Source organism: Heloderma suspectum, chromosome 6 (genome assembly GCF_057233095.1).
Source record: "Heloderma suspectum isolate Gila_16-S chromosome 6, 16-S_ref, whole genome shotgun sequence".
In the NCBI taxonomy this organism is placed as follows: domain Eukaryota; kingdom Metazoa; phylum Chordata; class Lepidosauria; order Squamata; family Helodermatidae; genus Heloderma; species Heloderma suspectum.
This window is the reverse complement of record NC_139463.1, coordinates 69495292-69566906: the sequence shown is the minus strand read 5'-3', so window position 1 is coordinate 69566906 and position 71615 is coordinate 69495292. Positions and strand designations below refer to the sequence as shown.

The window sequence follows — 71615 nt, the reverse complement described above, 5'->3', positions numbered from 1 at the left end:
CCACATCAGTTATTATTATCGTTATTACTATCATTATGATCGATATTATTATTATTATTATCATTATTTAATTTCTATGCCATCCATAGCTGAAGCTCTCTGGGTGGTTTACAACGATTTATAAAAATGCAGCAAGATTTCAAACACACCTAATAAAAACAGTCTAACATTTTTTAACACAGAAAAATTAAAACAATGTAAACAGCTAAAAGCAATTAAGTAAACAATGTTATGTGAGTATTACTGTTGTATGCTGCCTTGGGAGAGCTCCTGCCCGAAAGGCGGCATAGAAATGTTTTAAATAAAAACCAAACATAAATTATTCCAGGAGGATAGGGAAACTCCGCCCTTAGAATCAGCTCAGAAGAAGCCGGACAGGTTCAATTAGAACTGAAATGAATGTCCGTAAATATTCAAAATAAGTTGGATTCCCTCCACACACACCCCCAGCGCACAATGCACCATGTGAATTCTGTGGGAGAAAGCATGAATAAACATTTTGTATTTGTATTTTTGCATGGGAAATGGTTGCCTCAACATTTGCCCTGGACTTCCCTCTTGTCATTCTTTATTTTGGGGCAAGCTTCCAATATGAAAGTTGATAAAGTTAATAAGCTGTCAAATATTAATTGCCATTACTGTTATCTATCGGATGTTGTGAGAAAAACCAGTACCATTATGTGCCAGCTACCAGATACTGTCAGACAGGAATGCTATTACATGCCATCCATCAACCACTGCCAAACAGGGATGTGCGAGCACACCCCAGCTCGAGTTCTCCAGGTGCCCGCTGAAGTGCCGCCCCCACTTGCCCCCCACCAGACCCGCGCTCGAGCCCTCACAAGCTCAGCGAGTCGCCCGCACTCACTGTGACCCCGTCTGGTGAGCACCCGCCATTTTGCTGCCTTTTTTTTCTGTGTAAAAAAGGGAGTTTAAAAATGCGCATATTTAAATATGCACAGTTTGGGGCCAGGAAAGTTTAATATGTGCAATATGGTGGGCGCTCACCAGACAAGGTTGTGGTGAGTCCAGGAGGGCATGAGCGGGCGTGAGCAAGGACAGGGGTTTGGCGGGCATGGTCCTGGGGTTGTGGGCAGGGGGGGCAATGGACTCCTGGACCCAATCGGGTGTGCCCGCGAAATCCCTACTGCCAAATAGCACAGGGGCAGGTGGAAGGTAGATTGGGATCTATTGATAGAGCACTGGATGACTGGCAGCACAGAGGCAAGGGTTTCTTACTTCTGCGTTCCTCTCCTGGAAAATTGTAATTGATTGCCTTTGGTCACAACTTTGTGTAGCTCTGCTGGACAGTTCTAGAGTTTTGGTTTGGATTCTCTGATCTATAGCCGCACAAGTGTAGATTTGTACTTGTATATGCAGGCGATCTTAGTGGATGGCTCATGGAGGACTGTCGGTGCCAGCCCCACGTTTTTGAGGGCCTTTGGGCAAGACACCCTCAATGGGCCCCCTCCCTCAGTGAGTCTCCCTTCTCACCACCCAATTTCTCGTCACTGCTACCACGTGCTTGCTGGATAGGCAGGGAGTCTGCGAGCAAGCAGGCAGGGGCATCTCCTGCTCCTCCTTTTCACCACCACTGTTGTCTGGTCCAGAGCAAGAGGCAGGCGGATAAGCTGGTTACAATGGTGAAGAGGAGGAGCAACTGCAGGGGGCTGTTTCCAGTGGGCTCCTGTTGGGGTGTGGGCCCTTGGTACCCAAACATGCCTACCCTTGATGCCAGTCCCGGGTACAGTAGGTGAGCAGTTCTACCTCTGAGCCACCATTTTGCATCCAGCTCCAGTTAGCTGTCCTTAGTGCTCTACTAAAGAGCAGAAGTAGATCCCACAAGTCTGAAGTGATGTCCACCCACTTTGGAAATACCAAGTCATTGGTAACAAATTATTGATTTTCAAAATGTATTCCAGGGAACCTTGGTTTTGGGGGGGGAGGGGCTTATTGTGGGTTCCTCAAAGACAAGATCAGAAATGGCAGATGAGGTTAGGAACATAGGAATCTGTCCTGCAGCAGCTCAGATCATTTTCCTGTCTGGCCCAGCATTGTCTCCTGACAGGGAGCAGCTTTCCATGGTCTCAGGCAGGAGATCTTTCCCTTTGCCTGGACTGTAATCCCTTTTTTAAAAAACTGGAGATACCAGGGATTGAACCTGGAACCTTCTGCATGCAATCACACACTCTTCCTTTGTGCTGTGGTTCCCAAAGAGGCATGTCTGCCCACCAGTTTGCCTTCCTCTGCAATGCGTGACTGCAAGGCCATGCTGGGCATGTTGTAGGTCACAGTCTCAATTCACAATAAATATTGTTGAGGCCTAACCTCGTGCGGAGTCAACTGAGTGGGACATTACCCAGAACCCTCTGCAACATTCAGAGGTTCTGTGGGAGACATGACAAATTCGGTGAGTGTTCCCAGTAAGTAAAAAAAATGAAAACAATTTGCCTATCTGCAGTTGTTGTTGTTGTTGTTGTTATATTTATTATTATTATTATTATTATTATTATTAAATTTATTAATCGCCCATCTGGCCGGTCACCCAGCCACTCTGGCCGATGTACAACATACAATAAAACAGTTTAAAATAATAAAATTCTACAATAAAAACATTTTCTAAAATACCCTAACCCACCCCAAATGCCTGCCTGAACAACCACGTTTTTAATGCACGATGGAAGCTCATTAAATTTATTTATACATATCCCGCCTTTTTCCCAATACTGGGACTTCAGTTAGTGCTGACAAATACATTCCATGACCGCCATCAAATACTTCCATATACCTACTGCCTGGCATCAAACAATAGAATCAAATATCACTGGGTATCAAATGTGGCTGTCACCTAGTCTACGAATATTTAGACATCTGGAATGGAGCTGGAGAATATTCAGTGGTAAAGAAGAATGTTGAAGTGATTTGTGTGTGTGTGTGGTACACTTGCTTATTTATTTATTCATTCATTTATAATTACTTATTTGTTTTAGAAAAATGTATATGCTGCCCTTCAGTATAAATATTCTCAGGGCAGTTTACAATATGAAAGATTTAAAACCACGCTATCATGAATGTGGCCGCATGACATTTTGCTGCCTGGGGCAAAGGACAAGATGTGACTTCCCTAGGGATGAACAGATTTTGTAAAATCTGTTCTGTCTGCATTTGGCAGATTGTCAGATGCCTTTCGTTCCATCATCCGCTCATTGACTGATTGGATTTTTTCTGATTTCCAGAATTTGCACAAATTCACATTTGTGAAAATGCTCAAATCCCTCCAAAATGCTCAAATCCCCCCAAACATGCATTTTCATGTTTTAGCTTATGGGGGAAATGCACATTTTTGGCTTTTCTAGAACGTTTTTTTCAATGACTAAATTTTCATAAAATTCCAGAAAGTAAAACAAAAAACAAAAAAAAACAGGTCCACAAATCCACGGAATCTGTGCAACTCAGGAAAAGCTGGTCCATGGTGGAATCCACAGTTCGGATTCATAAAAATCCAAACTCATTTGATTCAGTTGCGGATTTCTCTGATATCCTTAGCCTCCCCCCACCCCCGCCATTCCATCTACAGAAGCTAATTGGATGGAGTCTTATTTTCATACTGGAGATAGCACAGTGTCCTCCTAAAGGCAACAGGGTAGTTTAGGGGGCATATGACAGGCCATGCCGCCCATGGAGTTCTGTCCTCCAACACTTTAGTGCCACCCAGCATCTGCCGCTTCAGCCAGCTGCTTTGTCCTCTCTAACGGTAGGGCCGGTGCTGGTCATGAAGCAAACACAGAAAATAAAATGGTGCACAACAGCAAAGCAGCAGAGAATATTGCAACTTTAATACAATCTTATCAGTCAGAAATGGCTAAGTTAAAAGGCCTGAATGTGTAAGTGTGTGTGTGAGAGAGACTTTCTGTCCAGATGGCCACAGTATCTGGGTTCAGATGATCATGGAGGTAAAAGAAGCCATCATTGCTTCTCCCCGGATGCAATTTTGTGCAAATCATGATTTCTGTAAATATTCAGACCCATGGTTTTGCACAAATCGTGATTTGTGCACATTTTAAAAAGTGGAAAACTGCGAGCTGGCCTGCCTTGTTGTATGGCAAGTCAGGCCAGCTTGGGGATGCACAAGCTGGAGTCTGGAGGGCGAAGCTGGCGAAAACTCACCCCAAATGGATTCCTCCAACATCCTTAAATCATTTACGGAATTTTCCCATTTGGCTAGATGTACGAGGAAACCTGAGATCCCTGGTTCATATCTGGTCGTATATATTCAGAGAATATAGTCAGTTTGTCTGCTATAGATAATTACCCATGCTGCAGCATGCCCACCCTACAACCCACGACATATGAAGCCACCCCCACTGCACCATGCGCCAGGTTCCGACAACAAAGTAACGTGCACTGCAGTGTGGGTAATTATGCAAATTACAGTCTCATGCACAGGTGTGGGGGGAGAAGCCATGATGGCTTCTTTTACCACCATGATCATCCAAACACCCCAATGTCTAAACCGACATCACATAAAAGTGACTGATAGAAATTTGTTATAGAAATCCCCTCTCTGCATTTCCTTTAGAGCAGAGGACTCTAACTCCTAGCCAACATGGGCAATAGTCAGAGATGATGGAAGCTGTAGTCCAGCAACATTTGGAGGGCCATAGGTCCTTCACCCCTGCTTTAGAGGAGAAGGGGTGGTATATGTATGTTTCAGCACTGGAGAGGATGATTATGAAAATATGCAATAGCAAACCTTAACCCATCATCTTTAAGCCTGCCTGCTCAGAAGATCAAAGCAGCAGCACAACCATATATTCTCCTTGGAAATTAATAATAATAATAATAATAATGTTTCAAATAAATACAGTTTTATCTCACCCTTCCTCCAAGAAGCTCAAGATAGCATACATCTTTTCCCCCACCCTGCCAACCATTTTACTTTCACAATAACCCTGTGAGGTAGGTTAGCCTTAGAGAGGGTGACTGGTGCAAGGTCTCCCACTAAGCTTCATTGTTGAGTGTAGATCTGAAGCCAGGTCTCTGCAGGCCTAGTCCAATGCTCTAACCTCTATACCATGCTGGCCTTTATTCAGCTTTCAACAAATGCAGTTGCAAACAGGGAGGGAGGTTGCATTATGCTGACAGAAAAAGTTGGAGTAGATAGTCTGCTCTCTAGTCCTGAATCACACCTGCAAGGGTTTCTTGCCTTTCCCCTCCCATTCCTTTCTGAGAATACTGCACATCTGATGGGTAGGCAGAGAGCAGCTGGGTTAGCGGGCCACACCATTATTAATCTCTCTTTGATGCTGCTCAGTACTGTATTTTTGTTTTTCTCCTTCATGTGCAAAGCTGCTTTCCTCATGTAGTCTCTTTTGTAGGGATGTCCACTGTTTGGAAAATGGGCCCTTTGGGGCCTCGACGGATTTCTGCTGCCCATCTGATTCAGCTTGTGCTCATGAGCTGAGCCATGGGTTTCCCCCCAACTCCAAGGACTTTATACAGGGTTTTTTTGGTCACGGCTGCAATTTGCACAAATAGAGATTTGCACAAATTGCAGTGGCAATTTGTACACACTTGCATAATTTGCGCATTACAGACACAATTTGCATAATTTGCAAATTGAGAAATACAGGAAATCTGCAAACTGGCCTGACACACTGCAGACCAAGTCAGCTTAGTTCATGGAAAACAGAATGAAGTCTGGGTAGGGTGGGGAGCCATCAAAAGCTCATTGACCTCCACCCTCAGAACAGATTCCTCTGACATCCCTGCTGTTTTGCTTCCTTCCTCATGGAACTTTCAACTGGCTTTTCTCTGTCACTCTCCATTTCCACACCAGAAAGAAAGGAAATAGACCAACTCCCTATGTTTTATCTCATGCAGGTTCATTAAGATTAAAAAACCAAGACAAAACAACAACAACGAAGATTGGGTTGTGAAGGGGCATTGCTGCAGGAATGGAACAAAAATCTGGAGTAGTTTTCTTTGGGAGAGAGGGAAAGACTGTTTCCAAGCCTTTTAAACCCTGATTTTGAAATCAGATGCTTGTTATGCTGGGACTTGACAGGAAAGTGAAGGCCATGCTCAATGTTCAGAAAGGGATATGTGAGATTCTCAGGCTAATGCAGATCAATGCCATCTGTGCTATTATCCCTCCTCCTTAATTCTGTTGGAGGGGCAGGCTGCCACTGGATGGATGGATGGAAAGGCAAAGTCACTCTAGATGTATTCAGAGGTACTTTTAGTACATTCTTGCTGGCTAATAGACATAATTTTTGGCCACTAAACCTGGATGTAATTTGTGGGCCCCTGCTCTCACTCCAGTCATTCAGAGCACTGAGGAACACACTGGGGCTTCTGGATGCACAAAAGCACACCTGAACTGCCAGTGAGGATGTGCATACAAGAAAAACATGCTTGTCAAAGTTCTCCAGATTCGACTTCAAAGCTCATTCTGTCTCATGTCCATATCAGATTGCTATCTTTTTTTTCTTTTCACATGATAATTTGTGTGTCTTTTCGTGCATATTTTTCAAAATGCATGCATCAAATGTGCAAATCTTTGCAATGTACGCATTCTCCTCTCATTGAGTAAAGTGTTTTTGTGTACATTTTTCAAAATTTCTCTTGCTTGGTACACATCAGGAGAGGCTTCTGAGTGTCCATAAGGATGTCATTAATAGGGTAGGAAATTTCTAACCAAATGTTCCACCATTCAACTACTTCTGTTCTTTTTTCTTTTTCTATCCAAAGTGTGCATTTATCAAACAGGGGAATGCAGACAGCATGTATTTCTCACTTTCCCAGACATTCAGTTTTCATCTTGCTCTCTTTCTAGGTTTCATCAAAGTGGAACGATTGTTGGGAGTTCTCGTAAGTTGCTGTGCCAGTTTTCTTGTTTGGGCTGTTTTCTAGCACTGATCAGTGTGGAAGTTGTTAGGATAGGATATAGGATGTCAAACCTCAGTTCTGTGGGTTTGACATCCCAATCTGGCCTTCTGGGCTTTCTCATAGGACCACACTCCTTTCCCTTGGCCTTTCCCCTTTTTCTTGGCCCTGCCTCTTCCCCCCAGCCTCCAGTCATTTGGTGGCTTTTGCACAGGTCTTTCTGCAAGACCCCTGTGAAGGGCCCTTTTCACTGGTACATTTTTAGAGAAAAATCGGTAGCCTGCACCAGTGCTGTATTATGAAAAAGATAGGCCCCAGGCCTGTGCTTTGTTAGCCTGTTAGATAATCTGGCCCTGGTCCAAACAGCCTTGATCCCTGTCATCAGAAAATAAACAAATCGAGCACATGGCCATGGGAAAATACTCTTTCCCATTCTGTAAACTTCGCATGAGCCACCTGAATGGAGCCGGTGGACCATTAGTAGTGAACAGATCACAGTTTGTGAGCCTGCTGTCGATAAAGACTGGCAAAAGCTCTCCAGAGTTTCAGACAAGAATCTTTCTCAGCCATACCTGGATTTACCAGGGATTGAACCTGGGACCTTGTGCATGCAAAGCAGGTGCTGTACCACTGTACTATACCCCTCCCTAAAGGGCAGGGCCAATCCAAATAGCTGAATACATTAATGAAGCAGTCATGGCAACAGGCCTCCATAGTTTTGGCAGGGGCTGGGGAAAGCAAGGACAAAAATTAGGGCTGTGCAGGGACTGCACACTTGAGGGAATGATATTAAAGGCAAAACTGAAGTATTTTGGCCACATCATGAGAAGACAGGATACCCTGCAGAAGATGCTGATGCTAGGGAAAGTGGAAGGCAAAAGGAAGAGAGGCCGACCAAGGGCAAGGTGGATGGATGATATTCTGGAGGTGACGGACTCGGCCTTTGGGGAGCTGGGGGTGGCGACGGCCGACAGGAAGCTCTGGCGTGGGCTGGTCCATGAAGTCACGAAGAGTCAGAAGCGACTGACTGAATAAACAACAAAAGGGACCCCTTGATTCACCTCAGAGGCTGCTTCAGGGGTTTGGAGGCGGCCCCAATTTGCTTCAGGCTGCTTTGGTGGGGCCCTGACCCGCTTCGGCCTCCAAAGCCAAAGTGGGATTGGTATGGCTGAATCCCACTTCACACCCCCTCCTCACTGCACAAGCCCCCAGCTCCTTATCTGAGCTCTTGGGACACACGCCGACAGCCTTCTTCATGTTCCAGGGAATCATCATTTTAAAAATGGCGACTCCCTGGAACAGGAAGAAGGCTGCCGGTGTGCATCCTGAGGGCCCAGGTAAGGAGCTGAGGGCTGGGCAGCAGTGGTAGTGTGGCTGGGCTTCCAGATCACTCTGAAGCGCCCCGCAGGCACTTCGCAGTGACCCGACCTGCTTCATGCCGCTTCGTGCCCCCTTCGCCTTGCCTCAGAAGCAGCACAGAGTGCCCCGAAGTGCCCCACTTCAGCTCAGTCTGAAGCAGTGCACAGCCCTAACAATGCAGTGGACCTCATCTGACTTCTGTATAACTCTGTGTCTACACTCATGGTGAAGTGTGGGTATGAAAAACAGTCTCTTCTTTTAAATGTTTGTGTCTCTTTCTCTCCAAGGTGTGTCAATGGACCGGAGGTGCCCACTTGGTTCATGTACGTATCGGGCAAGTGGGGTACCTGGCTAGTGGTTTTTGTGGGCATCACTGCTAAGGCAGGAACTGATGTTTTTGTCATCTGGCAGAGTATGGTTTTCGTTTGGAGTCTGTACATACCAAAGTTGAGACTGGTCAATTACCTTACCGATTGATTGATTGATTGATTGGATTGATTGATTGATTGATTGATTGCATTTATATGCTACCGTTTGTTTGTTTGTTTGTTTATTTCAAATGTTTTTTTAGGTCATCTTAGGGATAGTATCCTCTCAAGGCGGTGTACAAGATTAAAAATGATGCAAAAATATGCAAATACAAATACAAAGGCAATAAATAAATATTCAGGGAAACACTACAAAAACAGATAACACCAATAAAAACTGCAGTCCACAGACTATGTCAAGGCTGGTGAAAACAAGTGGGTCTTCAGAGCCTTCCTGAAGACCTGCAAAGAAGGGGCTTGACAAACACCTACTGGAAGCTGATTCTACAGATGCGGGGTCACCACTGAAAAGGCCCTCTCCCTTGAACTCAACAGCCTAATCACCCTTGGTGGTGGGCAAGTGAGAAGGGCCTCTGTTGATGGTCTCAGAGTACAAGCAGTCTGGTACAGGAGGAGGTGGGCCTTCAAGTAACTTGAGCCCAAGCCATTTAAGGCTTTAAAGTACAAAACCAGCAGTATAAATTGGACTCAGAAATACACTGGCAACCAGTGCAATCTTTCTGCAGTGGTGGAATGATAAACTGAGATGCGTAGGAGCTCTCCATGATAGTCCTCGACGCCATGCCCTCACTGGATTCTCTCCCATTCTCTCCCTTGTTAACCAGATACACTTACTCCAGTTCAACCCCCTCTCAACTGGCCACCCCCACATAAGGTTTACCACACCAGGGGTGGGCAAACGGTAATCTCCACTGTTTGGGACTTCAGCTCCCAGAAGCCCCTGCCAGCATAGCCAATGGGCAGGAACGTTGGGAGTTGAAGTCCAAAAACATCTGGAGATCTACTTTCTGCCCACCCCTGCACTACATCACCTGCCTCAGTTCTGAAAGAGGCAGCATCCAGTGCACAGCCTCTGTTGCAAATCTGACAAGCGCTTTCATATTAGAATAGCTGGTCCTTTGGATACTTTGTTCCAAGCCATATTGTGGTTAGGGTTGTATGGATTTTGTAAAACCTGTTCCGTCTGCGTTTCGCAGGCGTCTTCCGTTCTGTTGTCTGCCCATCCACGGAATCACGATCAGAATTTTTTTCATTTCTGAACTTGCACAAAATCACAGGTACAAAATGCACAAATCCCCCCATGTGCACTTTCATACTTTAGCGTATGGGGGAAATGCGCATCTTTGGTCAGGTTTATTTTTTATTTTTGCATATTTTTCTACAACAAAATGTGTGCAAAAGTCCTGAAGGTTAGAAAAATGGTCTGCAAGTCCATGGAATCCAGCTGACAGGGGAAAAGCAGGTCTGCTGCTGAATCCATGGGTTAGATTCATGAAAATCTGAACTCATTTGGTTCCATTGTGGATTTCTCTGACATCCCTAATTGTGGTGATCCCTTCCCTTCCCTAAAGCTAAAGAGATGTAGCAAAACTGAGTTTCGTGCTATATCCCAAGCAGGGCTAGATGGAGCAGTTTACTAACAGTCTATGTCAGTTTTTCATGTGTTCATTCATAAGCCTGCCCCATCCCATCTCTGCATTAATCTGTATTATTATTATTATTATTATTATTATTATTATTACTGAATTAAAACAGCAGAAACATTTGTATATAAATATATATATATTTGAATGCATTTCCTCACAAAATAAGCACTTCTAAATGTATTTTCTCATCACGTACACATTTTGGTACATTTTTGTTTTGCTTTGTTTGTTGAGCAGAGCACTGCATTGCAAAATTTGGGGGAGCGTGATATCCAAAGGAGAGCTGCATTCCGATCCGCACATTAGTCCAGGAGTTGCGGATCAGGTCAGTTCGTATCAGAAACGGCAAGAAACAAATTCCTCAAGCATCCCTAATCTCAGCAGAGGAAAAAAATACTTTTGGAAGCTCAGCACCATTTTGCTATGGGAAAAGAGGCAGTGACAGCAAACAATAAAACAAAAATACTTCTCTGAAAATGCTTATTAGACTAGTTGGTAAAAAATGTTATTACTAGAGGTATGTATATATGTGAAGGTTTGAGGCCTACAGAGGAAAAAGGAAAAACAGTCAGGCTTAGAGGCCTGAAACTTTCTGTGGGGAGGGAGTAACATGGAGAGGAGTAGCTTAATTTCTCCAGTTAAGTTCCAGTTTAATTTCTCCGCTCCAGTTTCCTTTCTTCAGGTTTGAAGCAGTACTTTCAGTTTTGAGGGAGGAGGGCACATATAAAGAGAGCGAGAGAGCCAGTAAGAGCAGAGACAGCCAGAGCCTGAAGTGAGAGCAGAGTCTGAAGAGTGAGCAGGAAGAAGCAGCCTAGAAAAGTCTAAGGACGGTTAGGGTAAAGGAACTTGCATTTTGCCAATATTTTTGCTTTTAATGCCTTCTCAGCTCTGTTGTGTAAATGCCCTTAGTTGTAATTTGTTTGCTTTAAATCTACTAGTAAACTGTTGTAGTTAAACCCTATGTCTAGAGTGTCAGTCACCCTGTGTCTACAGCCTAAACCCCACATTACTGGGAAAGGGAAGTTTAAGAGAAGGAAGGTGAGACACTTAAGGAGGCAAGCTCAGGGAGTCCAGGTCATAAGGGGAACCTTGACAGTATTATTCAGCAAGTGCTCTGTATGCAAGCATCAAAATTGGCACTGGACACAATATTCAGCTTCTGGAGAATCTCAGTTTAAAAGTAGACTTTATAGGCCTGGAGGCTGTCTATCAGTCAATCTATCAGACAATTTTATTATAATACTGTCAAAGCTGCAAAGAATGGAGCTAGGCCCAACCATTCAGCCCAGCCTTTTTTGGCAACTCATAGGGGAGGGAAGACCCCAAGACTGGGGGTGATGGAGTTCTAAGTTATGTTCAGGAGGCCAAGGGTTCTCTCCCCAGCTCTTGCTTTTTTTAAAGAACAGTTTTTTAAAAGCCTTGTTGCCACTGCTTGTAGCAGGTGGTGAGTCTCTCTGTGCTACATCCCGGCCACAATCCCTGGGAGATAGGCCAGAAGCAGTTCCATGCAAATGACACTACCTGGGCATTCTTCCATCCTAGTTCCCTCGAAACACATCCAGGATACTGAGCTTGCCACTCACAATGAGGCTTTTTAAAAACCATTTTTAAAAAGCAGGGGAAAGGAACCCTTTGCTGCCTCACTAAGGCAGGGTTTGGGAACCTCTGTCAGCTCGAATCCAAGTTCAGTAAAGCTCTCGGGGGCTGAAAAAGCAAAAGGGGAGGGGCCAACACACCCGCATATTTTAGCTTAATGTTCTTAATGCCAGTAACTAAGCCTTAGGAGAGGCATTTCAACCTTTTATCATGGGGAAAAAGCAGCACAAAAGCCAGGAAACTACCAAACAGTAGGTGGTCAGGGAAAAAGAAGTGGAGCTGCCCTGGGAACATTGGAGGTCTGCATTGAAATCCCAGGAGGGCTGGATTTGCCCCCCCCCCAGCCTGAGGTTCCTCACCCCTGCACTAAGTTAAGCCAAGCCCCCCACACACACACACAATTTCTCAGAACTTCTCCCAAAGCAGCCCCAAATCATTGTGAAACTGGGGTGTGGGGTGAGGGATTTTCGGCACTGCTGTAGTAAAGATAGACGTAGAGGTGTGTGGGCAATGATGAGGGAGGGCGCCAGTAGGGAGCAGGGAACTGAGCAAATGTTTTAGTGCTCAAACTGGGGTGGAGAGGATCTGTGCCTTGCCTCTCTCTTTGCTTCTCCTTGTGACTCGTACAATCAAAACGAATCACCCCCAATGAGCCTCTGTGTATATTATATATACAACCTGCAGAATTTATATCAGCAACAGAAATCATGCATTCTTGGTACAGGGTTTGGGTTGATTACGTATCAGCAGTGTGGGCAAAAGAAGAGAGGCTCAGAGCCTTTTTGATGGGGTTTGGGGGATCCAGGAGCTGCACTCATGGCATCTGTCTCCTTGCTTTGTCTCTACCCAGAATTGTGAGCAGCATCTTTGGGTCACTGTTCGGCTGTATTTGCCTTCTCATGCTTTGTGCCAGGTGCTGCAAAATTTGCCAGGACAGCGGAGTGAGCAGCCTCTCAGAGGAACCAACAACACACCTTCCCACCCCACCTCCTACTGCTGTCCTGTCTGTGCTACCGTTGGCTCCACCGCTGGAACAGTTTGGGGATCCTCCTCCCTATAGCGAGGTAAGGGCAGTCGGCGTAGTTCCAGTGAGCCGAAAGGGGGTTAGGATCTCCCTCCACCCCCTCCGATTGAGAAGTCCATATCACTTTGTTCCTGTTATTAAAATAGTCTAGCCATAGACATGGACACAGAATCACAGGGTTGGAAGGGGCCTACCAGACCACTGAGGCCAACCCCCTGCTCGGTGCAGGAAGCGCATCCAGCCCTTTGCTCGCAAATCAAGATACAAACATTCGTCTTTCAGCCGTGTTCGTAATTGGAGGCAACCTTTTCCCTCCACAGATAACTGAAGACAAAATCCATTCATAACAGAAAGCGGCCTCATTCGGAATCAGGACATTGGTCCATCTATTCCAGCATTGGTCCATCTATTCCAGCATTGGTCCATCTATTCCAGCATTTCGTCGAGGCTGGTGGCTCCAATGTCAGTCGGGCTGTGGGTTTCAGGCAGAACCAGGCAGAACTCTGAAGGAGCTATTGAAGGTGCTGAACCTATTTTGGGGATTGGGTTCAGCACCTTGGATAGATCCCTTGGAGTTCTAACCGGAACCCAGAGCGGGATCACAGCCCCACTGACACCAGCCTCCACTGCCAGCATTGCCCTACTCGAACGGGCAGCAGCTCTCTGGGGATGTTTCCTGCCACTTGCTCTCCGATTCTTTGAACTGGAGATGACATGGATTGAACCTCAGACATTCTGTGGATCAAGCATGTCCACTGCCATTGAGCTATGGCGACCTTCCCCAACAAGTCCTTGAAAGGCTGTCAGAGGGGAAGGCCAAAATCTCTTCTTGATCATCCCAGAGTGCAGGACACGGAATAATGGGCTCAAGTTGCAGGAAGCCAGGTTCCGGCTGAACATCAGGAAAAACTTCCTGACTGTTAGAGCAATATGACAATGGAACCAATGACCTAGGGAGGTGGTGGGCTCTCCCACACTGGAGGCGTTCAAGATGAGGCTGGACAGCCATCTGTCAGGGATGCTTTGAATTAGATTCCTGCATTGAGGAGTGGGTTGGACTCGATGGTCTTGTAGGCTCCTTCCAACCCTACTATTCTATGATTCTATGATTCTATGAACATGGTGCCCTCCAAACGTTTTGGACCCCAACTCCCAGCATTCCTGACCTCTGGCTGTGCTGGCTGGGGCTAATGGGAGTTGAAGTCAAAAACTTCTGGAGGGTATCAGATTGGGGAAAGCTGATCTATGGTCCCTCCCAAATCAAGATGCCTTCTGCTGGGGCTGTGAATCCATTCCAGGTTTCAGTCAGAACCAGCCAGAACTTTGAAGGAGCTATCCAAGGTGCTGAACCTTATCCCCAAAATGGATTCAGCACCTCTGATCGCTCTTTTAGAGTCCTGGCTGGTTCTGACTGAAACTAGGACTAGATATAGAGCCCCACCAAAATCAGAGCCACGAGCCTCCACTGCCTGACACTGGGCCTGCAAGCAGAGTATAAGTAGAGGCATACAGCAGGCACTCCCACAACAGATCCACTAAAGGCGCAAACCTATGCATGTTTAGATAGGAAAAAGTCCTACACCTCCCAGCATTCCCTAGCCACCATGGGTAGCTGGAGAATACTGGGAGCTGTAGGGCTTTTTTCTGTCCAGATATGGATAGGATTGCACCATAACCCAGCGTCAGATCCCAAGAAAGAGACCCTGTATCCTCAAGGTGTCTTCGGCGTATGCTAATTCATAGCTTTCTCCTTGCCTCTGTCTGTTCCAAACTGCAAAATGCTCCCCCCGCCTCTCATTTTCTCCCCATAAAAAAAATGTAGTCAGCTGGAAATATAACAATATTATTGGTTGTTTTGTAAGCTGCTTTGGAAACCTTCTGGCTGAAAGGTGGAAGCAGAAATAGGGATGCACAGACTTTGTTAAATTTGTTCTTTCTCTGTTTCATGGATTGTCAGGCGTCTTTCATTCCATTGTCCACTCCTTGACTGAATTGGATTATTTTTAGGGATGGACACACATTTTGTTCCGCTTGCGCTAGTGCACACTAACACACACTAGCACTAATGCAAATTTGTGCAAATCTCCCACAAAAGCAAAAAAGCGGTCCACATCTGTGCGACTTGGGAAAAGACCAGGTTGAATTAATAGAAATCCAAACACATTTGAATCCACTGCAGATTTCTCCGACATCTCTAGGCAGAAATGTTTTAAATTAATATGTAAGTTATTATTTAGGCATCTCCTGCTTAGCTCACGTGCACTGGGTTCCAGGATCTCTCAAGGAGGTTTTCGTCCAAGAAGCTTATTTCTAGCCTCTAGAAAATCTCCTTCCCTGGAAATTCTTGATGGTTCGGCAGGCTAAATGTGTGTGCTCATGATACTCACAGGAAAAAAAAAATGGCAGTGAAACATTTTATATCATTTTCTCTAGATTGCATGGAAACCATGCTATTATCCAACTCCTTCTGGCCAGCCACCCGCCTATGACAATATCGCCATGGAGGGTCTCCCTCCTGTGTATGTCTCCAGATTCCCTTAATCCATGCCCAAGGATAATTTCTAAAGTGCCTTAGGTTTCTGCTGCTATTATCTGGAAGACGGAGGAAAACATGCCTTGATGGATCAGACTATAATCAATGTAATCCAGCTTTCCCTTCCTAAGAGTGCTGCTACGGAATTCACAAGCAGAGTAGAATGACAACACCTTTCCCTGCCATTTGTATCCCGCATCTGGTGTTCAAGCTATAATGCCTGTGGGCATGGAGGTTCCATCTAGCCATCTTGGCTAATAACTGTTGACAGCCAACCCTCCTCCATGACTTTGCCTAATGCGTTTTTAAAAGCCATCTAAGCTAGTAGTCATTGCGCTACGTTTTGTTGCTGTTATGGTGGTTGTGTGCCTAACTCTTCTCTTTCATTGTTACCGTTATTGTTTAAGAAGCCATATGGAGAACCTCTGTGGGCCAGATCTGGCCCATGGGCTGGAGGTTTCCCATCCCCACTGTACTTTATGTTTTTGCTTAGCCTGGGGTTTTGTTTTGTTTTGTTTTGCCATAGTGTATAAAGTTAATAATCAATTTTTGGAAATGGTTTATGTTTATTTTTTAGTGATTTTTGCATTGGTCATACTTGAAATAGAAAGGTGAATTTAGGAAGAACAGACATTTTTATTTCCACACATTTTGGGAGTGTGGAAGTATAAAAGAATTTTGGGTAAATGTCTACAATGAATGGCGTAAAATAATCGACCATAAGGCAACTTTTGATTGCATTATTGACACTCTTCGATGCTTACCATTTTACTAGCGGTGGGTATAGCCATATCATGGAAATAAAATACAGCACCTTCAATGAAACATTGGTGGCAATAATATATGGAATATTGCACTGGCTGAAAAATTATCTAAACAACTAAGAGCAGCACAAGGAAATAAGGACACTGACAACTTGACAGAAATGTGGTTCGGTTTTATAATTTATGGAAATAATTTTAAAAAGACAACATGCAGAAACGACCCAGTACACATGGATCACTGTTGAGTGGTACTGTCAACTGACTCACACCCTCTAGGACAGTGGGCAGTGGGCAGAAAGTAGATCACCAGATGTTTTGGATGTCGTCTTCCAGAATTCCTGAGTACTGGCTATGGTGGCAGGAGCTTCTGGGAGTTGAAGTCAAAAATATCTACCTTCCATCCACCCCTACTTTAGGAAGTCCCACTTGCCTAATCTAGAATAAACTAAAAATATTTGTAAATGACGTAAGTTACTGATAATTGCCCGCTGTTATGTTTTTCATATGTTTTATGTTTGTAATGTATGTGCTTGATTGTTGGAAAATACTAAAATATATATTTCAAAAACCCGAAATTGTTGTGTGAAGTGTTTTCTTTTGCTTCTCTGGAACCATCTCCTAATCAGAGTAGGAGGAAATATTTGTCTATATTGATTGCCTCCACACTGCTTCTGTTTTTAATGTGGGTCTGTCCTAAGTCCAGCTCCAATTCCATGAAAGCATATTTCATAATAAATTGGCTCCAGCCTCCCCCAACGTGGTGTCATCCAGATGTGTCAGATTGCGATGTCAGTCATTCCCAGTCAGTGTGGTCATTGCCATCCAACACATCTGGCGGGTGCCAGGTTGGGAAAGGCTGGGTTAGTCCTTAAGGTGCCACACAAGAGGCATTGCTGGTTTTGCTGCTAAAAGAGCTACCCTGCTGGAATTAGGAGTAGAATGGGTTCTGGTGTACCAAAAACTGCGTAAGGCTGGGCTGCAAAACAACAACAAGAGTAACCCTACCAGTTAAGCAGAAGATGCAGCAAACATAGTTTCTTCTACCTGTACCTCCTCTAGTCCATGGCTGCTTTATCACCCACTTAGGGGGCAATCCTATGGCTGCTAGACAGCAGCAAGACGGCTATGGGATTGTTCGGTTTTCGGGAACCGACCTCGGAGCCCATGCTCCAGTTCTCCAAAAAAGCCTCCCCACCCCCACCCCCTCATAGGATCGTCCCTGGGCTCTGCGCTCAGAAAAGCAGCGTGGAGCAGGGCAAAAGGGGGCATTCCCGGGGCGGGGAGTCCAGAAGTGCCAGTACAACCCTATGCATCATCTGGCCTCCCCCCCAAACACACACTGCTTCGAAGTCCCATAGTTAGACAGCCGAAATCAGCCGTCTAGCTGCGAATGCAGGGCAGCCAGAGCATGGAGAAGATCCCCTCCGTGGTCCGACTGCCCTGCATAGGCTAGGTGGTCACCTTCGAAGTCGGAGGCAGCCGCCTATCCTGATAGGATTGCTCCCTCCATCAGTCATTAAAAACTACAGATCTCTAGGTTGCACCCTCATCATGTCCTCTGTAATGAGCAAGTGATAAGCTAATTAAGGGCACAAGCCTATGTATGTTTAGACAGAAAGAAGTCCTACAACTCCCAGCATTCTCCAGCCAGCATGGATGGCTGGTGAATGCTGGGAGTTGTAAGACTTCTTTCTGCCTAAACATGCATAGGATTGTGCCCTAAGACTTCTTACTGCAAATCTTTCTATCCAGTAGGAACATCTCAAATGGCCTAGCAACTCAATGCATTTTTCTTACTCAGTCTTCCCCACCCTGAGGTTCTTCAGATGTGTTCGATGTGTTGTGCTGCAATTCCGATCATTCCCAGACCGCATCATGGGAGTTGTAGTCCAACACATCTGGAGGGTGCCAGGTTGGTGTCAGCTGATCTTAATGCAAACAGCAAAGCTGACCTGGATGTGTGTTTTGTATTGATTCTTTAATTAGAACTGACAGTAACGTTGCTTACTGCAAGGAAGGTGATATGCTACTACCCGGGTCACTTTTCATCTGAATACAGCTGTAATGAGAATCAAGCACTTGGCAAAGGGAAAGGGACATGGGGAAACTTCATCAGTTTGGTTCAAATCTGGGTGCTAGATTCAGGAACTGCAGGCTGTGTGCCTCCCAGCGACTATGATGGAAAATTAAAAAATGTCTTTAACTTTTTTTCCTGTTTGTTAAAAATGGATGAAATGTTCAGGCATAGTCCAATGTCAGATAAATAGGTGCAGTGGAGTTTGTGCTACGCAATTTTATATTTTGCTTCTTCTTTTCTCAAGGAACTACTGACGGCTTTTTAATTTATTGACAGAGTTAGATGGCATTTGCAGGAATAGTTCCCCTTCTATGGGGATTGAGCCTGCCAAGAGTGAGATGAATAGGTGTAGGGCATTTTATGCAAAAGCAACTGTTACATTTGGAGGGTATCAGAAAAAAGGCACTGTTTATCTCCCTGTGTTCCTTGTGGGCCAGTCTTCTGAAAATGACAGACAGCATAGAGGTGGGCCTACGTAAGGAAACAGCAAAGTTTCAAAAAGATAGGTGTCGTCATTTCTGTGGCAGGGGAGTCCTCAGATTTTTGTGTGTGTAGGGTGAGTGATTTGTTTCTCCTCCCCTCCCCCATGGTTTCTTAGGCAATTTGCATGAAAATGGCACACATTATTCGGGTGGCTCCAGGCAAGAAACCGGCAAAGTTTCAGAAGATAAATGCAAGGACTAAGGAGTTACAATAACTGAAAACTAGGGATGTACAGACTGTGTAAAATCCATTCCGTCTGTGTTTCGCAGGTTGTCAGGTGCCTTTTGTTCTGCAGTCCACCCATCGATGGAATCAGATTTTTTGTAGTTGCCAAATTTGCACAAATGCTCATTTGTGCAAATTCACGTGTTAAAATGTGCAAATCCCCCCCAAATGCACACAGTCTCCCAAATGTGCATTTTCATGCTTTAGCCTATGGGGAAATGCACATTTTGGCTGGTTTGGGGGAGTATTTTTTGATGGCAGAATTTGTGCAAAATCGGAAAAGTTAGAAAAATAGTCCGCAAGTGTGCAGAATCCGCCCAACAGGGGAGAAGCTGGTCCACTGCATAATGCACCAGTTGGATTCATCAAAAGCCAAACTCATTTGGTTTCATTGAGGATTTCTCCGACATCCCTACTGAAAAGCAGTTTAACATATTTGCATAGTGAAGCCTGGTGGTGTTGGATGAATGGCCATTTCATGGTCCCATCCTTACCTTCCCACTAAGCATTGGGATTGGAGAGCCCCTTATAAAACATGCCCTATAAATTGAAGGCGGACCTGTCAATCACTCAACCCCAATCCCCCCCCAGCGTTTAGAGAGAGAAAGCAAAATACACTATTTGAGGAGACACGCTGACCACCTTTCCTAAGCCCAGCTGTGGATGAAGCCTCATGCAGGGTCCTGCTTTGGTTCTGGTCACTTCAGAAGGAAGCCACTTCACCTCTGGAAGCACCAGAAACAGTCCAAAGGGGCCCAAGTCAGCTTGGGCTTTGGTCAAAACCGATACACATCTCTGCTATGCTCAATGGCAGCAACTCATCTCCAGTGTTTCAGCTGCGGTCTTTGCCACACCTACCTAAAGACTGTGGGTATTGAACTAGGGGCCACCTGCATGCGAGACATGTGATGTACCACTAAGCTATGGGCTCTCCCTCAAGTAAGTGCAGCTTCCACCCTCCCCAGGGTCACTGTGTCTCAAGCAGCATTGCATTCTTGGGTCTGCCGTCTGCATGTGCCTTACCCTGTTTCTACTTGGAGGCTTTTCCTTGCTGCCTTCTCAGCCGGCATGCCTTGCTCGTTGAACTGTGGCACTGGCATCCATCCTGCTATTACGCGGGTCAGGACAGAGTCCAAGAGGACTCTGTGGTTGCCACCTGAGGCTGCTGAGCTGGCAAATCAGGGCTGTTCCCAGGGGTTGGGGGATGGGGAAGTGTTGTGTCGGTATTTTGCAATGAGCAGGATGACATGCGTGTCTGTTCTGCTAATGCAGACGTCCAAAGGCAAACTGGCATCTTAGTAATGCAGGGGGCTAAAAAAAGAGAGAGGAAGCCTCCATTGGGACTACTGGAGGCGTATGGGGGGGGGAGGATTTTAAAAAAAAATAGTGGCTGGGAGAGGTTTAAATCTCCCATGCACAGTGGTCCTGATCTGGACCAGGGCCCTGCATGCTTACTTGTGAGTAAAAAATAAAGCGGGTCAGCTGGATGCTATGTAGTTAACATTGTTGTTGTTGTTCAGTCGTTCAGTCGTGTCCGACTCTTCGTGACCCCATGGACCATAGCACGCCAGGCCTTCCTGTCCTGCGCTCTCTCCCGGAGCGTGCTCAAGTTCATATTCATTGCATCGGTGATGCTATCTAGCCATCTCATCCTCTGCCGTCCCCTTCTCCTTTTGCCTTCAGTCTTTCCCACCATCAGGGTCTTTTCCAGAGAGATTTCTCTTTGCATTAGGTGGCCAAAATATTTGAGCTTCAGCTTCAGTAGCCTTGTCGTACTTCTTTCCCAATTTTGAACCAATCGGTTGTTCCATGTCTGGTTCTTACTGTTGCTTCTTGACCCTCGTACAGGTTTCTCAGGAGACAGGTAAGGTGGTCTGGTACTCCCATCACTTTAAGAATTTGCCACAGTTTGTTGGATCCACACAATCAAAGGCTTTAGCATAGTCAATGAAGCAGAAATAGACGTTTTTCTGGAATTCTCTTGCGTTCTCCATGATCCAGCGAATGTTGGCGATTTGATCTCTAGTTCCTCTGCCTCTTCGAAACCCAGCCTGTACTTCTGGTAGTTCTCAGTTTGCATACTGCTGAAGCCTAGCTTGTAGGATTTTGAGCATCACCTTGCTGGCATGTGAAATGAGCGCAATTGTGCGGTGGTTTGAACACTCTTTGGCATTGCCCTTCTTTGGAATTGGAATGTAAACTGACCTTTTCCAGTCTTGTGGCCACTGTTGAGTGTTCCAGATTTGTTGGCATATTGAGTGCAGCACTTTAACAGCATCATCTTTTAGGATTTTAAATAGCTCAGCTGGAATACTGTCATCTCCGCTAGCTTTGTTGTTACTAATGCTTCCTAAGGCCCACTTGACTTCACTCTCGAGGACGTCCAGCTCAAGTTCATTGACCACACTATCATGGCTATCAGGGACATTCAGATCTTTCCTGTATAGTTCTTCTGTGTATTATTGCCACCTCTTCTTAATCTCCTCTGCTTCTGTTAGGTCCCTGCCTTCTTTGTCCTTTATCATGCCCATCTTTGCACAAAACGTTCCCTTGAGATCTCCGATTTTCTTGAAGAGATCTCTAGTCTTTCCCATTCTGTTGTTTTCCTCGATTTCTTTGCATTGTTCATTTAAGAAGGCCTTCTTGTCTCTCCTTGCGATTCTCTGGAACTCTGCATTCAGTTGGATATATCTTCCCCTTTCTCCCTTGCTTTTTGCTTCCCTTCTTTCCTCAGCTACTTGTAAAGCCTCATCAGACAGCCACTTGGCTTTCTTGCATTTCTTTTTCTTTGGGATGGATTGAGTTGCTGCCTCCTGAACAATGTTACGGACCTCCGTCCATAGTTCCTCAGGCACTCTGTCTATCAGGTCTAATCCCTTAAATCTATTTGTCACCTCCACTGTATATTCATCAGGGATATGATTTAGGTCATACCTGAATGGTTTAGTGGCTTTCCCTACGTTCTTCAATTTAAGCCGAAATTTTGCAACAAGAAGCTCATGATCTAAGCCACAGTCAGCTCCAGGCCTTGTTTTGACTGACTGTATAGAGCTTCTCCATCTTTGGCTGCAGAGGACATAATCAATCTGATTTTGATATTGACCATCTGGTGATGTCCATTTGTAGAGTCGTCTCTTGTGCTGTTGGAAAAGAGTGTTTGCTATGATCAGCGTGTTCTCTTGGCAAAACTCTATTAGCGTTTGTCCTGCTTCATTTTGTACACCAAGGCCATGCCTGCCTGTTATCCCGGTGATTTCTTGACTTCCTACTTTAGCATTCCAATCCCCTGTGATGAAGAGGACATCTTTTTTTGGTGTTAGTTCTAGAAGGTGTTGTAGGTCTTCATAGAACCGATCAACCTCAGCTTCTTCGGCATCAGTGGTTGGGACATAGACTTGAATTACTGTGAACAATATTGTTTAGGAACCTGGAATGTCAGATCAATGAATCAAGGTAAGCTGGAGGTGGTCAAACATGAGATGGCAAGATTGAACATCGACATCTTGGGAATCAGCGAACTAAAATGGACAGGCATGGGCGAATTTAATTCAGGTGACCATTATATCTACTACTGTGGGCAAGAATCCCTTAGAAAAAATGGAGTAGCACTCATAGTCAACAAAAGGGTGGGAAAAGTAGTACTGGGGTACAATCTCAAAAACGATAGAATGATCTCAGTACGAATCCAAGGCAAACCATTCTACATCACAGTAGTTAACATAGCTTGACCCTTAATAACCACCCAGAAGGTCTAACATAAGTAAAACACTAACATCAAACCCAGTACATAAAGAACAGCATAAACACTTACAAATCAGCATAGAATAGAAGCAGCAGGGGAAAAACAAAGATGATGATGATGAACATTTCTATACATGTATTTATTACATTTCACCCCATAGCCGAAGCTCTCTGGGTGGTTAACAGAAATGAAAACATTAAAATACAATATACAAAGTGTAAAAGCCATTTACATAAAAGCACACAGACAATATACACAAACAGCATATAACTAAAAGCAACTTTGAGCAGTCAGTCATAACTAAAGATACATCCAGGACCGATTAAAACTCATCATGTGTTGCCTGCTGGAGTGTAATATTTATTGTCCATTGAAAAGTGGCTCTGCTTTAACTCTGAAATGTGTCTTTATGCCAATCTCTGCCGGTATCTGCCCATCGTTGTAAGCCAAGGTGAGGCTCCTTTGGAACTGAAAGTGAGATATTAGAAAAAATTAACCCGCCAATGGCTAAGACAGTTTATTGATAAAATGCAAGTCATTCAAGGTTACAGTTTGCACGTGTGTATCTTTCTTTCTCTTCTCAAGGCAAAGTTGCAGGGCTAGCTGCTTCCTTACTTTTCAGGCCATATCAGCCATAGTGAAAGAATTTGTGGAAACTCAGCATCTCAAATGTTCGGGGAAACTCAAATGATTTCTCTCAAGAACTGCCCCTCCCCACAGTTATCCTTGAAATGCCTTCTTCATAAGGTTGAAGCAGAAAAACAGCCTGCAAAGCAGGGCCACCTCCAGGTTTGAAGGGACTCCTGGCAAGTGGCCTCTGGTAACCTCCCGCTTACACCAATGACCCCCCCTCCCTTATCTGACAGTGGCCACAGCGCTCAAAGGGTGGCTGGGAACTCCCATTTTAATTTCCCACAAAGTCTTGGAGTGTCTGATGCAGTGTCCCTCTGAGGCATTATGGGAAATTAAAATGGAGACTTGCAGACCCAGCCTTCCAGCATGGAGGATCTGGGCAGAGGTCAATGCTGGTGGGCCCTGCTGGGGCACTAGGGCCTTGCCCTAGGGTGCTAAGTGATGATGCAGAGTTTGCCAGAAAAGATACCAGTAGAATCATAGAAAGTGCAAAAGCTGGGTTGCAGTTAAACCTCAAAAAAACCAAGATTATAGCAACCAGCTTGATTGATAACTGGCAAATAGAGGGAGAAAACATGGAGGCAGTGACAGACTTTGTCTTTCTAGGCGCAAAGATTACTGCAGACGCTGACTGCAGCCAGGAAATCAGAAGACATTTACTTCTTGGGAGGACAGCAATGACAAATCTTGATAAAACAGTTAAGAGCAGAGACATCACACTGACAACAAAGGTCCGCATAGTTCAAGCAATGGTATTCCCCATAGTAACCTATGGCTGCGAGAGCTGGACCATAAGGAAGGCTGAGCGAAGAAAGATAGATGCTTTTGAACTGTGGGCTGGAGGAAAATTCTGAGAGTGCCTTGGACTGCAAGAAGATCAAACCAGTCCATACTCCAGGAAATAAAGCCAGACTGCTCACTTGAGGGAAGGATATTAAAGGCAAAACTGAAGTACTTCGGCCACATCATGAGAAGACAGGATACCCTGGAGAAGATGCTGATGCTAGGGAAAGTGGAAGGCAAAAGGAAGAGGGGCCGACCAAAGGCAAGATGGATGGATGATATTCTGGAGGTGACGGACTCGACCTTGGAGGAGCTGGGTGTGGCGATGGCCGACAGGAAGCTCTGGCGTGGGCTGGTCCATGAAGTCACAAAGAGTCGGAAGCGACTGACCGAATAAACAACACAACAACAGAATCATAGAATAGTAAGGTTGGAAGGGGCCTACAAGACCATCGAGTCCAACCCCCTGCTCAGTGTAGGAATCCAAGTCAGTAGTATTCTGAAATCCAAGCCTGTGCCAGACAACAGAAATGGCAGTGGAGTCATGCTGTGGAATTTAATCAATAGTCGGCTTGTTGGTCAAAACTTGTGCATTCGTAATGCTCACCTTTGTAGTGAGCTTGGATCACTGTTTTACTCATTCATTATTAATTTCTGAATAGATTGTGAACTTCAGAGTGTTCGCAGTCTGCATCTAAACTATGGCATTTCTGCACATGTTGAGTTAGTGGGTTGAATCCTGTTCTTTTGAGAGGAAATGTGATGATGTCACTTTAACCCTTTGGGACAGAGCTTTCCAAACTGTGTGCCGCGACACATTAGTGTGTCGCCGGCAGTGTGTAGGTGTGTCGCGCAAAATGCAGAAAATTGTGCGGAAGGGCACCGCAGAGCTCCCTTACTCATGTTTGCTTCCCTCGGCCCCTCCCCCGGAACTTCCTAAAGCAGCTAATGTTAAAGCAGCTTAGCTGCTAAGGCTTAGGTGCTTTAACATTAGCTGCTTTAGGATCATGTGGCGTCTTGACGTAGGACGCATGTGATTGGCAGTGTTGGAGCGGTACGGCAAGGAGTGTGGTAACGCTGGCTGCACAAGGAGTGTGGAGAATTCGAAGTTAGCAGAGCAATTAGTCGAGCAATTTGCAATCAGCTCAGGCGAGAGGCTTCCCTGCGTCCTCGGTATGGCTGCAGGGCAGCGGGGGAGAACAACGGCCCGCTGGACGCCCCCAGAGCAGGGAGGGCTGCGCCGGGCAGGTGCGGAGCTTCGAGCCTGCACTCCCCAGAAAGGTAGAGGCGCAGGGCGAAGAGAGGGGAAGGGAGGCACTGCCCTGGGAGCAGAGCTTGGCCGACACCGGCACGGAGAAGTGGCAGCAGCCACCAGCCCTGCGTGGTTTCGGGCATGCCCTTCGCGGACTTCTGCACCGCGCTGCCACGTGGCCAGGCCAAAGTAACACGCAGGTGGAAACGCCACCTGGGACTGCACCGAGCGGGCCGTCTGCCATCTTGGCCAGTCAGAACGGAGCTCAGTTGATTTCTGCCACTTATTTTTATTTTTACTCTGCTGTAATTGTGGATTAACCACCCACTGGCAGTGTACCACTGGAGAGTGCTGGAACTGGACTCTGGACATAGGCATTGCAAATATTTACAGCAGTATAGCCTTGTAGTGAGACATATATATTTACACCATTTTTGTTGGACTTTTGCTTCTCTACTTCATGTGTTTTTGCAGCTGAGCTCCTACCTGGACCTATGTGTCCTAATATGTATTGTAAATACTTTAGTTAATGTTGTTTATTTTTCACATTTTCTCCTGGTCCTGATTCCTATCTTTATCTCACTTTATCGCTGTGGGAGTGGACTGCAGGTGCTGTTATTTTCATAAGAAAAAACAGAGAAAGTTAAGCGCTAAAAACAGTCCTGTTATTTTCATATTTAGTTAATGCTAAAACCTAGAAATAAATTTGCATAGATTAATTCATTAAATTGCAGTTGAATTACCTGTAAAATGGACACCTTTCTAATTAAGAAAAGGAAAGCTGGTGAAGATGACATTTGCAATGAACAAAATGTAGTAGCTATAGAGGAAACTATGCAAGAATCACCTGTTGAACGGTCTGTATTAGTACGTAAGTGTAAAGGAACAATTTCCAAGCCTCGTTTATTAAAGATTATATGAAACTGGGGTTCACATTTTCTGGTAATCAAAACAATCCTTGTCCCCAGTGTTTAGTTTGTGGGGATATACTTGCAAATGAAAGTATGGTGTTGTTGTTGTTGTTCAGTCGTTCAGTCCTGTCCGACTCTTCGTGACCCCATGGACCATAGCACGCCAGGCCTTCCTGTCCTGCGCTCTCTCCCGGAGCGTGCTCAAGTTCATATTCATTGCATCCGTGATGCTATCTAGCCATCTCATCCTCTGCCGTCCCCTTCTCCTTTGGCCTTCAGTCTTTCCCAGCATCAGGGTCTTTTCCAGGGAGTTTTCTCTTCGCATTAGGTGGCCAAAATATTGGAGCTTCAGCTTCATTATCTGTCCTTCCAATGAGCACTCAGGGTTGATTTCCTTTAGGATGGACTGATTTGACCTCCTTGCAGTCCAGGGGACTCATAAGAGTCTTCTCCAGCACCACAGTTCGAAAGCATCAATTCTTCGGCGCTCAGCCTTCCTTATAGTTCAGCTCTCACAGCCATACATTACTACTGGGAAAACCATAGCTTTGATTGGACGGACCTTTGTCGGCAAGGTGATGTCTCTGCTTCTTACTATGCTGTCTAGGTTGGCCATAGCTTTCCTCCCAAGGAGCAAGCGTCTTTTAATTTCATGGCTACAGTCACCGTCTGCGATAATCTTGGAGCCCAAGAAAGTAAAATCTGTCACTGCTTCCATTTCTTCCCCTTCTATATGCCAGGAAGTGATGGGGCCAGATGCCATGATCTTCGTTTTTTTAATGTTGAGTTTCAAACCAGCTTTTGCACTCTCCTCTTTCACCCTCAACAAGAGGCTCTTTAGATCCTCTTCGCTTTCTGCCATTAGGGTGGTATCGTCTGCATATCGGAGGTTGTTGATAATTCTCCCAGCAATCTTAATTCCGACCTCTGATTCATCCAACCCGGCATTTCTCATGATGTACTCTGCATATAAGTTAAATAAGCAGGGTGACAATATGCAGCCTTGTCGTACTCCTTTCCCAATTTTGAACCAATCGGTTGTTCCATGTCTGGTTCTTACTGTTGCTTCTTGACCCTCGTACAGGTTTCTCAGGAGACAGGTAAGGTGGTCTGGTACTCCCATCACTTTCAGAATTTGCCACAGTTTGTTGTGATCCACACAATCAAAGGCTTTAGTGTAGTCAATGAAGCAGAAATAGACGTTTTTCTGGAATTCTCTTGCTTTCTCCATGATGCAGCGAATGTTGGCGATTTGATCTCTAGTTCCTCTGCCTCTTCGAAACCCAGCCTGTACTTCCGGTAGTTCTCGGTTCACATACTGCTGTCTAGCTTGTAGGATTTTGAGCATCACCTTGCTGGCATGTGAAATGAGCGCAATTGTGCGGTAGTTTGAACACTCTTTGGCGTTGCCCTTCTTTGGAATTGGAATGTAAACTGACCTTTTCCAGTCTTGTGGCCACTGTTGAGTGTTCCAGATTTGTTGGCATATTGAATGCAGCACTTTAACAGCATCATCTTTTAGGATTTTAAATAGCTCGGCTGGAATACTGTCATCTCCGCTAGCTTTGTTGTTACTAATGCTTCCTAAGGCCCACTTGACTTCACTCTCTAGGATGTCTGGCTCACGTTCAGTGACCGCACTATCATGGCTATCAGGGACATTCAGATCTTTCCTGTATAGTTCTTCTGTGTATTCTTTCCACCTCTTCTTAATCTCATCTGCTTCTGTTAGGTCCATGCCCTCTTTGTCCTTTATCATGCCTGTCTTTGCACAAAACGTTCCCTTGATATCTCCAATTTTCTTGAAAAGATCTCTAGTCTTTCCCATTCTGTTGTTTTCCTCGATTTCTTTGCATTGTTCATTTAAGAAGGCCTTCTTGTCTCTCCTTGCTATTCTCTGGAACTCTGCATTCAGTTGGGTATATCTTCCCCTTTCTCCCTTGCTTTTCGCTTCCCTTCTTTCCTCAGCTACTTGTAAAGCCTCATCAGACAGCCACTTGGCTTTCTTGCATTTCTTTTTCTTTGGGATGGATTGAGTTGCTGCCTCCTGAACAATGTTACGGACCTCCATCCATAGTTCCTCAGGCACTCTGTCTATCAGGTCTAATCCCTGAAATCTATTTGTCACCTCCACTGTATATTCATCAGGGATATGATTTAGGTCATACCTGAACGGTTTAGTGGTTTTCCCGACGTTCTTCAATTTAAGCCGAAATTTTGCAAGAAGCAGCTCATGATCTGAGCCACAGTCAGCTCCAGGTCTTGTTTTTACTGACTGTATGGAGCTTCTCCATCTTTGGCTGCAAAGGACATAATCAATCTGATTTCGATATTGACCATCTGGTGACGTCCATGTGTAGAGTCGCCTCTTGTGCTGTTGGAAAAGAGTGTTTGCTATGATCAGCATGTTCTCTTGGCAAAACTCTATTAGCTTTTGTCCTGCTTCATTTTGTACACCAAGGCCATGCCTGCCTGTTATCCCGGTGATTTCTTGACTTCCTACTTTAGCATTCCAATCCCCTATGATGAAGAGGACATCTTTTTTTGGTGTTAGTTCTAGAAGGTGTTGTAGGTCTTCATAGAACCGATCAACCTCAGCTTCTTCGGCCTCAGTGGTTGGGGCATAGACTTGAATTACTGTGGTTGCATGGTTTGCCTTGGATTCGTACTGAGATCATTCTATCATTTTTAAGATTGTACCCCAGTACTGCTTTTCCCACCCTTTTGTTGACTATGAGTGCTACTCCATTTCTTCTAAGGGATTCTTGCCCACAATAGTAGATATGATGGTCACCTGAATTAAATTCGCCCATGCCTGTCCATTTTAGTTCGCTGATTCCCAAGATGTCGATGTTCAATCTTGCCATCTCATGTTTGAGAAAGTATGGTACCAAATAAATTAAAGCGTCATTTTACCTCAAAACACTGTCATTTGTCAGAAAAACCAGTAGGATACTTTACTGAGCTTTCAAAATCTCTAAAGAAGCAGTCTGCATCATTCACAAAGAGAATGAAGACATCAGAGAAAGCTCAAAGGCAAGTTACTTGGTTGCTCAAATAATTGCCAAAAACAAGGACCCACACACTAGTGCCAAAACCACCATAAAGGAATCTTGCTGTGCTATTGTTTGAACAATGTTTGGGCCCGAATTTGAGATAGAAGTTAATAAAATCCCTTTGGCAGATAACACAATCAGAAGACGTATTCAAGACATGTCTGATGACATTAAGCAATAAATGAAGGATATTTTTCAAGACGATATGATATTTACATTGCAATTAGATGAAGCAACAGATGTCAGTGGGTTAGCACAATTATTGGTTTTTATATGCTTCATTCATACTGACAGAATTATTGAGCAATTCTTGTGTTGTCTAGAACTTCCAATGAGAACTAGAGGTGAAGATATATTGCAAACTTTTGATTGCTTCATGAAGGAAAATAATTTGCAATGGTTAAATTGTGTAGGAATATGCACAGATGACGCACCCTCAATGGTTGGTTCAACAAAAGATTTTATAGCTTTAGCAAAGAAAGAGAATGAAAATATTATAATTACTCATTGCTTTTTACATCGTGAAGCACTAGTCGTGCAAACCATTGGAAATGAATTAAGAAAAGTTTTGGACAAAGTGGTTCAAATGGTCAATTACATTAAAAGTAGACCTCTTCAATCAAGATTATTTGCTCATATTTCTGAAGACATGGGGGCAAGGTTTAAAAAGCTTCTACTACACACAGACGTTCGTTGGCTCTCAAGAGGTCGAGTGCTCTGTCGTGTATATGAATTGAGGGAAATGATGCTTAAACTTTTTGAGGAAAATCAGCAAAATGAATTCTGCGATCTAATTCAGAGCAAACTTTGGTGCACAAAATTGGCATATCTTGCTGACATATTTGAACATTTGAATAAAATAAACACCAGTATGCAAGGAAAAGGAGAAAATATCTCAACAGCAGTAGATAAAATTTGTGCTATGAGAGACAAAATAGCAATTTGGAAAAGGAAAGTGAAAGAAGGAAATTTTGAAATGTTTTCCAAAACTGCTGAGTGCCAGCTAAAATGTGATATCAGCTTCAGCTCGCTAATTGTTGACCATTTAACATTGCTTGGAGAGAAAGTTCATCATTACTTCCCAAATGTTGAAATCCATAGGGATGGCGGAGAATTTCTCCACGAATCTTTGGGAGGCCGAGCACCGAGGCATTCGGCCCCCCGAAAGTGTTGGGGAAATTCTCTGCCGCCCCCCCCCCCCGGGATGGCACTTACCGTGGCCAAATGTCCCTCTCGGCGGCAGGTCCCGGCGGCAGTTCGGTGGCGTTTCATCGGGGGCGGGGGCGGCGGCCAGTCTCCCGACCGGCTGCCGCCGCCGCCATTACAAAATAAAAAAGTAAACACACACACACACACACACACACACACCCGTGATAGGCTACGTGACGATTTACGTAGCCTGTCACGGCTAGATTTCCAAAGTCAGCCATGATAGGCTACGTAAATCGTCACGTAGCCTATCACGGGTGACTTTGGGGGGGAAAAAGCGCGTACGCAAATGGCGGCAGCCCATGGGCGCCACCATTTGCGTTCCTTATTTTGGCACGTCTAGTCTACGTAAAGATTTACGTTACGGTGAAAATAAGGGCAACGCAAATAGCATTCCCTTATTTTCGCCGTAGTCTACGTAAATCTTTACGTAGACTAGACATGCCAAAATAAGGAACGCAAATGGTGGCGCCCATGGGCCGCCACCATTTGCGTACGCACTTTTTTTTCCCCCCAAAGTCACCATGATAGGCTACGTGACGATTAACGTAGCCTATCATGGCTAACTTTGGAAATCTAGCCGTGATAGGCTACGTTAATCGTTACGTAGCCTATCACGGGTTTGTGGGTTTTTTTTCACTTTTTCTTTCACGGCCGGGGAGACAGGGCGCTTCTCCCCGGCCTGAATTTCGGCCAGGCGAGGTGGGGCGCCTCCCCCCCGGCCTGAATTTCGGCCGGGTGAGGCGGGGCGCCTCCCCCCCCTCGCCTGAACTTCGGGGGGAGAAGCGAAGCGCCTCCCCCCCCCCATGAATCACCCCTGCAAAAAGGTAAGTGACTTTCGTACATCCCTAGAAATCCAAGACTATGATTGGATCAGAAATCCATTTCTTTCAACTGCAATGAGGAACTTTTCACTTATTGAAGAATAAGAATTAGCTGACATAAAAAATGATCGAAATCTGTTAATGATGCATGAATAGGGTGACTTAGACAGCTTTTGGATTCACATTTCAAAAATGCATCCAAACATAGCTAAAAAAGCGTTAAAAATTCTTCTGCAGTTTTGTACTACATACATTTGTGAAGTATCCTTTTCAACGATGGCAAACTTAAAGATACTGAAATGTGGAAGCTTAAAAATGCTTGATGATGAAATGCGAGTGTCTTTATCTAATATTCCACCAAATATTGAAATGCTGTGTTCATCCCATCAACCTCATACATCCCATTAAAATGGTAAGTAGTTATTGGTGTTATTCAACTTTAAAAAATTCTTGCACATATTTACATACTGTTACTCATAAATGACAACAATGTATGTTATTATCTTACAAATCATATATTTTTAAAAATATAAATGAAAGGTTTTCATGAGATATGTTTTATCCCCATACATTTCGCTATTACAATTTATGTATGTGTCACCAACATGAAAAGTTTGGAAAGCTCTGCTTTACGAAAAGGTTGGTGTTTGAACTCTTTGCACAAACCAATTAGGTTTGAAGAAACTGCCATGTAACTAATTTGCACCTCTATATACTGATCTGTATCTCTCTCTCCCATATACTGATCAGTGATAGTGACTATACATTATGTAGAATGGCCCTGTAGAAGCAGCCAAGCAGGATGGGGTTCCATAATGTGGGGGTGCATGACATCATGATGCATCATGCGATTCCAAACTACAGCTCCGAGATTACACAGATGAATTCATTTCTTTCTGAGGAAATGAAAAATTCTTTTAGGGTGGGCTCGCCCATTACTACTAATGGAGTGTTGGAACTAGCACTGTGCCAAATTTTTAAATCTATTTATTTTTGACCATGGGGGCGGGGGGAGGAGAAACTGCACCTAAAAATTGTGGGATGGGGTGAGAATTTCTCCGAAATGTCTCAGGCTGCAGGGCTTGAGTGCTCACCTTACTGTGAGAAGGTGGCAGAGGGGTGTGTGAGCTCTTTCTTTTACCACCACCACTCTTCTGTCCTTGCAGCCTCTCTGGCCGCTAGAGATTCTTGGAAAGTCTCTTAGAGGATTAACCAGGACTTCCTTCCCTTGGGGCTTCCCTGTGTGGCTGCCTGCTGAGTGCTGGAAAGCTGGGAGTTCTTCTTCTTCTTCTTCCTCTTCTTCTTCTTCTTCTTCTTCTTCTTCTTCTTCTTCTTCTTCTTCTTCTTCTTCTTCTTCTTCTTCTTCTTCGAGTTTTAATAAGAACAGAGCAGCATTGGAAAGCCCCCAGGGAGGAAGCCCTGGCTAAGTCCTCTAGTGGGCTTTCTTGGAAACTCAAGCAGCCAGAGTGGCTGCAAGGACAGAACAGGGGAAAATGGTAAAAGAAAGAGCACACAGGAGCCCCTCTGCCACCTCCATCCAGTAAGGTAAGCACTCAAGCCCTGCACCCTGACAAATTTTGGAGAAATTCTCAACATCCCAACAAAAGAGGCAGAAAAACGACTGCCTCTTTTGCAGGGAACTGAAGAGGTTGCGAAAGGGCAGGTAGAATTTTGGCACAGCACTAGCTGGAAGAGGTTGATAGGCACCTTTGTTGTTCAGTCGTTAAGTCGTGTCCGACTCTTCGTGACCCCATGGACCATAGCACGCCAGGCCTTCTTGTCCTCCGCTGTCTCCCAGAGTGTGGGCACCTACCAACTCTTATATTCAGTCTCCAGGTAGGACCTGAAGCCCTTAAAAACCAGTGCAGGTGTCATCTTTATCTTCTCTCCAATGTGTTGAAGCATGACTTAGATGGGCAGCCAGGATTTTCAGAGCAAGGTTTTGGAACCACAACATTTGGGCCCAAATGTGTCTGACTTCAAGTTTCAATGGCAATTCCAGTGGACACACTAAACACGGACAAACCCAGAAAGGCAGCAAGGCAGGGGTAGGCGGGATGGGCATGTCCTTTAAAGATGTCTTTCACCTAGAGTGACCATGTGTTTTCTTTTACAAACAATTGTCTTCTATTTGAAGGGTTGTCCCTTCAAAGAGAAAGGACCGCAAGAACGGTGGGTTGCCCATCAACAGTCAGCACCAGGATAGCAGAAAGAGCAGGCAGGTACACAGTCATAGAATCATAGAATAGCGGGGTTGGAAGGGGCCTACAAGGCCATCGAGTCCAACCCCCTGCTCAATGCAGGAATCCAAGTCAGAGCATCCCCGAGAGATGGCTGTCCAGCCTCGTCTTGAATGCCTCCAGTGTGGGAGAGCCCACCACCTCCCTGGGTCATTGGTTCCATTCCATCACCTGGTCACAGTCTTCCACACTATGGTGAGATATAATGTATTTCTATTTTAATTATCACATCATCATCATCATCATCATCCTGTACTTTTAAACCACCCAGTAGCTGAAGTTCTCTAGGCACTGCACAAAACATTAAAAACATAAAATATTAATATTAAAACTAAATAAGAACAAGCAGGGGTGTAGTGGTGGGGGGTCTCACAGGGATGAAGACCCGGGTCTTTTTTCAGAGCCAGGTCTCAGCCAGGTCACTCCCTCCCACTCCCAGCGTACTGCTGTGGGCCAGGCTCTTCCAGCCATCTCCTCCCATTCCCTGCCACCAAGTGAGGGTGAAGCTTCCATACAGTATCATATTTTGAAAACCTAAAATGTTTGTGTTTGTGTTTGAGTGAGTGAGTGAAAAAGATTTTAACACCCCTGCATTTTTTCTCAGATGTCCAATTGAAATACCACTGCCTTACCCTCAGCTGCACTGTTTTTGGATCCCAGTTGAAGGCTGTATATCTTACAAGGTTGTGTAATCTTAGAAGGGGGCGTAGCTGTGACTGTCATGAAGGGACCCAGCACTTCTGAATTTGCCACTACACTACTGAGAAGGGAACAAGACAAAATAAAACCAAGACAAAACCAGCAGCAACGAATAAAACCAATCCAGCACATAAAACCAAATTAAAAGCAGCAGCAGAATAAAGTACTAAAAGCAACAGTTCTTAAAATCCCTGGGAGAATAAATAGGTCTTCACCTGGCACCAGAAAGACTATAAAGTAGGCACCAGGCGAGCCTCTCTGGGGAGAGTGTTCCACAAATGGGGTGTCACCTGTGAAAAGGCCACCGGCCTTGTGTCATTGGGCCTGGGAACTTAGAGGAGGGCTTCAGATGGTGGTCTTAATGACCAGGTAGGTAAATATGAGAGGAGACGTTCCTTCAGGTAACCTGGCCCCAAGCTGTTTAGGGCTTCAAAGGTTACATTTCCATCAATATGTATAAATTAGCATATGCAACTATTACCCAAATCAGTTTCTTCTTTTTTCCTCTTTTAGATGATGCATATCCTCTATTTTTCTTAAAGTGATACATGAGTAGGCCTGGCCACCCTACTTTCACTACAGTCATGCCATCTCTATCCCCTTTTCAGATTTGTAAAAGAGCAAGAAACACAGTGAAGGACAGGATGTCTTTATTTCTTCACACAGCACAGAGTTAAACTATGGAATTTGCCAATACAAGAGGTGGTGGTGACCACCAATTTAGATGGGTTGACAAAGGGAGCAGACAGATTTATGGAGGGTAAGTCTATCAATGGCTACTTGCCATGATGGCTATATGCTGCCTCCAGGACCAGGGACAGCAGACCTGTGAATACCAGCTGCTGGGAAACAATAGCAGGAGAAATCTAATGCTCTCATGTCCTCTTTCTGGGCTTCCTAGAGGCATCCAGTTGAGAACTGTGGGAAACAGAATGCTGGATTAGATAGGCCTTTGGTCTGATCAGCAACCTTATGTTTTTTATTCCTGGGAAGGTGGTGGCTAATGGGACTAGGCATCTTTCTTGTGCTTTTGCCTTTTCAGTTTCTTCATCAGGTGCAGCAGGTCTTTGTGAATGATGCGTCCAAGCACAGCTGAGGCACAAAGCAAGCCCCCATGAAGAGCTCCATCTAGGCCACAGCAGAAGACATCTTGGCCTGCATTATGGAGAGGAAGAGGTACACCTCAGAGAAAACCCAGGCTGTGTTCACATCAATGGTGTAGTGGTTTGCAGTCGCTGCTTGTTTTGCATGAACAGGAAAATGGTGCAAAACGAACAGCGATCGATCGTGAAAGTTGTGCAAAAATCCCCAAATTTGCGCAAAATGTCCCCATAGACTAAAGCAGGGCTGATTTAGAAATTTGGGCAGATTTGGAAATGTGTCCAAATCGAGCAGGGAAAGTTGCACAAATTGCCTGTGAGCACATGTTTGGTAATTCATGAACATTTCTGGTGGACATGTTCTTGCACTTGCATTTAGGGTTGCAAGCAGGGCAGGCTCGCATGTTTTGCAAGCAGAAAGGAGATTCTTGTAGATCCCTACAGGCAACAATATATATAGTTTCCTGTTGTAATGTGAAGTATTCTGGCATGGCTTATTTTTGAATAGGCAATGAAGATCCACTAGCTTTACAAAAGGCCTACTCCTGATAGAGATGACAACTGTTCAAACTGGTTTGTTGATAGGGATCTATGCAGCTGCCTGTATTTTTGGATTCTCCTTGGAGGCTTGGCTGTGGGGACTGTCATGATGAGCTTCTGCACTTCAACATTTACCACAACATCACTGATTCACACAGAGACTCACTTCAGTTTACCAAGGCCACTTGAAGTCCTTAACGCTCTTTGATTCATGCATGGCTCACACTGAGAGAAGGCTTAAAGTGAGGCAGGAACCAGAATACAGGCTGCTCTTTACCTGTTCACCTCTCTCTAAAGCATGGGGTGGGGAGGGGTGGGGAGGGGTGGAGCAGCCACTCACCTGTTAAATAGAGATTTTGAATGGGGGTCTTTGCTCTCATGGTGGCAATAACCTGTGGATCGAAGCGGTCTATATTGTGCTCTGCACCATACATTTCACCCAGAGGGGCAGCTAAATAATGCTGGTTGCTGAGTGGGGAAGCAGCTTCTACAAATTCTACCTAGGAAGGAACAGCAAAATATAAAGGAAGGAAATGCGGTAATGAGGAAGTGATTATTTTTCCCCACATAAGAAAAAATTAGCTTGAGCCCAGTTTCTAAAAATAAAGTTGCTGGTGGTACTCAAACTCTCAGATATTTCTCTCAGCCAATTTGTATATCTATGTGTGTTGTGTCCATGTATATTTTTAGAGATATTTTAGAGATTGTTCAGAGTTATATTCGCTGGCTGTAAAAACACACACACATATTTGCTGAATATTTGGTTGCCAGTGTCAGCATTTGCCATCCAAAGATTTTGCAATAGCAATCAACCATTGACAACATCTGACAGCTGGCATGCAATACCGGCCAGAGTTTGATGGAAGCTGCCAGGATTGAACAATATTTGATGGCTGACATGCAGTAGCAGTCAGTATCTGACAGAACTGGATGCAGAGCAATCAATATTTGGTGGTATCGAACAGCAAACATGCAGAAGATTAGGCAATGCAAGACGAATTGCTCTGACCAGGGAGCAAGAAGTGTGGCCTTAGGGAAGTGATGCAGACTCTCTTTGAGCCTGAAGGACAAGTTCCATTTCAGAGAAGTTCTCAGGGGCCATATTCCAGAGGAGGATGGGGTCAGAAGCCAAAGGGGGCAGGGTCAAGGACAAAAGGGAAGGACCGAAAAGACCAGCATATTGTAGCTTAAAGCTCTTTCTGCCAGTAACTAAGCCTTAGGAGTGTGGTAAGAGGGCAGAATGGCCCCCATAGGGTGTCTATGGCTTTATTGGACCAGCGTTAGACATGACCTAGGGGGCCATTCTGCCCTTTTACCACAGGAGACGACTTTCAACCTTTTCGAATGGGGAAACTGCAGAAAAGCAGTTTGAGGGGGAAAGGGGTGTAGCCATCTGGGGAATTCTGGAGAGCCAAATTGGGACCCCCAGAAGGTCAGAGTTGGCTCTTGGTCATGAGGTTCTACACCCCTGCTTTAGGGCCTAGTGAAAAGGGATTGGCCCTTGGGGTCAGCTGACTGAGCATTCTGGCAGGCTGGTACTACAGCCTAGGTGGTGCCTTAAAGCACAGGCCTCAGTCTGCCAGGGTTGCCATGGAAACAGAGCACCGGTGGAACAGGAGGCAAGGCAGCAGAGACCGACTGTTGGCAACCCCAGTTTAGAGCCTAGACTGCCCCAGCCACGTATAAAATAGGTGTGGAGGCCCAGTATTTTTCGAACAAAAACTGTACCGGTGAAAGGAAAAAGTGCAGAAAAGGGCAACTAAAATGATCAAGGGGCTGGAGCAACTCCCCTATGAGGGAAGGTTACAACAGCTGGACTAGTTTAGCTTGGAAAAAAGCAGAGTAAGGGGAGAAATGATAGAGGTGTACAAAATTATGCATCGTGTGGAGAATGTGGACAGGGAGATAATTTTCTCCCTCTCTCATAATACTAAGGTGGGAAATTCAGGACAGATAAAAGGAAGAACTTCTTCACTCAGCGCAGAATCAGACTATGGAATTTGTTACCACAAGACGTAGTGATGGCCACCGATTGGGATGGCTTTAAAAGGGGGTTACATAAATTCATGAAGGCTATCAATGGCTACTAGTCATGATGGCTATATGCTATCTACAGTATCAGAGACAGTATGCCTATGTACACCAGTTGCTGGGGAACATGGGCGGGAGGCTGCTGTTGCTCTCATGTCCTGCTTGTGGGTTTTCTGTGGGCAGCTGGCTGGCCAGCAACTGTCTGAACCAAATGCTGGACTAGATGGGCCCTTGTCTGATCCAGCATGTCTCTTCTTATGCTCTTATGAGGGGAGCTAAGCAGGCAAAGGAGAGCTTTAGCCCCACCTTCCACTCAGACACCTTCTTTACTCTAAAAATATGACGACCACCACTACCCCTTGCTTGCAGATCCAGATTTAAACAAATGGGTCTGCCGCTGTTGAATTTACTTGGGCCTCCATTTCTGAAGCAGAATTTCAGTTCAGGATGAGCAATCCTTCCATTTCATCTGTGCTTCTTCTTCTTATGTATGTGCCCAGCAAAGCGTGCATCACGTTCATGGGACAGAGCTGGATTTTATTCATTGGAAGAAAAATGTGGATACTTTTGTCATGTAGGGGCACATTTGTATGAAATCTATATTTTACAGAAATTTCTCAATGGGTGGAAATTTATCAGGGCTAGAAACAGCAGACACTGCAGAGAATATTTGGAGTGTATTCTGCAAAATGGCCCTTTTTGTGGGGGAGGGAGGAAAAAGAAAATTCTCAGGCATTTTCTCAGAAACATATCTCCTGGGAAATTTCAGCTCAGCTCTACCAAACAACAGGAAACTGCATGATGGAACTGCAGACAGGAAGTGTGGCAAGAGGCATTTTCTGCTTTGTGGTTTTGAATATGAATGATCAGAGAGAGACCCACATACAATATTAAAAAGGTAAGCAAGCTGTGATGTTTTTTGTTTTTGCCATGTACATCAGAGGTGGGCAACTTGTGTCCCTCCAGAGGGTTTGTCCTACAACTCCCATCAGCCCCTAGCCAGCATAGCCAATGGTGAGGGATTATGGGAGTTGTAGGCCAAAACATCTGGAGGGCTACAAGTTGCTCACCCCTGATGTACATACCCAGGCTTCAAAGGCCAAAAAGTAGAGCTGAGCCAAAATCTGAGATCTTTTGTCCTCCGCCTCCTAAAGATCACTTTGTAGAATTTTATCTGAATGTTTCCCACCATTTTTGTGTGTTTGGCAGTCCCTATTTCCTCCCCACTCCCCCATGCTCCAGAACAATGCAAGGTGCAGGATGCAAAATTGTGGGCAAGCTGCCCACACAGTTGCTATGGCTGCCTTTTGCAGCCTCAGCAACCTTCCCCTTCCCCCACCCCGCAAATAATAATTATAAAAAACCTCAGGTAAAAAGAAGGAAGTTGTGCTACCGAGCCCCACCCCTGAGAAAGTACTGGAGAATTTCTCCATCTCCCTGGAGAAATTTGATGAAATGCTACACCCAATTGTTCTACTCAGAGAGGTCATTTGTGCAGTGCTCTACTAAGAATGCTCCAGCCAAGACCATTACCTTGTCACTGAGTTGGGGAAACTTTGCCAAAGCCACATCAAGGAGTTTCTGGGCAATCTCCATCTTCAACGCCTCATAGTCTGGCCCTCTCTTTCTCACGTGGGTGCCAGTCCACTCCTCAAACCACTCATAGCGAGCCATGGTGAGCAGCGTCATGCAAGAGCAACCTATAAGTAACAGTAAATATTTACAAGTAAATAGACACTGAAACTAATAGTAGTTGTTTTCCCCTAGGCCTAATACCTACTAACAACTAGAGGTGGGCTGATCAGTCTATTTCCAGTCCATGTCAGTTTTGCATGTATTCATGCTTAAGTCCATTCCATCCCAAATTATCAGTCTGCGATTTTAAATATAAAATACACGTAGAATCATAGAATAGTAGGGTTGGAAGGGGCCTACAAGGCCATCGAGTCCAACCCCCTGCTTAATGCAGGAATCCAAGTCAGAGCATCGTATACACAAATTGGAAGATGCTGGCATTATTTGAGCATAGCCCCTCCCTGCCACACACACAATATACATGATTGTAGCTACTTTACCCTAAAACGTGCTTCTTCCTTTTTTTGCATTTTAACCTAAAATACACAGGTTATACAGATCTGGGTTACGGTTTTAGAGCTAAGAACTGTATCGCAAAATTTGGAGCAGTGCAAAAATCAAAGGATAATTTGCATTGTTTAAATGTGTGTATTCATTTGGAAATACAAATCAGGTTAGTAGATTCAAAATGCAGACCAAATGAAATTTTTGAGCAACCCTGATTATAACTTAGCCAAGGTATGTGTATCAAATAAATCAGGGGTGCAAAAGTGTGGCCCATGGGCTGCATGAAACTCACCAAGTCATTTCTGGTGGCCCACCAGACCCCCTTGCATCTGCTCCTGCAGCGGCACTCCCCACTCTTGCTTATCCTCAATCTGTTAGAGATAGCAAGGGAATCCCTTCCCTTATCTGTGATCCCTGGTGCAGCCTTCTCCTTTCCCCAGCAACCTAGAAGCAGCCCAGATCGCTGCTTTAGCGACACTAACGGTGGCAGTAGAGCAGCAATCCAGACTCCCCGCCGAGTGTGTGTCTCCTCACCCCCATCCCAGTGTGTCCCCCACCCCTCTGTGTGTGTGTTTGTGTGCATGTGTGTGCGTGCGCGCACACACACGTAGCCCCTGAGTACCCTGGCAAAACTGAATTTGGCCTTTGAGGCCAAAAAGGTTGTGAGCCCCTGAACTTGATACATATTCTACCTCCATTTACCTCTTTTCCTCCCCTGTTTTTGTTGTTTCCCTGTGCTGATTTTTAGTTTGTAAGACCCTTGTGATAGGGAGCTGTCAAACCTGTTCTTTGTAAAGTGTCACATAGGACAGCTGGACTGCTGAGGATGAAGGGGATGGCCTTCTCTGTGTGGCCCCCACTCTGTGGAATTCCCTCCCTAGGGAACTCCACCATGCCCCCTCTTTAATGAGCTTCTGCCACGCATTGAAAACTTGGTTGTTCAGGCAGGCATTTGGGGTGGGTTAGGGTATTTTTAGAAACTGATGTTTTAACATTTAATTTTATTGTTTTAGACTGTTTTTACTGCTGTACATCGCCCAGAGTGGCCAGGTGACTGGCCAGATGGGTGATTAAGAAATTTAATAATAAATAAGATCGTGCTACACAAACAAGTTACTAATAATAGTGGATAAAGTGAGGAACAAGACAGGGTTGCCCATTGTCACTGCTACTGTTTATATTGGTTTTAGAATTATTGAACAGAGATATAAGAGAAGATGATCGAATTACAAGAATAAAGATTAAAAAGAAGAAATATAAGCTGAGGGTTTCTGCAGATGACTTGGTGTTTATGTTGGAAGAACCTTTAAAGGGAATTGAAATTTTAATGAAAAAATTAAAAGAATTTGGAGCAGTGGCAGGGTTCAAAGTTAATAAACAGAAAACAATTTTTTTAACGAAGAATATGAATGTTCAAGAAAAAAAAGTTGATGGATAAGACTGGCTTCCAAATTGAAAAGAAAGTAAAATATTTGAGAGTCTTTTTGACAAATATGAATTGTATGCTTTTTCAAAATAACTATGTTAAAGTGTGGAATGAAATTAAACAAGACCTATTAAAATGGGAAAAATTACAGCTATCACTTTTGGGAAGAATTGCAACAATTAAAATGAATGTATTACCTAGAATGTTATTTTTGTTTCAAATGATGCCCATTATTACATCGGATTTACCTTTTAAGCAGTGGCAGAGAGATATAACAAAGTTTATATGGCAAGCAAAAAAACCAAGAGTTAAAATAAAAACTTTACAAGATGCAAAGGAAAGAGGTGGCTTGGGATTACCAGATTTTAAAACCTATTTTTCTGCCTGCTGCTTGATGTGGATGAAGGAATGGGTGACACTGAAAAATAGAAGACTTTTAGAACTAGAAGGACATGAATTGAGATATGGGTGGCATGATTATTTGTGGTATGATAAAACAAAAGTGAATGTAGATTTTAATAATCATTATATAAGAAGGGCTGTATTAAGAATTTGGAATAAATATAAATTAAGGTTTTATCAAAAAACACCACATTGGATATCTTCACAAGAAACAATGCATAGAAGAGAATTTGATAGCACGCATAAATGGATAAGATATAATGATTTACTGGAATAGTCACAAGGGGAATATAAGTTAAAATCAAGGGAAAACGTATTGGAATAAGGTTATGTTTGCCAGTGGTTTTCATATATGCAAATTAAAGAAAGGTTTAAAATATATGAGAAAAATGGTGGATTTGAACAAACAGAATCTGAGTTTGAAACAGTACTGTGTACAAATGATGAACATGTTATTGCTAAACTGTATAAATTACTGTTAAGGTATGAGACAGGGGAAGAACAAGTAAAAGACTGTATGATAAAATGGGCACAAAATGTTGGTCATAATATATCAATGGAAGAGTGGGAAAGTATGTGGGGAAAAGATTTAAAATTTACTTTATGTACAAGTCTTACAGAGAATTTTTATAAGATGATGTATAGATGGTATATGTCACCATTTAAACTGTCTAAAATGTATAAGGGTGTTTCTGGAAAATGTTGGAAATGTGAAGATCAAGATGGAACGTTTCATCATTTATGGTGGCCTTGTAAAAGAGCTAAAAAAACGAATGGAAACGAATACAGTCTTTAGCTCAAAGAATATTAAAGACTACTATAGAATTAAAGCCAGAAACTTTTTTTATTGGGACTAACAGATAAACACGTAAAAGAGAAGAGGGGAACCCTCTTTCTTTACATGACAACGGCTGCAAGGTTATTGTATGCACAAAAGTGGAAGAATGAAACAATACCCACTGTGAGTGAATAGATCATGAAAAATGATGGCGCTGGCACAGATGGCAAAACCTACTATTATAATTAAAGAAGCGTCAACAACTAAATGTATGTTAGATTGGAAACCATTTATGGAATTTGTACAAGAAACAGAGAAAAATGATATCTATGTATGTGGATTTTAAACTTTGAGATGGTTGGTTCTCTTCTGCTGTTGTTAAAAATTATGAGATAATCTCTGTGAACTCAATGTATGATATACAACTAAGATAAGAAGTTGTTGTTGTTCAGTCGTTCAGTCGTGTCCGACTCTTCGTGACCCTTCGTAACCCCATGGAACAAAGCACGCCAGGCCTTCCTGTCCTGCGCTCTCTCCCGGAGTGTGCTCAAGTTCATATTCATTGCATCGGTGATGCTATCTAGCCATCTCATCCTCTGCCGTCCCCTTCTCCTTTTGCCTTCAGTCTTTCCCACCATCAGGGGCTTTTCCAGAGAGTTTTCTCTTCGCATTAGGTGGCCAAAATATTTGAGCTTCAGCTTCAGTATCTGTCCTTCCAATGAGCACTCAGGGTTGATTTCCTTTAGGATGGACTGATTTGACCTCCTTGCAGTCCAGGGCACTCGTAAGAGTCTTCTCCAGCACCACAGTTCAAAAGCATCAATTCTTCGGCACTCAGCCTTCCTTATAGTCCAGCTCTCACAGCCATACATTACTACTGGAAAAACCATAGCTTTGATTAGACAGACCTTTGTCGGCAAGTTGATGTCTCTGCTTCTTACTATGCTGTCTAGGTTTGCCATAGCTTTCCTCCCAAGGAGCAAGCGTCTTTTAATTTCATGGCTACAGTCACCGTCTGCGGTGATCTTGGAGCCTAAGAAAGTAAAATCTGTCACTGCTTCCATTTCTTCCCCTTCTATATGCCAGGAAGTGATGGGGCCAGATGCCATGATCTTAGTTGTTTTAATGTTGAGTTTCAAACCAGCTTTTGCACTCTCCTCTTTCACCCTCAACAAGAGGCTCTTTAGATCTTCTTCACTTTCTGCCATTAGGGTGGTATCGTCTGCATATCGGAGGTTGTTGATAATTCTCCCGGCAATCTTAATTCCAACCTGTGATTCATCCAACCCGGCGTTTCTCATGATGTACTCTGCATATAAGTTAAATAAGCAGGGTGAAAATATGCAGCCTTGTCGTACTCCTTTCCCAATTTTGAACCACTCGGTTGTTCCATGTCTGGTTCTTACTGTTGCTTCTTGACCCTCGTACAGGTTTCTCAGGACACAGATAAGGTGGTCTGCTACTCCCATCACTTTAAGAATTTGCCAGAGTTTGTTGTGATCCACACAATCAAAGGCTTTAGCGTAGTCAATGAAGCAGAAATAGACGTTTTTCTGGAATTCTCTTGCTTTCTCCATGATCCAGCGAACGTTGGCGATTTGATCTCTAGTTCCTCTGCCTCTTCGAAACCCAGCTTGTACTTCCGGTAGTTCTCGGTTCGCATACTGCTGTCTAGCTTGTAGGATTTTGAGCATCACCTTGCTGGCATGTGAAATGAGCGCAATTGTGCGGTAGTTTGAACACTCTTTGGCGTTGCCCTTCTTTGGAATTGGAATGTAAACTGACCTTTTCCAGTCTTGTGGCCACTGTTGAGTGTTCCAGATTTGTTGGCATATTGAATGCAGCACTTTAACAGCATCATCTTTTAGGATTTTAAATAGCTCAGCTGGAATACTGTCATCTCCGCTAGCTTTGTTGTTACTAATGCTTCCTAAGGTCCACTTGACTTCACTCTCTAGGATGTCTGGCTCACGTTCAGTGACCGCACTATCATGGCTATCAGGGACATTCAGATCTTTCCTGTATAGTTCTTCTGTGTATTCTTTCCACCTCTTCTTAATCTCATCTGCTTCTGTTAGGTCCATGCCCTCTTTGTCCTTTATCATGCCTGTCTTTGCACAAAACGTTCCCTTGATATCTCCAATTTTCTTGAAAAGATCTCTAGTCTTTCCCATTCTGTTGTTTTCCTCCATTTCTTTGCATTGTTCATTTAAGAAGGCCTTCTTGTCTCTCCTTGCGATTTTCTGGAACTCTGCATTCAGTTGGATATATCTTCCCCTTTCTCCCTTGCTTTTCGCTTCCCTTCTTTCCTCAGCCACTTGTAAAGCCTCATCAGACAGCCACTTGGCTTTCTTGCATTTCTTTTTCTTTGGGATGGATTGAGTTGCTGCCTCCTGAACAATGTTACGGACCTCCGTCCATAGTTCCTCAGGCACTCTGTCTATCAGGTCTAATCCCTGAAATCTATTCCTCACCTCCACTGTATATGATTTAGGTCATACCTGAATGGTTTAGTGGTTTTCCCTACGTTCTTCAATTTAAGCTGAAATTTTGCAACAAGAAGCTCATGATCTGAACCACAGTCAGCTCCAGGTCTTGTTTTTACTGACTGTATAGAGCTTCTCCATCTTTGGCTGCAAAGGACATAATCAATCTGATTTCGATATTGACCATCTGGTGATGTCCATGTGTAGAGTCGTCTCTTGTGCTGTTGGAAAAGAGTATTTGCTATGATCAGCGTGTTCTCTTGGCAAAACTCTATTAGCTTTTGTCCTGCTTCATTTTGTACACCAAGGCCATGCCTGCCTGTTATCCCGGTGATTTCTTGACTTCCTACTTTAGCATTCCAATCCCCTATGATGTAGAGGACATCTTTTTTTGGTGTTAGTTCTAGAAGGTGTTGTAGGTCTTCATAGAACCGATCAACCTCAGCTTCTTCGGCATCAGTGGTTGGGGCATAGACCTGAATTACTGTGATGTTGAATGGTTTGCCTTGGATTCGTACTGAGATTATTCTATCATTTTTAAGATTGTACCCCAGTACTGCTTTTCCCACCCTTTTGTTGACTATGAGTGCTACTCCATTTCTTCTAAGGGATTCTTGCCCACAGTAGTAGATATGATGGTCATCTGAATTAAATTCGCCCATGCATGTCCATTTTAGTTCGCTGATTCCCAAGATGTCGATGTTCAATCTTGCCATCTCATGTTTGACCACCTCCAGCTTACCTTGATTCATTGATCTGACATTCCAGGTTCCTAAACAATATTGTTCTTTACAGCATCGGATTTTCTTTTCACCACCAGACACATCCACAGCTGAGTGTCCTTTCGGCTTTGGCCCAGCCGCTTCACTCTTTCTGGCGCTACTTGGAAATACCCTCTGCTCTTCCCCAGTAGTATACTGGACACCTTCCGACCTGAGGGGCTCATCTTCTGGTGTCATCTCTTTTAGCCTTGTGATACGTTCCATGGGGTTTTCTTGGCAAGAATACTGGAGTGGGTTGCCATTTCCTTCTCCAGTGGACCACATTTTGTCAGAACTCTCTGCCATGACCTGTCCGTCTTGGGTGGCCCTGCACGGCATATCTTATGGCTTCACTGAGTTACGCAAGCCCCTTCGCCACAACAAGGCAGTGATCCATTAAGGGGAAGATAAGAAGTAGAGAATAATAATAAGCATTTGTTGTGTAAGGGGAGCCAAAGGTAGATATCTTACAATCTTAAGAGATATTTTAGTGTATGTGTATTGTGTATTGTGTGTTTATGTTGTTGTTTTTGTTGTTGTTTTCTTTAAAAAAATTATTATATAAAAACAACAACAACTAATAATAGTGGATAACCTCCTCTTTCCAATCTACTCCTTTCCAACAGGTAAAGAAAATATACCTGGGTGCCTCTGTTGGTATGTGGGATCCTTGGCTGATGGGAAACTGATGAAGATCATAGAGAAGTTGGTGCTCACCTCTTCTCTGGTTAGGGTAGCAAATTTTGTGATTCTGCAGATGAAGAAAGGGAGAGATTGGAAGTTCCTCTACAGAAGTCAGTAGCAGGGCCATAATAGCCTAAGTGGAGGGCGGTGAGTTCTGATCTTCCACCTTGAACTCATCAAGGTAGATCTGCCCCTGAATGTCAGCTGCAGCAACATTCAAAGTGAATTTGGAGGGTTGTGCTCACGTGCTCATGGGAAGTTAAAATTTTAGCAAAAAATTGCTTGGTTTCTGCCTCTATGTATGTGCTTTATTTATTTATTATTTGATTGAGCCCCACCTTTCTACCAAGAAAAATGGTGCTCAAGGCAGCTTACTTGTGACTTCTGTATTACAAATTCACTGTCTATCAGTCTATTGGGGGGCAGAATTCAAAGTGCTTGTTATGGCCGATAAAGCCCTATATGGCTTGGGAGCAGGCTACCTGAAAGACTGCCTTCTCCCATATGAGCCTGCCCAGTTCTTAATATGTTTGGTAGAAAGATCCTTCTTTTGACACCACCACCTTCAGAGGCGTGTTTGGTAGTGATATAAGAAAGGGCCTTTTTGGTGGCTGCTCCCAGGCTGTGGAACTCCCTGTTAAGAGAAGCTAGGTTTGCTCCCTCTTTGCTGTCCTTCGACCGGTAGGCAAAGACCACTTTATTCAAGCAAGCTTTTGGCATGTAGTGGGTCTGTTGAGTTTGGTGCTATATTTATTCTGTTCTTGTTGTGTTTTTATTAAATATTAATGCATTGTTTTATTGTTGTTTTAATCAAGTTTTGATTCTCTGCTGTGGGGAGAAAGGAGATTTTTCATGTTTTGTTTTGCCCTTGAGTTCAATTGATCCATTCTGAAGAACTCTTTACTACAGGACCATAGAGACAGCTCCGAAAGCAGGGGTGGGGACCTCCAGCCCAAGGCTCACATGTGGACCTTGGCCTAGGCTCTTGAAGACCTCAGCCTAGGTTCTTGTAGACCTCAGCCTAGGTAGAAACCCTACCCACTATCGGCAAGCGGCCCCTGACAGACTACCCCTGGGGGAATGTGGCCCTCAACAAAATGGTTCTCAAGCCTTGTCCTAAGGAGTACATGGAAGTTTGATGGAAGATGTGGCCAAACAGAGAGAGGAGTGGAAGGTCTCCTTCCACTTTTATTCTGCTCTTTTCATCCACTGGGAATTATACTGAAACAAGGGGACGTGGTGGTGCAGTGGCTTAATGACGCTGGAGTTTGCTGGCCAGAAATGGTCAACACTCAAACGGTTTGAGCCCAGCTCCGCGTGACGGAAGTGAGCTCCCGTCATTTCATCCCTAGCTCCTGCCCACCTAGCAGTTCAAAAGCATACCATCTGTGAGTAGATAAATAGGTACCCCCATTTCGGTGGGGGGAAACGCTGGCAGCACTCTATGCGGGGAGCAGGAACTGGCGCTGGATCTGCCTGGACATGATCAGCGGAGGAGCGGTGGAGAAAAAGCCCGGATGAGCCGACTTCCCTAAGAACACTGCTGGCCAGCTGATACAAAGCTAGCTCGCCCTCTTGTGGTGCATCAGTGCAACAAAGACTAGCAACTACCAGCGCCAGAACATCTACCATGTAAAAAACATTGTAGACTCCCTGGCAATGTGTGCCATATGCTAAATAAATAAATAAATATACTGAAGCGACACTTAAACACCTAATTAGCATGTGTGTATTATTGTTGAAACATTGCTGTTGTTTATGAGGGTGAAGCTTTGGTTCAAGGTGGCGGGAGGCAGGTAGCTTCCCCACCTTCTATTTAGCCCACAGTTGCACCTCCAGATCCTAAGGGAGTGCTGAAGAAGAATAGGTTCTAGAGCTGGGTTTCTGGGGAGGCCCTACTTACATACTGTCCAGGTCATTGTGAAGATAAATCCAGTGGTTGCTTGATTTGATACCAAGCTCTTCTTTGGTCCCTCGAAGGCCCACAAAGACTAGGAAAGACCCCATACTGTGCCGAACCATGTTAAGTCGGGACTGGATCTCTGAGTGGATCATAGAATCACAGTGCTGAAAAGGAAAGGGTCCAGAAACCCAACGACTCACAGGTTAAATAACCTCCCATCTACCCCTCCCACACACACACACACCATGGACATGGTGCTCACTGCTCAACATAGCATCATCTACAGAAACATTTATAGATTGCCTTTTGGCCCCTGTAAGGGTCCCCAAGGAAGTTCATAACAATAAAAAAAAGATTTTTTATACAATAAAAATGAAAAACTGTTAAATGACTAAAATAAATAGAATAAAAACAACAGTCAATGAAGTTAACAAACAATTAAAACCCACTAACTGGGATGAGAAACGTGTGGTCCTCCAGATGTTTTGGCCTACAGCTCCCATCAGCCTTAGCCAGCATAGCCAATGTTGAGGGATTGTGGGAGTTGTAGGCCAAGCCATTTGGATGGACAACCAAGTTGTCCATCTGTGCTGTAAAAACCTGGTGAAATTAATATGTCTTGACTGCCCACATGTAGACCATCAACAAAAGGGCCAGTCAAAATTCTCTTAATAGAGAGCTCCACAACCAGGATAGTGCCACCAAGAAGGCCCTATCTTGTGTTATCATTAGCTGCACTTCCTTGGTGATGATCGGGGCCTCCAGTGATGACTGTAATTTACATCCAGGTTCATGTAGGGGAACCACAGAGGGCCAGATTCCCCCTGCCCCAGTCTTGAGGTTCTGATATTTAGGTTGCAATCCTATGGGGAAAGATGGCCACCTCTGAACTCAGAGGCAGCCAACTATCCAAAGCAGGGCAGGCAGAGCATGGAGGGGATCTTCTCCACGCTCTGGCCACCCTGCATTTGCAGCTAAATGGCCGATTTTGGCTGTCTTGGAGCAGGGGTGGGGGGAGGCTGGTCAATGCATAGGAAGCATTGTAACAGCGCTTCCACAATCCCCTCCCTACCCCCAGGAACCCCACCCCTTTTCAGCTGCTCCGTGCTGCTCTTCCGAGTGCAGAGCTGGGGACGAATCATACCTCCTATGTGGTGGCAGGGAGGCAGATTTCTGGGAACCGAAAAATCCTATGGCCACTGTTGAACAGCCATAGGGATGTCATGAGCATCCGTTTGGGGGCTCGAGCTTGGTGGGTTCCCGCCAGTTTGGCCCCCAGAGGCCAGTCCATGACCCCCTGCTCTTGCCCGTCTTGGTTCCCCTGCTCCTTGCCTGAGTGTTGTTCTGGATGGCGGTGGTGACAGGATGGAGGCCAAGAGGGAAGCGCCATGGCATTTCCCTCTCAGTTCCCATCCTGCTGCCTCTGCTGCTGCCGCTGAGAACAACTGCAGCTCAGTAGAGAGGGGCGCGGTTGCTCGTGGCAGTGGCAGTGGCAGCACTCTCCAGGCTCCTGCGAACCACCAGCCAGCTTGCATCCCAGCGCGAGCAGGGGCGGGCAGTGGGCGGGGATCCACCAAGTGGGCACAGGGCGGATGCTGGTGAGTTTGCCCATTCTTAAGCAGCCATAGGATTGTGCTCTTATTGTATTAATTTTACATTTACAGTTTGTTTTAGGGCTGTATTAAGTTTTATGGGGTATGTCTCTTTCAGTGAGGAGGCTGTTTCTAACTAGTTTATGGGGTTTTTTGGTTTTTACCCATTGTTATGGCTGCAGCTTAAACAATAAATCAACATTTGCCCGAGTCAGCATAGCAATGTTTTTTGACTGCTGAGCATGTATCTTACTAATTCATTTCTATTTGTGATCTTAATAAGAATTCCTATCACATTCTGCAGTGGTGATTGGGGTGGGGTGGGAGATGTATAAACCAAGAGTATCCTGTTCCATAACAATCAGACAATGAATCATGTTCTACCACATTTATGCTTTCTCGTGCCATATTTCAAGGCATGCTTCTTATTGATTGTACTTATTCCAACACAGAGGATCACTTCAGATAATTCTCCAAACCATAGTTCAGAGCTGTGGGATGTACTGTGGGCTGCACACACCCTCCTCCTCCCTCTCCTCCAACAATTCCTTCATTTCTGGGTTGCCCTAATAGTTTGAATTGGGCAACTATGGCTAGCAATAACCTCCAAATTGTGTTTGGACAGTGCCATTACCAGGTTTAGTCACTAGGTGGCACGGCACTCAGTTGTATCTGGGTAGGTCAAGACTTTCCTGTTGCTGTTCTGTTTTTGTTGGGAAGAGACAATAAAGTTCTTGCCAAACTTCCTGGCTAGTGTGTCCTCTAAGCTTCGAACCCCACTTCAAACCATAGTGTCAAAGCATGGTTTGTAGAACTGCAGATGTCACAGCAGGCGATGGTTTGAGGAAATTAGGAAATGTAGGTGGAAGGCCTACATGTGGGGACAGAGATGAGAGAGCCCATGGCAAATCTTCCAATTCCAAATCTTCTCAATCCATAGCTTGGGGGATGGAAATATGTCTGAACCAGACTGGAGACCTGACATAATTTTGTTAGGTGCCTTCCAACAAGACCTTTGACCCATGTGACCTAGGGGGTATAAACTCCATTGAGAACAGACAAACCTGTCCAATTCACCTGGTTTGCTTCTGATCCCAGGAGGCAACAGCTTCCCGAAGGTGTTGAATATGCCAGCATCTGAGATCACCACAGGCGCGTACACTTTCACCTCACCTTCACTTCCTTTCTGGACAGTCACCCCTGAAATAGATTACCGTTCAGGAAGGACAACACTAGGGTACTGAGTTGGCACATTTTCTACTCAGGTTTCTCCCATCAGACCCAGGGCCTTGCTGATCAAGGGCCAGATGTTTCAACCAGTCAACCACTGCAGAAGGCCTGAAAAGCAACAGAGCCTCCTTCCCCATTCCCCAGTTGATTTGCAGTCCAGCCTTCCATTTGGTTGGGAGACCTGTTTGTAGCCTGAACTGAGCACTGTCAGCTGTGAATAGTAGGCCGGCCAGCCAAACTTGCCTGATCTTTCTTCTCCTGTGTTTCTCTTGCCCTCTGATTATTTAATTATTTAATTAATTTGCTGAATTTTTATCCTGTGTTTCAGACAATTATTGTTTCCCAAAGTGGCTCACATCAAATAATGATGATGACGATGACGATGATGACAACGACAGGCCCAGTCATCAGGCATATGCACTAAGGGCACAATCCTATGTGTGATTAGACAGAAAAAAGTTCTCCAACTCCCAGCTATGCTGGCTGCGGAATACTGGGAATTGTAGGACTGTTTTCCATCTAAACATGCATAGGATTGCGCCTTGAAAAGCAAAACACACAACGGAAGGGGAGTGGAGGGAAAAGGAAGAGGAGGGAGATCCTTTTTGGGGGGCCAGAACAAAGTGGTGGGCTATAGGCAGACATTCAAATGCACTTCAGGCCAGACTGTTCTGCCTTTGCTGGTGTTCTTGCTGGGTCTTTGGCTAATGGATGGATGGCCAGAGTGTTCTTTCCCCTACTTTCTGCAGTTCCAGGGCTGCAGGCAGGTGGAGCCAAGGGTTCTTTCTGGCAGGGAGGGGGAAGCAAGCTCCCTGCAACTTCTCCATCCTGCTGGATAGGCCAGGTTGGTCTCCCAACCAGATGTTATTCCTTGGTGAAGCCTCCCAGTGGCCACTGATGGCAGAAGACAGGGTGTGGTTCTCTTCTGTTCTCCAGACCCAGGGCAACTATCAGTTTCTCCAATACAAACTACTGATTCCTCATATTCTAGTCATTAGTTTCAGCCTACAGCTACTTGACAGTAGTTAACAGGGAACTCCACCAATGTGGTTATTTTCTACCTCTAGGGAAATGGGCCATAGTAAGAAGCGAGAAGGAGGGAGGGAGGGAATGGAGCCCTTTTGAGACTCACCTATAGCCACGCCACTTTCCGAGAGCAAGACCTGACCCACACGGGCCCTCATTAGCACAGCACCTCCCGGTCGCTTGATGATGGGGATGATGTGGAAAGGGATCTCGCTAGCGCCCCCTCTCGGGTACCATGCACCATGGGAATAGTGGTTGATTAGCAGAGCAGTCATGAAGAAGCTGGAGTCCTTCAGAGCAACTCCTGAGAATGTATTGTTGGGGTCGGGAGAGAGAAATAAGAGATTGGGAGACAAAAAAGACTATCGGTGATGGTTGAAAGAGCAACATTAGAGGAGCTCTTGTTCTAAGTTGTTCTCACTCCATGGAGAGATTGCACGTAACAGTCAGCCAGTCGTTGTAGCACATGATGAAGGTAATTCATGTTGCAATTAGATGCTGCCAAACTTCAAATTGAACTGGATTTAGTGTGTGTGTGTGTGTGTGTGTGTGTGTGTGTAGGGGGGGCACGTTTGTTTGTTTTTTTTAATCACCATTTTGTGAGCTCATTTTATAATACATTCCAGACCACATGTGGGCAACCTACAGCCTGTAGGCTGCACACAGCTCTCAGGGGTCTCTCCTGCATCCCACCCCCAATTCTCCCCCCACTGCCAATTTGCTGCTGAATTGGCTTCCAAAATTGCCACCAATGGCTGAAACACAAGAACAGCCACATATCCTGGCTGCCCCCCTGAATTTCCCCCTGCCACCAGCACCAATGAATTGTTGCCAAAACGATCATCAATGCCATCCACCTTCACATACCACAACATAATCCAGACACCAACTATGCCTTGGTCAGAAAATAGGAAGTCGTGTACATGCAGAGCTCAAGAAAGTGAGCGAAGTCACAGTCACACATAGCGACAGCTGCAAGAAACACATAGATGCTCTCATACACACTCCTCTCTCATGAATGCGCACAGCCATAGAAAAAGGGAAGACATCTATGGGAGAAGAAGAGTGTGGAGAGCAGGGATCTTGCAAGAAACCCAACAGGTTTCAGTGCAAAAGTGAGTGACCATTTGTTTCAGCTCCGAGTGTCAGAATGGGTGCTCTGCTGAGGATCTGGAAATCTGTTGCTTCTACTGCAAGGGTGTTGAACTTCTTTCAGCCCGAGGGCTGAATTCATTGTGGAATGAGCTCCCTAGAGAGGTGTGCCTGGCACCTACTTGGCACTCCTTCTGGTGCCAGGTGAAGACACCGGTGCCAGGTGAAGAAAAGTTATTGTCCCAGTATTTTAGCATTTCAGCTTCCTAGTCTTTTATCTTTGGTGTTGTTGTTTTTTTATTTTCATTTCTATACCGCCCAATAGCCGAAGCTCTCTGGGCGGTTCACAAAAATTAAAACCAAACAACACACAATAAAACAATTTAAAATATATAGAACATTAAAACCACAATATAACAATACAACCACAATAAAACCTAGCAGCAGTACAGGAATTTAAAATACAGATTTAAAACAGCAAAGATAAAAATTTAGAAAGCTAAAAAGCCTGGGAAAATAAAAAGGTCTTCACCTGGCGCCGAAAGGAGTACAATGTAGGTGCCAGGCGAACCTCACCAGGGAGCTCATTCCAGAGCTGGGGTGCCACAACAGAAAAAGCCCTCCTCCTAGTAGCCACCCGCCTCACTTCCTTTGACAGGGGCTCACGGAAAAGGGTTTTAAATCTGTATTTTAAATCTCTGCGTTGCTGCTAGGTTTTATTCTGGTTGTACTGTTATGTTGTGGTTTTAAGCATTCATATTTTATATTGTTTTATGCTGTGCTTTGTGGTTTTAACTTCTGTGAACTGCCCAGACAGCTTCGGCTATGAGAAATATGTATATATATCTCTGAATATATATATTCAGACAAACCCACAAGGGCTGCATTTCAATGGTGGGTTAGGCCAGAGGCAAAGGGGTGGGGCCATAATACCAGCATATTTCAGCTTAAAGTTCTTACTGCCAGTAACTTCAGTCCTAGGAAACGCATTTCATACCTTTCAGGATGGGGGAAAAATGCACACGCAAAAGGTAGGCAACCATCCAATGATCAGTGGTCATCTGGGCATGGTCCAAAGGGCAGAGCAATCTGGGAAACCCAAAGGACTGGGTTGGGATTTCAGGTGGTCTGGATTTGGCCCTTGGGCCTGAAGTTCAACACCCCTGCAGAACCTGAAGGGTGCAGAAATTAGCATGGGCCCTTTAAGTTTGCAGTCAGTACCTAGTGGGAGGTGGAGCTTCTGAGAGACCTGAGCTGAACAGCCTACTCAAGGTCGCAGGTGCTACTTGTTCCTTGCTGGAACAACAGCTCTTTTCATAAGCAGCTGCCCTAGCCTAGCAGCTCCTGCCTGAGGCGCTATTGGTGTTTGCTTTGCTGTGCTCTTCTTTCCCTAGCATAACTGCTGACCAAATGTCATTCTCACCTTGCCAGTCATAGCTTCCTTCTACCAGAGCCTCCTTGAGTACCAGGCTGACTGGCAGCGTCCCTCCTATGTCAGGGTGGAAACTGAGCCCATAGAGCCCCAGAGCAGTTCTGATTCTGAGGGGGAACAGCAATCTGTGGGAGAGGAGCCAGCTCATACCTCACAGGCTCAGCAGCTGGCAGAGATTCCTCCTGCCAGCATTCCTGGGATAGAGAGTGACCCTGGCAGTGAGAGAGTGCTGGAGGGGGACTTGCCGGACACTCGGCGCAGACGCAGGGAGTGGCGACAGATGGAGGGCGCGGAAAGGAGGCGTAGCGCTCATTTGGCGCACAAGCAACAGTTGCGTCCCAAGGACCCAAGGGAAAGAGGGAGGATCTCTCCATACCCCTTAAGTTCAGAGTCTTCCCATGGTTCCCTTTCAAATGGGGACCAACTGCCTTACCTGGAGCTTAGGCTACTCTGCTATCTTTCCCCAGTGCTGTTCCTTGCTTAGTCGCTAGTGATTAGTATCTGAAAGAGTCATAAAGGAATAAAGCCTCGGAAAGAATCCTCGTCATCTGTGTCCTGAGTTGGCTATTGGAGGGGACTGCAAGAGGCAGCTAGGATGCTCCTGACATCCGGTCCCAAACCTAGCAGGATACTGATAAATGTTTAGGGGCTCTCTTCAAGTCTGGACTTGGAAACCCTGCAGTGGCATTGAGCCCATGAGACAATAAGAGCAGAGTGAAGCAGGGTAGGGTGGGGTGGAGCGGGGCAGGCGGGGGTTCTCAGTTCCACAAATGATGAATTAATGGGCCAAATTATTACTGCGTTTGTTTTATTAATTTGTTTTGTTATTATCAAAATGCATGAGTTGCTTCCCACTGCAAGAAACACCCCATAGAAGGAGGGGAGAGGGGGGATGCAAAGCCCACCAGGGCAGAACAGTGGTGCTATTGAAAACTAGCCACCCCAGAGAAAAACACCCACCAAGCAAGACCACCCATTCCTCACCATAGGAGAAGTAGCTGAAGATGGCTCGCAGGTCCTTGTTGGTGGTCAGTTGCTCTACAACTTTGCTGTGGCTAGATGAGGCCAACCTGAAAACAGGTGAGATCCAGTGAATGAGCCCCCATCGGATCAGGAACGTAGCCAGCCGCAAGGGAATCATCTTCAGCATGTTAACCAAAGGCATATGTGTGATTACTATCTATGAGCAAAAGAATGGGGAAACTGGTCATGACTTAGCAAAATGGTTTGGTGTGCAGCTCAGTTGTGATCAACTGTGAACCTGCATGTTCAGGCTACTGTCTGTAATTCTGTTACAATGCAATGAACTGTAGATTCAAAGCAATTGTGTTACTTTTGTCCAGTTGAGGAGGGAGAGGACTTGACAAACAAGCATAGACACCTTTCTATTGTACTGTAAATCAGAGGTGGACAACCAAACATGGGGGGGGGATGACCTCCTGACATCATTTGGTTCCCATCACATGCACTAGGTGGATGTTCCACGAAGCGTGTCTGTCAGGAACTGGCTTTTCTGTCCATTGGAGGGAACTCAAGCCTTCATGGATGGGCAATTTCCACAGGCTGGGTTAGGAGTATGGGCCATAGCTTGCTCTCCCCTATATAAAACGTAAAATGCCTCTTATAAAAAATTCCAGTTATGGGGAATCAGGTCCTTTCCCTAGGGATGTTAGAGAAATCTGCCACAGATTCAAATGAGGCTGGATTCTTTGGATTCCTCAGGAATCTGCGGCAGATCAGGACCATTTTCCTCTCCTGGAGGATTCCGTGCAGGATGGCACAGCTGCTTCACCTCCGCACCAATTGCCATTTAAAAAGAAAAGGTGATCGGCAGGATGTGCCCATAGACTTATACACAAAATAGAGCCATGAATCTTGTTTATAAGTCTATGTGTCCATAGGCTTATACGCAAGATTCACGGCTCTATTTTGCATATAAGTCTATGGGCACATCCTGCCGATTGCCTTTAAAAAAAAAGAAAAAAAGCACGGAGGCAAAGGGTTCCAGTTGATTCAGGTAAGCGGCCCTCGGCTCTACAGAATCCCTGTGGAGCGGAGCCACTCTGCAAGGATTCCAGGGGGCGGGACAGATCGCTCCCCCGCCCCCGCAGATTCCCCATCAGAATGGACAGTGGGGAATCCGTACATCCCTACCTTTCCCACTGTGTGGTAGGGATGTCAGAGAAATCTATCTGGGGGTGGAGTTTGACAAGTTTTCCTAGGCTCGACCCCCTGGATTTCATTTTGGTTCCTGCTGCCGCGCCCAACTTTATCTGCAGTGAGTCAGGCCAGTTAGCGGATTTTCTGGGAATTTTGCACATGGCAGCAGCGGGGGTGGGGAGGTTCTGCAATTTGTGCAAATTTCTAAGCAATTTGCACAAATTACAGCTGAATTTGTACAAATTTGGGTGTAATTTGCACAAATTGCAGCCCCCCCATCACAAACATGTTCCCAGAATTCGGGGAACAGCCCCCAGCTCGGCTTGCAGATGCAAATTGAGCTGTACATGCTGCAGAACTCCGCCGAGCCAAAAAAGAACCAGATTTCCCAGTGATGGACATCCCTACTATGGGGTCATACAGTGTATGTGGGCCTCATTCATTTTCATAGGGCATCATTCCCTTCAATAGTAACAAAGCAAATTGTGTGCATGTGTTTAACAAAGAATATACAGAGATCAGGTTATGCCACTGAAATCAATTGAGAAAGGATTCTTAGGAGAGATCCATAGCCATTGTACCAAGACGGGTTGTGGTGGGTTAGGATAGGTCCCAGTGAAACTGCAAAATATGAGGCTGGAGAGAGACATAAGGAAGTAGAAAGTAGTATGAACAGGTATTGTTGCTATTGGCTTACATGCTTATTTCTTTTCTCCAGTTGTCTGTCACCGAGGACATAGGAAGCTGCAGTATCCCAAGTCAAACCATTGGTCTACCTAACCCAGTATAATCTACAACAGGGATGGGGAAGGTATGGCCATCCAGATGTTGGACTGCAACACCCATCATCCCCCACCATTAGCTATGCTAGCTAGGGGTGATGGGAGTTGCAGATAAACATCATGGGGGTGGGGTGGGGGGCTCACATTCCCCACCCCGATCTACAATGACTGGCAGTACAGATGTGGGTGCCTGGATGGGAGACCACCAGGGAACCACACATACACCACCTTGAGTTCCATGATGGAAGGGAGGGGTGATAGAAATGTACTCAATAAAATAAATAAAAAACAGTAAATTGTAAGCCATCATTTTAAGCTCTGAACCTTCTTGGGTACATTGGCAGAAAGGCTTTATTATAAATCTTGCCAATAAAATACACAAACGTTACCTGGTTCCGAATTATATAAAATCAATTGGTTGAAAGATAAACCCAGGTGCCATCTAATCTGATTCCCTCTGCCAAGGAATGCTGGTCTACTGTGGCCTTGGTCTTCTGGGCTCAAAGCATTAAGGTTTGCCAATTAAGTACGGCCACCCAACATTCTCTCTCACCCTTGACAGCCTCATGAACTCTTTGATGGCCTCTTTCTCCTCTGGGAACTGCCTCTCCAATTCTTCTACAAAGGCCCTCTTGCCAGAGAAGAGTTGGTAGTCCTTGTCCCCAAGGGTTATAATATCATAGGGATCCTCCAACCGCACCCAGTCAAGTTGCCCATCGGTGAGCTGGTCCATGCTCACTCGTGCCATTCCATTCTCATGCAATTGCCCCACATAGTGGATGCCTAAGAAGGGAGAGAACCCACAGTAAGAAAAAGCAATGATATTTCAGAGAGGGAACAGCAGTTTAAGTAGACAGCACCCCCTTCCTTTCACCCATGGATCTTTGTACAATTGCAAAGTCCTCTGACACAGCAAAGGCTAAATGAAACATGGATGCTGTATTGTGTCAGCGCTAGGAATGGGTGACGATTTCATTTGATGTGTGCAAACTTACCTAATTCTCACTCCCTAGACTTATACATGGACTGGAATGCAATTGTGTTCTGAAATCTCCACATTCCTGAACAGTGCTGCAATCAAGTTAATTGGCTTTTTAAAAAATGGGTACAACCCCCCCCCCCATATTAGGGAAAAGTGCATACAAAATGTGCATATTAGAGGAAAGTGGGAGGGAATGCATACATTAAAAAGTACATTCAAAGTAGGCATGGCTGGATTGCTTACCATCTGATCCATGGTTTTGTCCGCTGGGCGGGGGGAGGTGATCCGTTCCTCCCCCCCAGAGTCCTCTGGAGCAGCTCCGCTCCGTGAGGATTCCACAGAGCCACACACTGGCTCCATACCACTTGCAATATGATAATGGCAGCTGCCATTACCGTATCGCAAGCAGTACGGAGCTGGCGTGTTGTTCCAGAGGGAATCCTCAGGAGGTGGAGGCAAGTGATCCGTTCCGTCACGGATTCCGGAGGCCGGATTCAAAAGAATCTGGCCTCATCTAGGTCCATGGCAGAATTCTCCACCATCCCTAATTCAAAGTATATACTTTGTTAGGAGAAATGCGCATAAAAGCATATACACATTGTCACGTCAACTTCTTAAAACTAAATTTGCAAATTGTCGCAGAAACGGGATGGAACAAATTTAATGGTGGAAATCTGACAAACCGAACGAAAGTGAACTTGACAGATTCACCGATCTCTAGTGAGAGCATGCGAAGTGTGGGGCTAGAGTGGTACACGAGTTCCCTCACTTTCCCTGCTCTGATCCTCTGGTGCACTGACTGCCACTTCAGAGGGCTACAGCATATGAGACAGGGGCCTCCAGTTCTTTCTGCAAGAGGCCCAAGACCCTCTGCAATGTGGTAGAGTCCTGATTCTATTCAATAAAGGCTTGTACCCCAGCTGGCATTCAGATTCTCCATGTGCTCCAGCTGTCCCTATTGAAACGGAACAGCCCATATTTTTTCTAGTCCCTGTCCCTGATAAATCACTGTGGTCACCATTTTTGCTAGTGTGACTTGATTTGAGTTTGCAAGCTGACCTGAACCTTTTTCCTGAACTCTGGGAACCTTTTTGTGCCTTTTTTCCGATTCTGCAATTTGCGCAGTTTTCCGAGCAATTTGTGCAAATTACGGCTGTAATTTGCACAAAATCAGCTGTAATTTGCACAAATTGCTCATACATCCACGCAAATTGTAGAACCTGTGGGGAAAATGTGTAAAATACCTGGAAAAATCTGTGAACTCGCCCAGCTCACTGCAGACCAAGTCAGGTGCTGCAGTGGGAACTGGAATGAAGTCCAGGGGGCTGAACCTAGGAAAACTCATCAAACTCCAGCCCCCAAATGGATTTCTCTAACATCCCTAAGTGTGAATTGCTAAGAATTACAGCAGCCTCACCCAGCCTGGTCCCTCCAGATGTGTTGTACAACAACCAGCTGGCTGGTGTGGGATGATTAGGGATGTCAGAGAATTCCGCCACAGATCTCGGTGAGGCTGAATGCCAGTGCATTCGGCCCCCCGAAATCCATGGCAGAACGAAGCCCCCGCCCCCCCAACCCATGAAAGGCGCATGAAACGGAGCATTTACCTGCTGCCGTCCGCGCTGTCTTGCGAATGGCGGCCGCCCTGCAGCCACCATTCACTTCTTCATCATAGCCGTGATAGGCTACGTAAATACTTACGTAGCCTATCACGGCAGCTTCGCAGGATACAAATGGCGGCCGCTATGGCGGCCGCCATTTGCGTCCGCAGCAGCCCGTCCGTGGCTGGAACTCCGGCTGCAGACAGCCCTGGCCGGCAGCTCCGCAGAGCTGGCCCAGGGAGGATTCTGGGGGGAGGGACAGAGCGCCTCCCCCCCACCACGAATCCAAGCTCCGCAAAGGTAAGTGACTTTCATACATCCCTAGGGATGATGGGAGTTTTAGTTGAATGCTCCTGGAAGGCACTAGGCTGGGGAAAGGTGAATTAGAGCTATGTGGAAATGGGACCTCCAGATTCTCCACCCTATGTGCGAGCAAAGAAATGGAGGGGTTAACTGACATCCATGGCCCTGTGGGGAAGAAGAAGGAGCGAGGGAGCAGGCAAAGGCAAAATCAAGGCCTGCTCCAGTTGGACTCCTCCCCACCCCCAGGGCTAACTGACATCTATGGCCCTGTGGGGAAGAAGGAGCAGCGAGGGAGCAGGCAAAGGGAACGTGAGGGCCTGCTCCAGTTGGACTGCCCCTCCTTTGGGAGATGAGAGGGGGGAACGGGGCCATCCCACCAGCCCTGCTGACCGTCTACCTAATTCTTTTTTCTCCCCTCCCCATCGCCTTTTCCTTGTGTGTCCTGTCTTTTTTAGATTGTAAGCCTGTGGGCAGGGACTGTCTTCTTCGTTCATTGATTGTAAGCTGCTCCGGGAGCCTTTTTTGGCTGAGGAGCGAGATAAAAATACAATAAATAAATAAATAAGGGGGGGGGGATTTCACCAAATTTCTCTACAGGGAATAGCAAATGCCCCAACAGTTTCCCTGGGGTGGGATTCACCATTAGCGGTGGCAGAAGCACCGTTTCTTTCTTTTTCTTCTTTTCTTGCTTTTTTTGCTGCTGCAGCAAGTGGCAACTGTATTGGCAGCCTGGCTGCTATTTTGCACCCCTATAATGCCCTGGGCCTAGCATCATTATGGGGCATTGTGTGGAGAATTCTGGCTACCACCCCCCAAAATGGGTGGAGATAAAATTCTGCAAAGTGGGCCTCTTTTTCTAGTGGGGTGAGAAACAGAAAAATCTCAGAAATTTTCTCAGAAAAATCTTTTCTGAGAAATTTCAGCTCAGCTCGAATAGACCTGTTTTCTAAAAGTGCACTTCTAAACATATTTTCTCTCAAAACACACTTTTAAAAATGCTTTTTGGTAAATTGTTTGAGCTGAGAACAGCATCAGAACATTCAGGAAGTACAAAATCTGGTGGCTAACTATGGGCCAGAACAGATATTACTTAAATGTGTGTCTCGCAGCTTTGTCTTTTTTTCCCTTCATTTTTACACTAGAGGAGGCACAGGGGCCCTGATCCAGATCTTAAAAGCTCCCCCCCGCCTCCACCCACAATGGTCCTGATCCAGATTGGGGGCCCTCTAGGGTAAAAAGTTTTTAAAAGACATGGCTGATAGACACACATTTAAAGTCATGTCTGTTTTGGCCCTCAGTTCCAAACCAAAGGTTAGTCTGGCCGGTGGGGATCAGGTCAGTTTGTTCTGGAATTTGCAAAGGTTGAATTATGCAAATGTCTCCAAATCCTGATACAGTCAAGCCACTGGCTGGGTTGAGGGATACATAAAAATTTCATTTCAGTTCGCAAATCATCCGAGCATTCCCCATTTGCAACACTGAACGCAAACAGGAGAGCATTTATTTGAAAAATGTTCACACATTCCCAAATTTGTAATCATGTTTGCAAAATGCTTTTTTAATTAAAAAAATGCACACTTTGAAATGTGCACTTAAAAAAAATAAATTACAGAGCAAGCTGAACATAGCTTTGGAATGACGTTCAGAGAATTTTGGCCAGCTTGAACATCCCTAGTTCACCCATCTCTAGCTGGGTTCTCCTCCTCCTCCAGCCATGAGACATTTCACATCAGCTCTCAAGCCTTACCGATGTCAAATTCGAAGCCTTTCTTTTGAAAGGTGTGGCAGCATCCTCCGGCTTTGCTATGTTGCTCCAGCACCAAAACCCGTTTTCCTGCCTTTGCCAAGACTGCAGCCACAGACAGCCCCCCAATGCCGCTTCCGATAACTATAGCATCTAAGTTAGGGGGCACTTTATCTGGGGAGAAACCTGAGGAGAAGAACAGCAAGATAATCAGACCTTTGGCTGAGTTCTTCTGTGGGAGGTGATTGGGCTTTCAACATAAGAAGAGCTCAAAGCAGAGAAGGGGAAATATTTTGCCACTGCCACCAATAATTGTATTGTTAGAACGCCAGAAAATCATGCAATCCACTTCTGTATTGGCCCCAGGAGCGTAGCCAAGTCATTTATAGTGTTAGAGGGGCCTAGAGATCCATAATGCTTGCTTACGTTCATTAGTGGTGCAATTCCCATGCTAGTAAGCCTCTGAGCATGTGAAGATTATTCAAAGGGCTGATAACAGCCTTCTCAGAACATTCCTTGCTAATGAGGAGAATGTCTTATCACTGATGAGCCTGAGAATCAGAGTTTGTTTACCTTAAAGCTACAGGTAGCTGTGCTTGAGATCCAAGTGCTGTTAGTTTATGCTGGGAATGAACGCTAGGGGCACGTGCTGCTGAAACGCTGCTTATTGCTAACCTGTAGAGTATAAGACCTACTGTACCCAGTGGCTCGGGGTTCAGACAAGCTGTCTGATCCAACCATTGGGTACGCCTGCGTGCTGTAAGTTACCCAATAAAGTACTCCTTGTAAGTAAACCTTTGAGTCTGATCTTGGCACTTCTAACCCAAGAGTTCAATGCCCACTGCAGGGGCGGCACAACTTCCACCATTGGGCACTATTCACTTGATATCTATTTGAACGTTCCATTCCATTCTATACTAGCACCGTGTCAAATGTTTTGATCTATTTATTTTCGACCATTTGTTGGGGGGACGGGCAAAAGAAATTGCACCTGAAAAATTGTGGGAAGGGGTGAGAATTTTGGAGAAATTTCTCAGGGTGCTGGGCGTCAGTGCTTGTCTTGAGGACGGGGTGCATGTGCTCTTTCTTTTATCATTTCCCCCCATTCTGTCCTTGCGGCATCTCTGGCTGCTTGAGTTTCTCATGAAGCATGCTGGAGGACTTAGCCAGGACCTCTTGCCTTGGGGCTTTCCGATGCTGCTGCCTGCAGAGGGCCTGAAAGCGGAGAGAGGCATTTGTGGTTTGGCTTTGCTGTTATTTAAAGTCCTTTTAACGACAAGAAGAAGAAAAATAAGGAAAATAACAACCAGCTCCTCGCTCAGCTTTCAGGCACTCTGCAGGCAGCAGCACAGGGAAGCCCCAAGGGAGGAAGTTCTGCCAAAGTCCTCTCGGGGGCTTTCCACGAAGCTCAAGCAGCATTCTTCAAAATGTACACATCTTTGTCCGCATTGTGTGGTGCTTTGGGAGGGCCCCTGCCCTGAAAGGCGGCCAAGAAATATTTTAAATAGTAGTAGTAATAACTTCCTTAAGCAACTTTCCCAATTAAATAAAGCATTTCTGTGCACATTTTTAATATACATGCATTTTGTCACACACTTTCTCAAACGCTCATAATTTTTGAAAGCACTTTGCCCCTTAAATGAAGTGTCCCCAACACCCCACCCCATTAAAAAAAATGACAACAAGTCGCAAGACCATTTCACCGCTGAAAACTGTGCTCTACTGGCTCTCATTTGAACGTTTTTCTATATTTGCTGCTTGAGTTTTTTGTAGTTGTTGGCTTTGAACTCATAGGTCTTGAACATGCCAAGCTGCCTTACACTGCCAGGGTAGAGTATTTCTCTTGGGCCTTCTAGTCAGATATTGTCTACTCTGGGTTGGATACCAACTTAGTCATACTTAGTCCAGGTTTTGGAGAGCCCTTGGGCCAGACACCCTCAGTGGGCCCCCTCCCTCAGTGATTCTATCTTCTCACCGCCATTGTCACCAGCTGCTATCGCTCCTCCTCCTCCTTCTCATCATTGCTGTCAGGAATGCCCCTGTAGTCTTCTGAGCCCTCCAATAGGCAGAACCAACAGTCAGACAAAAGGGCTGCTTTCCAAAGCTTTATTTCCATTCAACCTAATGAGGCTTGAGAGGAAATACAAAGGAACTACAGAGGGAATACAAAGGAACAGCCTACCAGGAGTTTCTAAGGGTTAGGACATCAGTTGGTCTCCATTTGGAGAAAAGCACAACTTTCTGAACTTAAGGAGTAGGAGGGGAAATTATCCCCCTTTCCCATGGGGCCTCAGGGCGCAGCTGCTGACATTGAGCCAAACTGGCTGAGGACCTCAGCTCAGCTCTCACAACCTCTCACTTGAGCCTGCATCTGCGCTTCATGTCTAAAAGCTCAAGTTGTTCCTCCCTTTCCATGCCAGGGTCAGTATCGCTCCCAGGAATGTGAGCAGGGAGGGGCTCCCCCTCCAGCTGCACCTCTGAAACCTGAGGGTGTTCCTCTCCCATGGACTCTATCTCCTCCTCAGAATCAGAGCTACTCTGGGACTCTATGGGCTCAGATACAACCCTGGCAATTGCTACCACTTCCTTGCTTGACAGGCAGAGCCAGGGAGCAAGTAGGCAGTGGCATCCATGACCATGCCTAATGCCAGCCCTGTACTTAGCTATGGCTAAGTACATTGATCTCAATGGGTCTGTGCTAAGTATGACTAGGTTTGGATCCAAGCTTCTGTCTGGTAGTGGTTCTCCAGGTTCTCACACTGAGGTCTGTCATGTCACTTGCTACCTAACCCTTTTAAATGGATTGGAGATGTCTGGGGTTAAACCTGGATCTTTCCAGATGCAAAACAACTGCTCTACTACTGAGCTATAGCCCCTTCCCAAATGCATGTCCTGTCATAGCGTAGTATAGTGCTGTTCATCTATTTTGCACTCTAAATGGTTGGAATGTCCCACTCTGAAGGACCGTCTGTACCCAGGGGGATCTGTCCAAGCTTTAAGGTCATAATCTGAGGCCCTGTTCTCTGGTCCCAGTAAGAGCTGTGGGATTGATGAGTAGCAGGGCCTTTTCTGTGATGGCCCCAGATCTTTGGAATGTAGGAAGTGTGCATGGCTCCCTCTTTGCTGGCCTTCAGAAGAATTTTAAAGATGTGTTTATTCCAGTCTGCATTTGGTTAATTTTAGTGTACTGTGCTTTGAACTACAGTTTTAACTGCTGCTGCAGTGTTATTTCTTACATCTTATTCATTAATTTTAATGCTTTATGTATTGTTTTTAGGGTTCGATTATGTATTTTTAATTTTCCATTAAGTTGTCATCTGCTTTGAGAGGGTCTTTACCCTGAAAAGAGACTATAAATGTTAACAACAACAACAACAAATTTCAACCCTAAACATATTTATCCAGACGCAAGCCCCCCTTAGTTCTGTGGCACTTATTCCCTAGTAAATGTGCTTAAGATTGCAAAGTAATGGCAGGTAAACTGTAAACAAGGATGTCTTGTTTCAAATCTCATCTTGGGGACAAACTCACTGACCATGCAATCCTACACCTGTCATCTCAGAAGTAAGTCCCACTGAGTTAAATGGGGCTTACCCCCAGGTAAGTGGGTACAGCATTGCAGCCTAAATGTCCTTAATATGCCATTGGGTTCACACACACCATCTGCCTTACAGATACACTAATACTGGCCTACCTTATTGGGATGTTGTAATGATGCCTGAGATAATATGCATGAAGCATCCGTAAGCATATGAAAGCAGGGTGATTATTCATTCTTTTGACCCAAGCCTTCCGCAAAGTCTTTCCTTCTGTGATGCCTTCCTGTGGCTGCATGTGGGGCTGACTTTGAGCATGCCGCATGTATTGTAAGCTCTCTGGGGCAGGGACTAATTCTATGTTCTGTACAGCAGTTGGCACACCATCAGCATGAGACAAACATTGAGTAGCAGTGCGAGTCAACTGATTTACGGGGACAAAGCTGTTATGAGATAAGGAGTCTTGTTTTTAAAACCACAGGGTAACCTTTGAACTGTATGGCAATGAGGATGCACTTTGGCCACTTTTTCCAGCAAGACATGTATGAGGGTGTGCCTTGGTTACCATAGAAGTGATAAACCTAATTGCTGAAGGTCAAAGGTACAGCTTCTTACCATGTTTTCTTCAGGCAGGGTTGGCCCTACCATTAGGCAGAGTGAGGCAGCTGCCTCACGCAGCAGATGCTGGGAGGAGCAAGGTGTTGGAGGACAGAGCTGTATGTGCACCACACAGCCCACCCTGCAGCCCTCAGGTACAGCAGAAGCAGCTAGCACTGAAGTAAGATTCAACTGTCAGTATCAAAAAATAATATGAATACTAGCTGTACCTGTTGCGAAAAATTTTGCAACCACGCATGTGTGACTTACGATTTAGTAACTTTGTTAATCAGCTGCTTTACCCAATCTTGAGTTTTCACAACTTCATATTAAATTTGTATTAAAATTCTTAGAGAGCAATCCTATGGCTGCTAGACCCTGTCTAGAGGGCCATAGGATATGCTCATCCAGGAACCGACCTCGGAGCCCGCACTCCGAGGTTGGTTCCTGGAAAACCGACTGCTCCCTCATCCGCGCTACCTCGGAGGCAGCGCGGAGAAGCCCTATCCTCTGCGCTCGGAAGAGGAGCGTGGAGTGACTGAAAAGGGGCATGGCTGGGGGGCGTTCTGGGGCAGGGAGAGCGGAGCTGCGTTACACCACATCCAATATGTCGTACAGCAGCTTCCTCTCCCAGTTGCCCCCCCCCCCCCAGACAGCTGAAAATGGCTGCCTAGGGAAAAATAGCAAGGCAGGAGAGGCATGGAGGGAACAATCCCTCTGTCTCTCCTGCCTTGCTTTGGATAGGCGGGCGCCCGCGAGGTCGGAGGCTTTGAAACCCCGAAGAGATGCTGCCAGTCAGTGTCAGTGTCAACAATACTGGGCTAGATGGACCCATGGTCTGACTCAGTATATGGCAGCTACCTCTGTTCCTATGTTCTGAGGCCATGTCCCTTCATTGGCCCCATTCCAAGTTAACAATATTATCTATTCCAATGACAATTATTGATCCCTTCCAACTACAAAGGGGGGCTCATGGACGTAGGGGAAAGAGAATGCCTGGATGCAAATGTCTGCTTTCCCCCTATTGCATGCTAGACAAAATTAAGAGTCACTTCTGTAGCTCCACCCACTTTGGGCTCTGGCTCCACCCACTTTGGGCTGCACCCACTGCTAGAATGTGGTGGTGGGGAAACCCCAGACAGGAATGCATGTGATCATGTATTGCGTACCCATTTGGCTCCACGATACAAATTATTATGAACATCAACAATTGATTGTGAAGCTGTCAATGTATTTTGGGGGGTGCGATTATTTTTCTGCAAATCTAGGCATCATCAGCTTTAATCTGAGACATTCCAAACTTGATCAGATAATATTTATGGGGTCGAAACGGAGTGAACAAAAATTTGTGCCCCATATTAATATATAGATGTTATATTCTTAACTGTGTTCTATTGGCATTTTAATTTTTTAACTGGTTGTAATCCACCCAGACATTAGTTTTGGGGCACATTAGAAACGTATGAAATGTATAAAATAAATAGGCAACCACAGCACTGCTATTTGTCCTGCCAGAAAGAGCAGCGCTATCATATTTTCTGTATTTGGAAGCACAGCTTTAAAGGGCCAGGACAGGCAACAAAGATACCATCTTGTTAATGAGAAGAGCAGGACAGGAAAAAGACGTGGCTCATGGGTATGGGACTGTTCTTCCTGCTGTTAAGGCTTCCATCTCCACTGCATGTCATCCTTTTAATGCACCTCACAGAGTTGTCGTGAGAGCAAGCATGATCAAGATTTGTCCTTTCCACATTAACTGGAGGAAGATTTGCTCTCTGGGGTATGATAACCCTAATCCCCCCCCCCCCCAAACCAAGATCTTGAAAATATTGTGGAATCAATCCAGCACCCAAGACTAGGGATGGGGGAGAATTTTGTTTAGGTTCACTTCTTATACATGCCTGTACTTCAGTTTGTGGCATTCCTAGGGCCAGTTTGCCATCAAGGCCCAATCCAATCCAGCTTGTGGCCAGTTCACGCAGGGCGTCGCAGGCTCACACTTACCTCTCTTGAGGACTTTTTTGCGAGCTTCCTGGTCCATGACGAGTGGTTTGGGGAAATGCACATCTTCCAGGTTAAAGGGGCTCCCCTTTGTGCCACGGAAAACATGGAAGTAAACAAGGCTGACGATCAGTAGGACAAACAACAGCAGCAGAAGACCCAGCCACATGACTCTCTCTGTGGGTGCTAGAGGAAGATGGCTGGGAGTTCTGCACCCAACACTCTTCAAGGCCCTTGCAATTATAGCCCACATGACCATCCAGGGCAGCAAGCCAACAAGTGGCAAGGTTATTCTCATGTTAACTCTTTACTCCCCAAACTGATCTCTCAGACCAGTTCCAAAGACCCTTGATGTCGGCGGGATGAGTGTTTTGTGGAGGTGTGGAAAGGAAGCAATGATAGAGGGTACAAATCAGGGTCTGTGTAACCACCACCACCACCCCACCCGTAAGAAGGAAGTCCCCTTTCTTGCTCAATGTGCAGTGCTATACACTGGAGATACATCGCCTAAGAAAGTCAGGTGGCTCTTAGTTTGAGGATAGTCTCTCGCTCGGAATAGGCAAACAAACTATTTTTGCGATTGCCCAGATTCTGCAAATATCAGCTTGAAGCTTGGCTCACCTCGTTTGCATTGTTTGCGCTCCCCCTGCCCCCACTTCATTCGAATGGGAAAAGTGTGCATTTTGAATGGGAAAAATGGGCCTTTTTAAAAAAACACATCAAAATGCACACTTTCCCCCCATAGAATAAAGCGTGCCAATGAGCATTTTAAAAAATGTGCATTTTTCTAATGCGAAAGCAAGTTTGAGATTTTGCTAACGTTTTGGGAGAACATGCTCTCCTGTTCACATTCACATCCAAAGTTGGGTCATGGTTGTATGATTTGTGAATATGAACCAAATACTCGTACATCCCTCTCTCACACAGCTGTCCTCTGGTAGGTGGGTTGGACAGGACAGAAAGAAGGTTGGAGGGAGGATAGGGGGTAGAGTGGGAGAGACGTCAGTGGTTTGGCTTAGAAAGGTGCCACGTGGCTTTCCAAGTCTGCAGGAAGTAGATGGGCTACTTGCTAAGGTGAACCAATATAAACTGGAGGAGAAGGTGGTTCACCCACCTCTAGACATTTTGTGGTTTGGCTGTATAAATCTGAAGAGCAGGGGAGTCCATGCATTACTACCTGTGCGAGGAATTCAGGCATGTAAATGGGAATCTATATAGCAGGGGTGGGCAAATCTTGGGCCTCTGTGGGCCACGTGGGGCAATGGAGCTGTGGCTACACTGGTGCATGCCACATGCACACCCATGCATGCATGCATGCACACTGCACTGCACAGCTTCTCTTCCCTGCCATATACACACACTCTCATGCATGTACTCACACGTGAGCACACATGCACACATTCCCCCCTCCATCTCAGAGATGGGGAGGTATAACCTCTCTTTCCTGTGGGCTAAGATCAGTGGCGTAGTGGTAAATGTTGATGTGCAGGCACTCATCGTGACATTACCCATAAGCGCATCAGTTCTAGCAGTTTTATCTCCACCAGGAGCAGGCCTTTTGTAAAGCTAAGGGATTCTAATTGCCCATTCAAGAGCAAGCCACCCCAACATACTTTGCATCACAACAGGGAACAAGATATTGCTGGGGAAATTCATTTCCCCCCAGCTACTGTGAGGATTGCAGCTAAGCTCAGGGGAAACAGGGAACTCTAAGGGGGGCAGGGGGGCAGAGGATGCCAGTGTCACTGCTAATAAAAAAAGTACCAGCACTGCCTGTGAACCTGCTATAGCACTGGCTAAGATCCTAACTCCTCTCCTCCCCATTTTGCTGGGAAGCAGGGCATGCCGGGATGACTCCTTGCACACTTGGCTGAAACAGGGCAGTAGCATGGGGGGGAGGGGAGATTGAGCATGTCTGGGCATCAGGGACAGCAGACCGTACAGGTGACCTCCAAAAGCTGCACGACACGTGTCCTGTGGGCCACAGGCTGCACTGTGTGGTGTAAGGCATGACAGAGCAATGCATGCATTACTGGGATACGGTGCGTGGCTGTTTTCTCCTCTGCACAAACGTCCAATACAAGAGATCCATCCAGCGGAGGCCGGTGGATCCAGTGTCAGTGGGGCAGTGAATTCACTCTGGGTTTCAGTCAGACCCAGTTAGAACTCTAAAAGGAGCTATCCAAGGTGCTGAACCAGTTTTGGGTTGAATAGCTTGTATAGCACCTTGGATAACTCCTTCAGAGTTCTGACTGGTTCTGCCTGAAACCCAGAGCAGATTGACCACCCCATGACATCAGAGCCACCAGCCTCCACTGGCGCCATCTGTGCACATTCATTTAAGCACAGACGGTGGCGTGAATTGCCAACAAACCTTGGGAAGTTCAGAATCCCAAAATTTCCGAAAACGGTAACAAAATGGAACCTTACAGGTTAAAGGAGAAGACACAGGAGACAGTGGTTTTTTTCCCTTTGAAATTTAATATAAGTTAACAGAAGTGTAATAAAAGGTGGGGGGGCTTCAGTAGTAGCTACAGGGGCATAACAGGTACAGGTATAAAGAGAAAGAAATGTGCAGCAGCATTTGGATTCTCAAAGAAGCTACTTGCCTATTCACAGAGTTACTAAGAGTATAAAACAGTGTGCAGATTTTTTAAAAAATGGAAAATGTGTAAACATAAGGAACAGTGGAAATGCAGGCTATTGCCATGCCAAACAGTTGGAGAGTTAGAAACAGAGACAAAGAGGCAGAGAGAATGTTCTTCTGTTTTCTCCTCCTCATTTGTCTTTTGAGAACAACCCAGGTCTTCCAAAGTGGGTAAACGTTTGGCAGTATTCATACTTTACCCCTGGCTTACTCAGCAACGACCACTGGAGCATCACTACCCCAGTGGGCTTCCTCAAAATGGCAGTTTTCTATCCAATTTGGTTATCGCTAAAAAAAGAAGAAATCTAAATTTTCCTAATTCATTCCGGTTGTTGTTTATAAATCAAGAAGTAAATAAATGTATAATTATAATAAACTACAATAACAAATAAATTCAGAATAGGAAGACTTGAACAATGTCCCA

The 71615-nt window shown here is 45.3% G+C and overlaps 2 protein-coding genes across 3 annotated transcripts in view; one reads left to right on the top strand and one right to left on the bottom strand.

Moving 5' to 3' along the window:
• Positions 1-16711, top strand: part of TMEM92 (transmembrane protein 92) — an 18399-nt gene extending 1688 nt beyond the window's left edge. The window contains exons 2-5 of one of the 2 annotated variants that reach the window (XM_084808266.1): positions 6839-6873; positions 8535-8570; positions 12669-12882; positions 15276-16711. In XM_084808266.1, the coding sequence (XP_084664392.1) occupies positions 6839-6873; positions 8535-8570; positions 12669-12882; positions 15276-15383 (393 nt within the window). In that variant the 3' untranslated portion in view covers positions 15384-16711. The remainder of the gene's footprint in view (positions 1-6838; positions 6874-8534; positions 8571-12668; positions 12883-15275) is intronic. The other variant, XM_084808267.1, reaches the window with a different exon arrangement.
• An 18196-nt stretch (positions 16712-34907) lies between these two features.
• Positions 34908-68751, bottom strand: LOC146341109 (all-trans-retinol 13,14-reductase-like). The gene is made up of 11 exons (XM_084808264.1): positions 68548-68751; positions 62414-62596; positions 58334-58563; positions 55823-56018; positions 52421-52618; positions 51136-51258; positions 48467-48605; positions 46521-46630; positions 39478-39644; positions 36254-36413; positions 34908-35428 (listed from the first exon to the last, which is right to left on the bottom strand). Exons 1-11 carry the CDS (start codon positions 68711-68713, stop codon positions 35283-35285), a joined length of 1818 nt encoding a protein of 605 aa, XP_084664390.1. The 5' UTR covers positions 68714-68751; the 3' UTR covers positions 34908-35282.
• Positions 68752-71615: the final 2864 nt, after the last annotated feature.

Bases quoted from the DNA above. Each gene is read 5' to 3' on its own strand.
- LOC146341109 (XM_084808264.1), bottom strand. From the start codon at position 68,713: ATGTGGCTGGGTCTTCTGCTGCTGTTGTTTGTCCTACTGATCGTCAGC. The intron at 46,631-48,466 runs GTAAGTAGGGCC...CTTCATCTGCAG, and splicing joins CACAATGACCTGGACAGTAT to AATCACAAAATTTGCTACCC. The intron at 39,645-46,520 runs GTATATTTTCTT...TGTTACTTATAG, and splicing joins ATACCAACAGAGGCACCCAG to GTTGCTCTTGCATGACGCTG.